The 72089-nt window shown below is 47.2% G+C and overlaps 1 protein-coding gene across 1 annotated transcript; it reads right to left on the minus strand.

The window, feature by feature from the left end:
- Positions 1–6462: 6462 nt before the first annotated feature.
- Positions 6463–53713, minus strand: ROBO3 (roundabout guidance receptor 3). The gene is made up of 28 exons (XM_053452016.1): positions 53657–53713; positions 43995–44321; positions 28486–28643; positions 28149–28269; positions 27812–27950; positions 27594–27721; positions 25350–25474; positions 23608–23779; positions 21807–22012; positions 19780–19861; positions 19303–19486; positions 17883–18049; positions 17296–17417; positions 16359–16575; positions 16145–16269; positions 15851–16022; positions 15347–15535; positions 14994–15017; positions 14864–14906; positions 14258–14406; positions 13422–13697; positions 12848–12974; positions 12316–12540; positions 11985–12154; positions 10601–10711; positions 9383–9571; positions 8656–8801; positions 6463–6693 (listed from the first exon to the last, which is right to left on the minus strand). Exons 1-28 carry the CDS (start codon positions 53694–53696, stop codon positions 6682–6684), a joined length of 4146 nt encoding a protein of 1381 aa, XP_053307991.1. The 5' UTR covers positions 53697–53713; the 3' UTR covers positions 6463–6681.
- Between the last annotated feature and the right edge of the window lie 18376 nt (positions 53714–72089).

Below are 72089 nucleotides of genomic sequence, written 5' to 3' on the forward strand. Positions count from 1 at the left end.
AAACCATTACGTTTCATACTGATGGAGAGAGAGCGTCCGTTGCAAACCCCGGCGGCCGTGGGCACAGAAGAGACGTCCCGTAATGAGACTGCATGAGTAATGAGTAACGCTGCTGTGAGGGCCACGAAATGTCAGCTCACGTGATCCTCCGCAGACCAAAGGTTCCCTCACGTCCCCCATAGAGTCCTAAATGGGGTTCCCCCCGATACCCCCATGTCATTAACCCCTTATTTCCTAAATACACACAGCGCAGATGTTGGAAATGATTTGAAAACTGATGTTATCTTTTAGTTTATGATTTTTACCTGAATTTACTAATTTATAGTTGTAGTAGTTGTATATTTCTATAAATAAATCAATGTAAAAATGCGGAAAGTTTATTTCAGTAACTGGCCGGTTAACGGGACAATTTACCCTAAAAGAGAAATTCAGGTTTTCTGAACTTCTGAAATATCCCCCTTGATCAGGATAAATCCTTGTTCATCCCTAATATCTGTTCAGAATTTTTATAGCTAATTTGCGTTATTTGAATGGAATTCATCCCGTTACACATCGCTTCCTCCCACAGTGTACCGAAGCTGTACTGCGGGAAATGTTTGGATCGCCAGACAGGGACAGGTTACTGAATAACCCCCCCCCCCCCATGTATCTCCCCCCGCCTGCAGTGAGCCTCGGGCACCACTTGGTGGCATCACATTCTCCATTTACGAACAAACCCCAAATGTTCCTAAAACTGAGATAATTAAATAAAAAAAAAAATAGTGGCATTTTCTGTGACCGTTAAACCTCTGTGATCCTCCCCCAATTAAAATAAAACCACGTGAGTGCGTAAAGTCTGTAATGATTTCATTTCCTCCCGCCGGGTCTGGCTGTGCGGCACAAATTCATTTCTTTTCCTGAAATGTATTATTTCTAGAATAAACTCAGACATCAGCATGCTGCAGAAACCAAAGAAATTCTTCATATTTATTGGTATTTGTTAAAAGTCCAGGCTGCGGGACGGCCGTGTTAATGGATGACGCAATTACCGCCACTGGGGGTTCTATGTATGTATGGGCAATCATTTTTGGGGGAAATTTTTCAGTCGTCGGCACCAGCGTTCTTGTTTTAGTGGCTTCGGTGTGAAGACGATGTATATTTACGTCACGCGATAAACTATTATCTGCAGAATGTGGCCCCCGGGTCCTGCTGCTTTTTGTCGCAATGTGCAGAAATGAACAGTCTTTATTTCTTTCGTATTTGTTTCGCAGAAGATTGAAAATGTTTGCGCTTTGGCTCTGGAACTCGCTTTTATGGGAATAATTACTGAAACTTGCTGGGGGGGGGAGGCAAAAACAGAGTTTCCAATCAATCACAAACAGCGACAGGTTAATGGGGGCACTTAGAGCCAAAGCAAACAAATATTAACAAGGACCCTGCACAGCCCCCCTGGTCTGACAGCTGGAGGAGGACAAAATCTGCCCCCCCAAAAAAACAAAGGACTCCCTAAGCAGCAGAAGAGATCCATGGCCACTGAAACTGGATTCCCAGATCAAAGAAAAAAGTCCACAAAAAATCCTCCCAGTAAATAGAAAATAAAACTCTAAATCCTGAGTGTCGGATCTGAATTAATTTCCTCTACGTGACTCCGCGGCCGAACCCCTATCTGCCGGCGGCCGAACCCGTATCTCTCCCCGCTGTGCTTTCACCCTCCTCCAGATAACTTCCTTCCTGACACTTCACCCCCATGAAATAAAATGGTCTCTTCCGGCTGTTTTATATCAGGGTCTTTTTGGATTTTGTTTCATATAAAATATAAAGAAAGCTGCGACGCGTTTGTCCTGTTTGATATTCACACTCTTTGTACATCTCTGGCAGGTAAAGGGCCATCTCCGCCTTTTGGGAACATTTCTGATGGTAAAAAGTTCCCTTTTAGGTGGTAAGGATGCCGTCTGCTACAATTAAACCTCATTAAAGAGGGAGGTTGCCATAGAAACAGATAATAGTTATTTAACCAACAAAAAGGAAATGGGGAAAAAAAGTGAAATAGAATGAGTAGGTTGTTAACTTAGTCATTTATATTATAATAAATAAGGAATACAGGTCTTATGCACCGATCAGGGGATATGGGGGAGATGTATAGTGGATATATCCATGTAATACAGACATAAAATCTATATTTGTATAGCATAGATATAAAATGTTTCATATGTATAAAATAGTGATAGAAAATATAAATGTATGATAGATATTAAAATGTATGATAGATATAAAAATGTATATATGTATAATAGATATAAAATGTGTATATTTCTATAATGTAGATATAAAATGTGTGTATGTATGTGTGTGTGTGTGTATATATATATATATATATATATATATATATATATATATATACACACACATAAAGATATAAAATGTATGTATGTATGTATAATATAGATGTGTGTGTGTGTGTATATATATATATATATAAATATATACACACAAAGATATAAAATGTATGTATGTATAATATAGGTGTGTGTGTGTGTATGTATATATATATATATATATATATATATATATATATATATATATATAATAAAGATACAAAATGTATGTATAATATAGGTGTGTGTGTGTGTGTATATATATAAATATATACACACAAAGATATAAAATGTATGTATGTATAATATAGGTGTGTGTGTGTGTATGTATATATATATATATATATATATATATATATATATATATATATATAATAAAGATACAAAATGTATGTATAATATAGGTGTGTGTGTGTGTGTATATATATAAATATATACACACAAAGATATAAAATGTATGTATGTATAATATAGGTGTATGTATGTGTGTGTGTGTGTGTGAATATATATATATATATATATATATATATATAATAAAGATATAAAATGTATGTATGTATGTATGTATAATATAGATATATGTGTGTGTGTGTATATATAGATATAATAAAGATATAAAATGTATGCATAATGTAGATATAAGATGTATAATATGTAACAGACAGAGTATCTGAGGCTGAAAGAATTTCTGGGGATTAATTTTAATTGATAGAACCTCCTGGGCCAATCAGCTCGCACCTCTTAGCCTCTTTTACCTTTTTTGGCAAATTCTTTAATAACAAATTACACGTTCTATGGAGCAATCTGGAAATGTGTGAATTTCTCCCGTTACTAACTGCGTCTCCACAGATCCAGAGCTGTTTCGCAGACAGAATTTATCGACATAATCCCGGTACGGAGAAAAGTTTTAACCTCAAAGATGTCAACATCTTTTCCTTAAGATCCCGGTGAACGCTCCAGCGCACGCGGCGGCGCACTTAATGGATGAGGAGTACGAGACGCCAACCGGTGAACGTGAGTTTATACCCCATGGACACGCATGTGCTGAACACGTTAACACCTCAATAGAAAGGTTGTGCAAGTGCGGCCCCGTCCTGCGTGCTGTAAAAATTCTGAGCCATTTAGTAATGTTTCACGCGTGAAGCGAAGCGTTTTATTGAGAGGGAATGTGGAGATAGAAACAGGGGAGCAGGTGATTCCGCCCCGGCGGCCTGAAGAGGTCACGCGTTCCCGGCAGCCGGGGAGGAGGCTTTATCGGCTTTGCGTTAAGTGGTCCCATCTCACAGAGGGAGGGGAAAGGGTTATTCTCTCGAACGCTTTCTGCTCTGAAAACCTAAATATTTGTTAAAGGCGGCAGCGTCTGGCACGGGGTGTCGCAGCGCGCATGACCATCCCTCTGCCCCAGGGGGTATTTAGTCAGCACCACTGCCCTGTATGATGCGTTAATGAGCATTTTGACCACAACGGTCTAAAAACTTCTCTAATTGATTTATGGATTCCTTGTGCTGTCGGCGACAAGAACGCAAAACCCCGTCGGAGGACCTGGTCCGTCAGACGACATTTATACCGGGGTCTGGTATAAAAAGTGATTCTGGTGCTTGTATCACCTCGGCAATGGTCCAATGTCATGGGTTATTCCATTGGTTGCTATGGTGATAAGACCACCTTTTATCAATTTTCCTTTTTTGAGCAAAAACTGTAACAATAACATGGAAGGACCCCTCTATGCCCGGTCTGGGGTGTCTGTATATTTAGATTGCTCCCAGAGGAGAAAATCCGTACGCCTGCGCGGCTCAGGTCCGTGGCTTGTCCCGTTATCAGAACCCTTCGCGTCCCGATCACGCGTGACGCTTAGAAAGGAACCGAGCGGCAGAAAGCGAAGCCGGGCAATGATTTTTCTGCCCGTCTGATTGCTTTTTGCTGGCGTGGCGGGAGTTTGTGGCGTGGCTGCTTTATTAACGCAGTTTATCTCCATTCTGTTCCCTCTCGCTGGGTTTCTCTTTATCGCGCTGCCGGCTGTTAATATATTAACATATTTAGCTATTTGTTGAACTAGCCTGGGGCTGAAAGAGATGGCGCCTAAAGCGGATTCCTCGGACTCTGGCGGCGCGGTGCCATCGGCGGAATTTATTATCGTTTTCTATTATGTTTTCATGTTTTAACCAAATGCACTAATTTGTATTACCAGGGATTAAGAGCACGGATTTTAATTTTCTCGTCATAGACGTGGCGTGTTAGACGTGTAACGTGCTTCTGTGTCACGTGACACGGATGTACACGTTCTTGTGGTAGGTGCGTATATGGCCGCTGTATTCACTAAAGTGTAAGTCCCTTGTGAAAAATGCGTTATTACAGGGAAGAGACATTTGGGTTCAAAGTGAACAAACGGTAACTCAGCAAGAACCTCCACCCGTTATTCAGCTTCTGGGCAGCGGTGGGCCGGAGGGTTCTGCGCCCCTCGGAGGGGCACACCAGTCATCTTTGGTGAATTTGTAAACTCACATTCCGCATGTTCTCACAAACAACTCGTATGAGTGTGTATATGAGTGTTAGTGTGCGAATTAAACCTACGTTTATTGAGTGGTTACTCACACTTACCTTATTCGTTAACCCTTGTCTCAACTTTAGTGAATAGCCAGAAAAGTGTATCCTAGGAGCGATGAGCACCGCGAATGTTTCCCACTCGTGAAATCAATGAAACACAAACTCTGTAGACGGATCACACGACGAGGAGTTCGCGGGATGGCACTTTTGCCCCGTGGGGCGGGGAAGTTGTGTCGTTGCATTTGCCCCGTGGGGCGGGGAAGTTGTGTCGTTGCATTTGCCCCGTGGGGCCGGGAAGTTGCGTCGTTGCATTTGCCCCGTGGGGCGGGGAAGTTGTGTCGTTACATTTGCCCCGTGAGGCCGCGACCTCCTTTGCATTTATATCCCAACCAGAAGGTCCGCAGACTGTTACTTATTATTTAGCAGCACTTATTGCACATCTGAGTGCTAACTCACACTCAATGTCTGGAGTATGATTGGTGATGATCCATCAGGGAGATTGAGGGTCCTCAGAGACCCACTGGGCCCCCACCTGGCAACCCACATTACCCAAGACAATAATAATAATAATAAGCAAATGCCCCTTTTTACCGTCGCCAATCCACCCGGATTACATTCAAACCGGTTTTACAATAAAAATAAATCCTTTACAATGTGTAGCAAAAATCTTTATTTCAAGTTTACAAAATTATCTCCTTGGCTCACTTTTAGCTAAAAAAAAGCTGCATATTGTAACTCAGGGGCAATTATGGTCCCAGAACGCGTCTCTCAGGGTCGGCCCACGCGGCAGAATACCTGGGTTCTGAGGTGCCGCCGGTTCGGTTGGTGGCCACCAGCAGCCACGTTTACGGCCCTGATACTCAGCGGTGTTCCCAAGCCGCGCAGGGGATGCAGCGGTCACTCCAAGGCTCCTATCCGATCGCGTAATCTCATCGGCGGTGACACAGGACGGCGGTCACTCCGAGGCTCCCATACGATCGCGTAATCTCATCGGCGGTGACACAGGACGGCGGTCTCTCCGAGGCTCCTATCTGATCACGTAATCTCATCAGTGGTGGCACAGGATGGCGGTCTCTCCGAGGCTCCTATCTGATCGCGTAATCTCATTGGCGGTGACACAGGACGGCGGTCTCTCCGAGGCTCCCATACGATCGCATAATCTCATCGGTGGTGACACAGGACGGCGGTCTCTCCGAGGCTCCTATCTGATCGCGTAATCTCATCAGCGGTGACACAGGACGGCGGTCTCTCCGAGGCTCCCATACGATCGCGTAATCTCATCGGCGGTGACACAGGACGGCAGTCACTCCAAGGCTCCCATACGATCGCGTAATCTCATCTGCGGTTGCTCCATAGTCCTGGCCAGCGTGGGAACCGCAGCGTCTGCAGCCGGAGGTTCTCCTTGTGAGGTTCCCGGACGGCCGGATCGGGGAGAAAGCTCACGTCTCAGTCCGTGCAGCGACCGCGCATGCAGCGCCACTTTGTGCTTTCTGGGTCGTGGTCTCTCTGTACAGCGGAGCGCAATCCGTTATATCGCTAGAAAACTTGGCACGTTCAAAACAGCAACATTTTAAAGTACAACTTGCTTTTATAAATATATTTCCTGGGGTCCGGACGTGGCGTATTTACATCAAACCGGGAAAAAGTGTCCAAAAAACGTCATAAATAAGCAACTCATGGAAAATAAATGGAAAATGTTTAAAGTGTCTTTTCACGAACGGCTCGTCCGGAGCGGAGCCGCGGCGGCAGAGAGCAGTCCGGGGGTTTCACGGCCGCAGTTTCTTCATCTCTTATCCTGAAAAGAAACAAATAGCTGAGAATTATTTCACAAAACAGATTATTGACACGTTTCAGGCGGATCGGGCGCTAAACATGAACCCCCCCACCGGGGCAAAATCACTAAACGGATTAACTTTAGTGGAAAAGAATATTTGGGAGGAAACGGACTGTGAAAGCGAGATACGGCATGAAGGGGACACGCGAGGAGACACATGGCGGGACACGCGAGGAGACACACGGCAGGACATGTGACACACCGTGGAACATGTGCCACACCACGGGACCCAACGTCCGCCATTCATCAGGACTCTGCTTAGTAAATACTATTTCATTAAATTTGCCTTAAAAAAAAGTTAAGAACTAGAAACCTAAAACTATTCTGATGATGAAGTCATGTGACGGCGCGGATCTCCAGGGCCTTCGGATACCGCGTGACGTTTCCCACGAGGGCGTCTCTCACACTGAGGGAAACGCTGCCGAGGGATTTATTAGCAAAAGAAAGCGGACGAGAGATACGAAAATGATTCCCGGAAATGACCTCGAGTAACATTTAGATTGCGGGTGAGGGGTGAGTTACGGAGAGACTGATGTATCGTAATCTCTACATTAAAGACGCTTCGGGGCGGAATAAACCCATCAACCTTCCTGTCACCCAAAGCAAAAATACCAGAGAGGAAACGTCTCTAGCAGGGATGGAAGGAAGTCCCGGCTTCGCCGTCGCCCCGGATCGGGTTTCCGGATTCTGATATTTGATTCGCTCTTGCTTGTTTCTGGACTTTGAAGTTTTCTTGCTGAGATCTTGATGAAGATGTAAAAGGCATTTGATGTCGAGGAGAAGCCCCGGAAACCCGAGTAACCGGCGGGGGCCGCCGTGGGCCGTGTAACTGGATCCGCTCACTTACAAAGAAGAGATCCCTGTTACATCGGAGACCGCGGGACAAGGCATGCTTTTAATGAATCTGCAGCCCTGCTGCGGCTGCAATGCCAGGTCATACAAAATGCCAGCTGCAGCACCTGCTCTACCTGCCCCAGGGGCATTTACTCCGGAGGATACAGCAGCACATTGCCACCAAACCACATGGGCTCGCTGGGACTTATTTCACCCCAGGGTACTCATTGCTGTCCCCAGAATCCCCTCCAAAGACGTCAATGGAATTATGATATAGGGAAAGGACAACATGTGATGAAATGTCGCTCATCTACGATGGGGGTTAAAAGACATTAATGCCATATACCACGGCGCAGTACACTTGCTGCAGAAAGGAAAGCAACTGGGAAACCCACGTTATTTGTATCATTAATTCATGTAAAAGAGAGAGAAATTTGTCTGAAAACGACAAAAAAATCTTTTTCTAACCAACTCCTTCCAGATCAGGCGTAGGTTACAGATAACGTGCGACCCGCATTAAATCTCAAACCCCCTCCACGAAAAAGGAAACGATGGGTTTTTATGGAACACAAAACGTTCTCATTCATCGCGTTCCGGGGCGGAATATCTCATCGCTTGTCACGAGCTGCGGCCGATACGAGCAGCTGAAACCTGATGTCACGGAAGTCTCCGGGAACGAATGCAACGCCGCGGCGGGCTGCCTCCGGAATACCCCAGCGAGATGTTGCAGGGCAGATTATTCACGCACTGAGGGAGAGGAATGTTGCTGTTCTGCATTAACAGCACATGGAAGGATGAGGGTTAATTAAACAAAGAAAAACTGTTTCCTTAATAAAGCCGAGAATCGCGTTTCCGCCATTCACCTTACTCAGTAAAATCCCTGATTCTGACGATTTCTAGAAAGTCGCCGAGTAGATAACAGAAAATCCAATGAAAGGCGGCCGGGGTTTCCGCGGCGACGACGATCCCGGCTCCTTCCCGTTTTTATAAAATAGTCTTTTTTAAAAAAAAATTGCATAATTGGTCTCTGCAACAGATCTGCGAGAGAGGGGAGGGGCAGTGCACTTTAATGGGGGGCTTCTCTGTTACCTCTTTCCCTGGTTTACTCCTTCCAGACGGGTGACCCCGCGACCCCGCGGATCCTCGGGAGGAGCTGCTTCCTGCTGTGGAACAATTACTGGACATCTGACTCCGGGACAGGAAGCTGGGCTTATTATACGGGAGAACGTCTTCATCTGCAAGGGAGAGGCCAACACGTCTCGTTCCACATATGTATACATACATATATATATATACATACATATATATATAACACACACACACATATATATACACACACACACACACACACACACACACACATATACGTATTATATATATATATATACACACACACACACACACATATATATATAATATACACACACATATATATATATACACATCACAGCGTGTAAACCTGCGGCGGTATCCATGGCATCACACATTGGTTTAAACTAAATACACAAATATCCAAAACCATCAAAAGTACCAAAGTGGAACAAGATCCCGCTGCCTCCCAGTGAGTCTCCCGATGCGTGGATGCGCACCCCCTAATGACAACATCCTAAATAGGAGCCCCCCGAGGTCGCTACGGGGGCATTAAGGATACAGGAAACGTTTATCAAGATCAGAAAGCTAATTCTAGCTGCCGGGGAAGCAGCCGTTCTATCCAAGCAAACAAAACATCCGTCTCTTACTATTCTGGTAACAAATAGTTCAGCAGATTCCCCGCCCCCCTGTAACTGCCCCACGGGGAGGCATTAGCAGTACTTACCATCCCTGTGTGGCGGCTGATGGCTTCCGGCTCCCCAGCGCTGGAGCCCCCCGTTTCTCCTCTCCACTGAAGAGCTGCCACTTGTGTCTCTTTCCAGAGAGGAGGCGGCGCATTCCCCCCGGGGCCCATTGCTGTGGGGAGACCCGGGCTCCTCGAGGGCAGGGGGAGGCTCTGGAGGCGGAGGTAGATCTATGAGAAGAAGATGGGGTAAATCTTACGGGGTTCACATCCAGGGACAATACAACAAGCGGAGTAACTACAGTGAGACTAATTAAGATTTATGTGCAACATAACCTCAGACCTCTAGTAAAACAGCAGCGTTTCGATGTGTGGTCAATGCCACGTGAAGGAGCCGTGGATGATCCTTCTCCCAGCAGAAGTGGTAGAGGGTAATACAGTGAGGGTATTAAACACTCATGGGATAGGGCTCCTGAATCTAAGACGAGACCGACAACTGATTAAGGTTCGAGTCTTTACAGCAAGAGAAACGGGTGACTAGACGTCTTAACAAAACCTTGTGACAGCAGCCATTATTACCCGGAGTCACGCGTGTGCGTGTGGTGGTGGGGGGGGGGCCACGCCACATTTCGCTGCCAGGTAAACATCACACAGAATTTCACCATTTTGTACCCGCGGGGCGGATCTTCCCCAGCGCCTCATACCAAATACTTCTGCGGCAGGAAAGGAAGAGCTGCTTCTTCGCGCTGATAATATTCTCAGCATCAGACGCTTCGCGGCCCCCGGTACGATAATAATCCATAAATGACATCTAATTACATTTCACACAGAAACCTCAGATAGAATTTCAAGTGATTTTTAATTGTAGTTTTTCCTCCCCGGGGGCTGAAAGCTATTAAATGTGGAGCTTCCCTGCTTCTGTGAGACGTTCCCCTCGCAGACCGGAGAATAATCTGAACGGAAACCCTCGAGCTTCGTTTTATTCTCTCCGTCCTGCAGATACTCCGAAGTGATATTTACGCCTTTCTCATTTATTTGAAGCAGAGATTATCCAGCCGCCCCAGCCAGGGGGGCATTTAACCCCCGAGCAACAAACAGCTCACACTGTCCAGCAACCCTTTAACAGGCACTGGAGGGGTTAACAAAACCACTTGATTTGCCCCAAGACGGCCGTTAGTCTCACTCCGTAGGGTCAGTTCGATATTCCAAACACGACCCTCGCTCAGCCGCTAATCCCCGAACCCCGCTGTCGGCACCAACCTCCTTGCTTGGCTTCCCGGCGATAGTGGCCCGACTTGGATTTCTTCTTCCCGCGGGATTTCTGCCCCGGCGGGGTGCAGATGCTCTCCCCCAACACGTTCGGGGGCTTCCCTGGACACAAAAATGCAGTGAAATGGTTCAAATCCATATTAATAGAAACAATAAAAAAAACAAAATTATATCACATATAACATAGCAACACGCGCTATATGACGTATAACATAGCGACGCGCTATATGACGTATAACACAGTGACGCACTATATGTCGTATAACACAGCGACACGCACTATATGACGTACAACACAGCGACGCACTATATGACATATAACATAGCGACGCGCTATATGACGTATAACACAGCGACGCGCTATATGACGTATAACACAGCGACGCGCTATATGACGTATAACACAGCGACGCACTATATCACGTATAACACAGCGACACGCACTATATCACGTATAACACAGCGACGCACTATATCACGTATAACACAGCGACGCGCTATATGACGTATAACACAGCGACGCACTATATGACGTATAACACAACGACGCGCTATATGACGTATAACACAGCGACGCGCTATATGACGTATAACACAGCGACGCGCTATATCACGTATAACACAGCGACACGCACTATATCACGTATAACACAGCGACGCGCTATATGACGTATAACACAGCGACGCACTATATCACGTATAACACAGCGACGCGCTATATGACTTATAACACAGCGACGCGCTATATGACGTATAACACAGTGACGCGCTATATGACGTATAACACAGCGACACGCACTATATGACGTATAACAGCGACACGCACTATATCACGTATAACACAGCGACACGCACTATATCACGTATAACACAGCGACGCGCTATATCACATAACACAGCGACACGCACTATATCACATATAACACAGCGACACGCACTATATCACATAACACAGTGACACGCACTATATCACATATAACACAGCGACACACACTATATCACATAACACAGCGACACGCGCTATATCACATATAACACAGTGACGCGCTATATCACATAACACAGCGACACGCGCTATATCACATATAACACAGCGACATGCAGATAACAGCAACATGCGCTAGATCATATATCATAGTGACACGCGCTATATCACATATAACATAGCGACGCGCTATATGACACTGCTTTTACTGGTTGCCGAGGAGTTACGGGATGAAGCCCTTTGTAGGTGCAGCCAGCGAGACGCCATCATACAGCAGCATGCGACTAACGTGGTCCCCCAGTAACTGCACGCGGCGGTAATGCAACTGATGTGAAATTCAAGCCGTTAACTCTATAAATGCTGTTTCATTAATAAAAGTCACCGACTCACCTGCGTTTTGGAAACTGACGTTCTCTGAACTCAGCGCCGGGTTCTGACTCAGGTTCCGTCGATGTCCGAGGCGCAGGTTCTCTCCCCCTTCCAGCCCAGTATGGAGACTGGGGTTGGACTGAGTCAGAGGGGGACTTGGGGCCCTGGGAACAGATCCGCCGGGCAACTTCCTGAGATATAAGGAAAGGCAGTTCAAGACCGAGGAATATTTACGCTGAAAACCACTTTAATGAATTAGAAGAGTATTTACAGGACCCCAGCGGAGCCCCAGCGCTGTATAATATACAACGACAGCCGTTAAAGGGCTCGTGCCGCTGCTGGCGCTTCTAACCTGGCCTGATGGGGAGCGTCAAACTGATGCAGTCGAGGGATGTCCTCCGATGGAGTCACGTCATCCCGGGGTGACGGTGTCAGGGTGGCCGTAGACTGCTGGCCGTAGGAGTGAGCCGGGGACGTAGCGTCACAGCGGGGCGGCGGGGACGGGCAGCCCTCCGGGATATTATCCATCAGGTATGTCCTTTCTGGCAGCGGAGGACACCACTCCTCTGTGTCTGAGCTAAAACGTCACACATACGGATTACAAACAGATATAAAAACAACCGTCTGTCAGCCGGACCCTGAACACCTTCCCCCGCAAGAATCATTAACGTGTGTAGGGAGCAGGATCATGGTCTTATCTCGCTGCACACTAACTATATGTAGAAAGCTTCTGCCCATTAGACATCATATGTCTTATGGTTTAAAAACGAGACTCCAGTTAATAAGCAGACAGCAGGGATACCCAGACTTGTGACGCGTGAGGAATACGCGGCAGACGCTGGGGCATACGTTGTATTTGGAAAGATCGGGGTATTTGGACGTACGTCATTTCCATGTCTGTATCGTCGTCCTGGTACTGGCTCAGCTCAGGAGGCGGCGGGGGCAGAATCTCCGTCCAGTTTAGGGAAGGGGTTTGTACTGGTTTGCCAATAGATTTCTGCTTTTTAGAAACTGAAAGAAAAAAATCTTTAAATGTAAAAAATGAGCTGGAAATGTCAACCCCCCCCCGTACAGGCCGCAGGGTTAATAATATAATAACACTTCCCAAAAATACTTAAGCCACCATTTGTTAGACGCTGGTTATTTAATTAACATGTAAATGACCGGCGTGCGGGGCGCAGATCCCACCTGGAGCGGAGAGACGGGGTCTGGGTTCCCCAACATCTGCGGCCCTCGGTAATGCAAACACTCAAATATGCTTAAAATACCTTTTTATGGGTTTCCACTGGAAACCGGTGCATTCTTTGAGTTTAGTTGATACACTGTACAGCAGGGGCAGTTATCTGGGGTAATTAAGTGCCATATACCCCCTGCTCAGCAGCACAGGATCGGTTCCACTTCATACAATCTGAATATATCTGCATTCGGAATTTTATTTCTGAAAGGGATGGAAAGTACCGTTTTCGGCTTTGCTGCGATCCGGTTGGGCGTAGAGGATCCCGGAGGTACCGGGCTGGACGGGCCACTGATTGTCTTCCTCCTCCGGTGAGCGGAGGCTTTGTCCGCCATAGGGTACAACGGGTGTTGTGGCATATGGGGTAGTATGCTGGGAGAAAGCGCTGTTAAATGTTCTCATATCATCACTGGCGGGGTCAATGGTGCTGTAAATGGGGCCATCTGAAACCCCCGTCCCAAACTTCTCTGTCTGAGCGATGTAATTAGAAATCCCGGCATCTATTAGAACGAAAAACGTTAATAAACCCCAAATACAGAGCTTTATAAATAGAAGCGTAGAAATAATACATATAAACAACTATTATAAATACATATAATTATATAATACATATAATAACTCTTTATCTCTCTCTCACATATAACAACTATATATATATATATATATATATGCACGCATATAATACATATAACATCTATTATAAATACGGAAATTACATATAATATAAAATACATATAATAACTCTCTATATGTATATATATAATACATATAACTATATATATATATATATATATATATATATATATATATATATATATATATACACATATATACACACATACACATATAGATATACATATAATATAAATAACTAATATATACATATATATAATACATATAAAAACAACTACAAATACATAGAACACATATATAATACATATAAAAACTCTCTCTGTGTGTGTATATATGTGTATATAGATAATACATTTATATATAATACATAATACATATAATAACTATATAATACACTTCTTGGGGCGTTTGGAATGAAAGGATTCACCGTTATAGTATCTTTCCGAGGCTGTGAGGTTTCCGGGACAGCAGGCAGCGGCCAGGTCTTTCGGTTTCCCGTTTCTCAGTAAGTTGGTCGCTGGCCAGGAATCGGCGAGCCAGGGATAGTTGGAAGCGCTGGTTGCCAGCAGGCCAGGCCTATGAAAAAAAAAAAAAAGCATACCTATCACAATGACCCGGCAAACTGCCCGCCACAGGGGCAACACAACAGAAGAGGCAGTGGGGCAGACGGACACAGAACCGGCAACGCAACCAAAGAAAACAAAGTAAAAAGCGACGCTCAGGGAGATGCAGCCGCCGCGGGTTTCATTATTACGCAGAAAACCGACACGTAAGGATTGATCCCAATCACCCAACGTTACCCAGCGCGTCAATCGTAATGATTATAAAGGAGCGGCGCCGTCAGAATTTCACAGACTGAAGGATTGATTTTTAGAATTCCAATAAAATCCATCAGGGTTCAGACATTTTCCTCATTATATATATATATATATGAAGCAGTCAGGATGCCCTGTGACATCACTGTTAAGCAGGGGGTTTGTGGGCTGCCTCTGCCCCGGGGGTCTGCTTTTAGTGCCCTGGCCGGTTTTCTCACCGTGGGGTAATGTGACTGGCGCCCTCTGTGTGCGGAAACGAAACTGCAAAGACAAACAGAATAGAAGATTACAAAATGATGTCGGCGGCACCGTGAGCGTTACGGGGAAATAAGAGAAGGTAGCGCTTACCTGCGGGGGTGTACGCAAACGAGGCTGCGGGAAGCAAAGGAAACACTCAGGTGAGAACGGAATCAGAACCCCCCATCCCGTTAAATGCAACACTCCGGCCCCCATTCTGTCAAATGCAACCTCTCCAGCCCGGCCACTATCCCATTAAATGCAACACTCCGGCCCCCATCCCGTCAAATGCAACCTCTCCAGCCCGGCCCCCCATCAGGCTCTATAAAGCAATCACTGAATAAATAACATTTCTATGTTTGGCTTTCAGTGATTTATTCACGATACACTTTAATGGCGTAACACGCGTGTTGGATCACGTGTAAAATGTTTGCAAGCAGCCCCTGTATACGCGCTCTGCTCACCCGTGTAATGACTCAGTTCTTTGCGCTTCTTCCTCCGGCAGTAGATCCAGACGCTGAAGCACATTAGGATTACCCAGCATGCGCCGCCAATGCCTGCAATGAATGCCGGCTGCTTGACGACATCTGTGATCTGTTCCGTCAGGCTGACGTTTTCCCCGTTATTAATAGGAATCTGCTCCGACAAGGGCTCTGGGGAGAGGAGGGGGATGAGAAGATGGAATGACATCACACCTTACAAAGTATGACATCACCAACCAATGACTGTGTATGATACAAAGGGAGCTCGCCGTACCCTCTGAAATGCGAGTCTGTACATAATGAAAACACACAGGGGGCCTTAACGAACGATGACATCAGACTTGCTGACTGGTGATTGGTTGAGAGTATTACCAGCCCATGGCCCCCAGAGACACAGATCAATTATAGCATCTAGATCTACACATTACCGCTATACAAGCTGCAGGTCTCATGACGAAACACAAACGAAATGTTCTGGCCACTTACTGATCTGAATGGTGATTGGCTGACTCTTCACCCCAAAACCCGCGCTTGTTGCTGCTGCGACCTCCACGCGGTAGGGGATCCCTGGAACGAGCCCCCGAATGACCGCGGAGTGCATCGCGCCGTCCACCGTCTGGTTTATATGATACTTCGTTTCATTCCCCAAACACCAAATCTAAGGATAAAAGGGATACGATAAACACAAAAAATATCTTTATTCCGTTTATATATCACCAGCACATTCCGTGGCGCTGTTACAGCTGCGGACGGCGACCGTTAACGATCGGGTCACGTTACCCGGTAATCCTGGATAATCCCGTTCTGATGTTCCACTGGAGGCGGTTCCCATGATATGCTAATATTGGTGCTGTTATTGGTTCCCACGGTTACCACAGCGACAGACTGAGGCGGGGCACTCGGAACTGGGGAGAATTATTTAAATTTAGAAACTTTTATTACCGATAACAAAAAGATTGGATGCATACGCGTCTCCGCCGTTAATAATATTTACCTTCTTCGGGCGTCCGGACGGCAAGCGCCTCACTGTCCATGCCCTGAAACTCGTCGAAGTACGGCCGGATCTTGATCTCATACTCCGTCCCTTTCTTCAGATCCACAAGAATGACCCGGCGCTCCGAGGGAGACTTCACGTCCTGAACGACCCAGACGCTGGATTTGGGCCGATACATAACCCGGTACCCCTGGATAAACTGAGCCGGACGATCCACCTAAAAAGGGGCGCATTTCAATGAACACAAATCCCGCTGTACAGCGCCGCGGAATATGAGGGCGCTATATAAACGAATGAGTAATAAATAATGGGGGGCAGTTCTTTGGATTATTCCATAGTTCGCATTTCACAGAAATTGACCGGCGAGGAGGATTTGGAACGAGATGCCCCCCACGGGCTCCCCAACTAATGACTAATTACCCCAAAACCTCACACAATAATCCGCTCGCCCCGGAGAGAGCGGCTGAAATCCCCGGGTCTTTCCGCTGACCTTATTACTACCGTTCGAATGTAACGGTCACCGAGCCCCTCGCTCACCGAGTCGGGGGGCTTCAAGGTTTCTGATTGGGTAGACAGCTATTGGTTGCCAAGGGCAATGGGGAAAAGACGGCTGTTGTCCACAGCAACTGAAATATATTGATTTAAAGCATCCCAGTAAATGCCTTTTGCTTGAAATTCTATATGTGGAGCATTTAATGGCCTCCGTTCGGCAGAGACGGCTAATTGTTGCCACCCTCAGAGGTCACAAGGTCACATCCTACGGTGGGTTAACGCCACGAAAATGTTGGCAAATAACCGGAAATTTAACAAAAATAAAATATGTGGACATTTAGGTCGAATAATCAAATTCTGATACCTTAGGTAAAAATGGATTATTGTACCAAAAGCCATGATTGGTTTTAATTTTGCCCATTTTGGGATTTATGAAATAACTCACCGTCCAAGTCACCTGGACCGTGGAGGACGTGAGAATAAGTGGCTTCTGAAGCTGGACGACGACTTCCCCGAGTTCGCGCTGGACCTGGCGATGGTCAACGCCTTGCCTGGTGGGACTCACATCTGCCGCGAAAAATAAGGACGTGGAATAAAAGAAAAATACAGCACAGAAACGACGAAGACTTTGGAGTGTAAGCTCTTAGGAACAGGGAACTACTCCTGTGTTTCTGTATAGCGCAGAATCTGCTCGGTCACGGTACGGACTCGAATGTTAAACATGACGGTTATTAAGGGGTTGATGTGGTTCTCAGATATATGGCCGTCTTTATTAGGATAATCTAGAAAATCTCTCATTTCCCCAAAAGATCTAATTCCAATTTCCCACCCAATGTACGTTACGGCATAAGACTCGTTATATATCGCCAGCAGATACTGTAACGCTGTTACAATAGGGGGGCGAAGTTAAAATGACGTAAAATGGACAGCAACATTAACAGGTTACGACCGATAGAGACAGGAGGAGAGGAGGGCCCGGCCCCCGGGAGCCGGCAATCAGCCATGGAGGAACGCAGGGGACTCTGAACTCACCTTGGGTCCGGACCGGCTCGGATATCGGGCTGGGGTCACTCAATCCAAATGAATTCATTGCGCGGATAATGAACAGGTAGACTGTGTTGGGGTTTAACCCGATCACCGTGTGCTTCTCCACCTTAACGTTGTCTGCCACCGTCTGCCACGTGCCCCCCGACGACTGGCTGCGGTAATGAGAACAAAGAGTTAAATCCTGAACCTGCAGCATAAGATGCAAATCATTACGAAGGGGGGTTTACCCAACGATACCGACCCACCATGTGTACGCGAATGAATGAGCCCATTACTGACGGCACCGCACAGGACAAGAACCAGGGGCCACGCTGAACACAAGGGAGTCCAAGCCTCGGCAGCTGGGAAGGGAATAAAGTTGGGGACGCGCATGCAGCTGGGAAGGGAATAAAGTTGGGGACGCGCATGCAGCTGGGAAGGGAATAAAGTTGGGGACGCGCATGCAGCTGGGAAGGGAATAAAGTTGGGTACGCGCATGCAGCTGAGAAGGGAATAAAGTTGGGGACGCGCACGCGGCTGGGGAAGGGAATAAAGTTGGGGACGCACACGCAGCTGGGAAGGGAATAAAGTTGGGGACGCGCACGCGGCTGGGGAAGGGAATAAAGTTGGGGACGCGCATGCAGCTGAGAAGGGAATAAAGTTGGGGACGCGCATGCGGCTGGGGAAGGGAGTAAAGTTGGGGATGCGCATGAAGCTCCAGATGGGCACAGATTCCCCAAGGGCCCGGTCGGCCACTGCGCTCCCTTCTGCCGTCACTGAAAGCTGGCGATGAGGGTTACGATTCTAGTGTTATTGGTGAGATGCCCCGGGGCCCTCGCTGCGTGGGGTATATACACAGGGTACAGTCGCCCCGGCACCACGCACTGGAGACGGACCAAGAGGCCGCGACGTATCAGATACACGACGTTCTCAGATACTTTACGCGCCTTTAAACAATCAGTTCCACGTTTTTCCACAAAAAGAATCGGTTTTAATAAACGGAATAAACCCAGAGACATAAATCTCTTTTGTTTCTCCGGTTCTTTCCCTCTTTTTGACCCAGTTCCTGATATATGGAGCCGCCTTCCTGCCGCTGCCTTCCTGCCGAGTAAAGTCCCACACCTGAGCACTCCATAAATCTCTCGGCAGCAGATGGCGGCGCATGCTCTGGGGTTTGTCCCCGGCACCTGGCCGTGTTTATACAGAGGTAACGAGGAGAGGCGCGGAATAAAACCCTCGTTATCGGCAGAGAGGAGGCCGCGAGTCGCACGAGGTAAGTGCCGGGTTCGCAAACGGCTGAGATAATAAGCGCCAGAAGTGATGTGAGGGGCGGATTATGAGGTCATTACTGGAGTATTTCACGGCTGGGAACCTGCGCAGCCGCCGGGAAAAGGACAATAAATCCCACAGATCCCCAAAGAATTACCTGAACGCTTCGATGATGTAGGAGGAGACCTGCGCGCTGCCCCCCTGCGCGCTGCCCCCCTGCGCGCTCGGCTGCCATGTTAGCGTGACGCTGCTCTTGGTGACGTTGGTGACGAGCGGTTTGGACGGGGATCCGGGAACGAGGTTGGGTTCGGAGAGCTGCACGTGTCCCGAGGAGCCTTTCTCTTCAAAAAAACAGAGAGGTAAGAGCGTCGGTGACTACGGCGACCGCAGGAAATATATATATCGTACCGGGGTCTGCAGGCACTTTCTACACAGAGTGTGGGCAGGGGGTAAAATCATATACATGCCCCCGGGGTAAAATCAGGTGGGGTAGATTATTACACCCACTGTACGGCGCTACGGAATGTGATGGCGCTATATAAAACCATAAACGATAATTCTTCATTACATCATAAGCGAGTATCAGAGTCATTTATGCAGAAGCAGCCGGGACTTCGTCTGATAAATTATTTACCTTGGACTTCCAGGAAGCCGCTCCACGTCGTCTCCCCGGTGGAACTCGTGGCTACGCAGGTATACAGCCCCGAATCCGACACCTGAAACACACAACACGTATGTAGCGGGATAACACGCCCCCATCTGTGACACAATATACCGTAACACTCTATGAGAGCAATGCCTGCCGCGGGGCAGATATCTCTACGGAAGAAAGAAGGACATTTCTTCTGACGGGGCCTTCTGCGCTCTCCCCGGATTTAGGGGATTTGCTGTATTTTACGGCGCGTTGGGGGTCCGCAGGAAAGCGCCCGTTTCTCACCGGATTGTCTCAGATCGTTATAAATGACCAGCGGTAATCTCAGGCCGTCTCTGGGGTTATTAAGTCATAGAAGCCCCCCGAGTAGGCGGCAGGAGGCCGGTGCCGAGCGGCGCATTAACTGCGCTGGGACACGGGATTCGCATTAACCAAATAACGTGAAGCACTCCGCTCCCCGCTGACGTCCCGCATCAATTTTTAAGCAAATATTTAGTGTTTTATAAGTAATTCATGAGAAACCTCCGCTTTACCCCAAACGGCAGAAACCGCCGGCAGAAACCTTCCTTCTCCAACAAAAGCTTTTATTTCATGGATTTCCAGTCCCTCCGCAGAACGGGGAAAATGCAGCTATTTCTACGAGGAGCGCAATCCCATTAACTGCCCCCCGCTTCAGACGGGAAGGGGTAATAGCCTCTTACACCCCCCCAGGGGCAAGTTTATTTAACTGCCCTATGTGGCTACGGATAAGCTGAGGCCACAGCAGCCAGAGACCCAGATACACCGGTCCACGTGTTACCGAGCGCAGGCCACGCGGGCAAATCACACGCAACCCACCCATCCTCATCCTCTCCCGGAAGCTCCTTCCCCTCAAAGCCTATGCCGCTCCTCGCCCGTCCACTATGGGGTGCTGGCCAGGTACAGCGCTGTGTACACTCCCCGCCGTACACAGAGCTTCACTCTTATTTGAATCAAAGCGCCGTTCACCTAGACGGAGGCTCGTGTAGGGAGCCGGCAGGTGAGCGGCCGGCAGTGTTTACGGACGCCGCGCACGGCTGACTCTCCATAAAGCCGCCGACCTCGGCATTCCTGTCTTTCAAGACATTTTTTCGCTGTTGTTACAAAACATTCACGTTTTCATTGGAAAAACAAAGAAAAAGTCCTTTGAGGGATTTGTTTGAAGGCGAGCTTTGAAGACGACAAAAGGATCAGACGAGTCAAACATCAAAGCGCGGCGGAAGCGCGGCGGCGGCGCTCTGTGGTTGCCGGTCGGCTCGCGAGGATCTCGTGTTTCGGTAAAGTTACCGGCAGAGTATCAGGTTTTCGGACGCCGGTCTCGGGGTATTTTTTCTCCTGTTTGGAACGATGAGTATTCGGAGCGTTAGGTCGCAGGGCGGCCCTCGGGGTTACGTGTAAATGATGTAGAGTGTAAGCTCTTGGGAGCAGCTCCGGCTGCCAATTAAATATTAACAGATCATCAGATCAGACACAGGACAGGCGCCGCGGCGCGCAGGATTAATAATGTACGCGCTCCCGGCAGGCGGAGGAGGGAAGAGTTCAGCTTCACTGCCACGAGAAACCCGCAGAATATACCGGAACTTCCACCGCCAGCGACCCGCTCCGCCGTCTCAGCTTCCGGTCCGAACCGGAGCCTTTCACAACTGGAAAGCAGGTGCGATTGGCCAACCTGCGTGACATGACTGACCGCTTTCTGTCCATAACGGTAAAATGGCGGTAATTCACTAATAAGCTGCAGCAACGAGAGTCTAGTCTGGGACTGAGAATGTCCTCGGGCTGAAGATGGACATGAGTTTTACTTTATAGAAAGGGTGGTAGATGAGTGGAACATCCTCCCAGCAGAAGAGGTAGAGGGTAATACAGTGAAGATATTAAACATGCATGGGATAGGCATACGGCTCCAGAAAAAACGGTTTGGTGCTCCAACCTCCCACCCCCCCCCCGACCCCAAAGAATTGTCATCAAAAAATGGAGAAAATGGCGACCCCTACCTGGAGATGGGTGATCTGCAAGGTGCCGTTGTCCTGGATACCGATTCTGGGGTCACTTCCTGCAATTCGCTGCCCGTCTTTCAGCCAATTGATGCTGGGGAGAGGGTTGCCGGAGACGTGGCACTGCATCTGCGCCACCGAGTCCACTGCCACAGTTTGATTGGCTGGGCCACGGCGAATGATCGGCGGGATTCGGTCGGACGTCGCTGAAAGGAGCAATTTTAGGTTATGTGTCACAGCGTGAAGTGAAAGAAGCCCCCCGGCTACAGTTACGGGGGAAACCCACCTGCCCGCCGAAGCAAGGGGGTATTAAAATCAGGGGGACCAATGAATAAAGCGCCGCGCATGAAACATAACGCCACGGAGAGTTTATCCGGCTTCGTGCTGATTAATGCCGACCGCCGTCTCTATGAATAATTGATAATCATGTTGGTTTAACAAAGTGTCCCGTCTGCATCCGCCGCTCAACCGCCTCCTAATGAAAGCAGCAGTAATGGGTTACGCGGCGCTCGGCTTCCTCTTTTAAGCTGAAAACGGTAAAATTTAGATAATTAAGAAGCCAATTCGTCAGTTTGAGTGACGAGAGCGGCTGGGAATCCACGCCGTTAATGATTATTCTTTCGTGGCGGATTCTCTGCCCCCCCCACGGTAATTTAACGCATCGTCTGCTAAATATCACTCTAAAAAAATAAGTAAAATACCCCAAAATGTCGGTGCAGAATCTGTCCTCCCGTCCGTGACCCACAACCTGTTCTGCCCCCTCTGTCTGCCCCGAGGGGGCAATTCTTTTTAAATCAGCCAGCTACAGAAAGCGCGTCCCGGGGCAGGCGCCTCGTCTGCTGCGGATCGATAGATCTGATTGCCTCGTGCTGGGAGCATTGAGTGGTCCGAGGCGTGCCGGGAGCGCCAAACAAAAGGACATTGTGCTGAACAGCGAGAGGACACGGCGTGCCGGCCGGCGACCGAGTCAGAGCCGCCGCTTCTCTCCCAGACGGTGAATCCACGGGGCGATCGCCCGCATTCCCACCGGCCGCCCTCACCCAATAACGGACATTCTCGTATCCACAATGTGGGCCGAGATAAATGTATGCGAGATGTTTTTTTAATGAAAGGTTGTCATGGAAACACTCGATTTCCCTATATATTTACATATCACAAAATATAACGATCCTCGCCGTTACCGTAAGATGTTTACTTTCCCAACGAATTGCTGAGTGGAGTGATGCGGGGCAAACATTACTGCGCGGGGCAGAACAGCGAGGTCCGGGGCAATATTTTGTAGAAAGGCGCGAATGATTTGTGTGAATTTCTTTACATTTTTTGCAGTTTTTTTATTGATTACAGTACATTAAATACGGAAAATGATGTCAGGGGGCAAAAACTGTGCTGTATTTACCTTTGCCCCCTCACCCCTCCCTGATGTCTGTCATATTTAAAGACATGATGTCATACCCCGTGCGCTTTATCTTAAAGGGCCGCAGCGGCTTTTAATGAAGCCTATGGAGTGGATGCTCCATCGCATAAATAAGAGATCTCCTCTGTAACCGGGGGTCTGATCGCCAGCAGGGGACGTGCCCCCTGGTTTTGTACCAGGAGGACTGCTGCCCCTGGACCTGCTGCCCCTGGACCTGGGGTACGTCACCGGGTAGGTATTGGGCAGCGGGATGGGGGAGCAGCTGGTCCTGGCAGGATTTATCGGTTTTTAGTCTATTTCTTGAGCTCGAGACTCTGCTCAGACCCCGTCCCTCTTTAATTAAATGAGGGTTTCTTCCGGGTAAACGGGGTAATTAAAGCCTCTTACCGTCCTCCACTTCCAGAAGAGCTTTGGCCAGGATGCTCCCGGCCACGCTAATGGCCTGGCACATGTAGTAGCCCGAGTCACCCGTCTGGACATCGATGACGGTCAGCTCACCGCTCGGAGACACCGAGAATCTGCCCACGGTCTGGGGAGGCTGACTCGGAAACAGCAAGATCTGCCGGCAAAACAGGACAGTTATCAGCGCGCTTACCCCAAAAAATTTATTTACATGCAATCCACGGGCGGCCACCCCGAGAGACAGCCAGAGACAGCATCACTCGCCAGAGACAGCCGTCACTCGCCAGAGACAACGTCACTCGCCAGAGACAGCCATCACTCGCCAGAGACAGCCGTCACTCGCCAGAGACAGCCGTCACTTGCCAGAGACAGCCATCACTCGCCAGAGACAGCCAACACTCACCAAAGACAGCCGTCACTCGCCAGAGACAGCCATCACTCGCCAGAGACAGCCGTCACTCGCCAGAGGCAACGTCACTCGCCAGAGACAGCCATCACTCGCCAGAGACAGCCGTCACTCGCCAGAGACAGCCGTCACTTGCCAGAGACAGCCATCACTCACCAGAGACAGCCAACACTCACCAAAGACAGCCGTCACTCGCCAGAGACAGCCATCACTCGCCAGAGACAGCCGTCACTCGCCAGAGGCAACGTCACTCGCCAGAGACAGCCATCACTCGCCAGAGACAGCCGTCACTCGCCAGAGACAGCCATCACTCGCCAGAGACAGCCAACACTCACCAAAGACAGCCGTCACTCGCCAGAGACAGCCAGAGACAACCGTCACTCGCCAGAGACAGCCGTGTGGACAGGGCTTACCGAGGTCCCTGGTTACATACTGGTGCCAGCAGGGGCTGTTCCTTAAAACCAGTATTATTATGGTAATAAATTACGGTATTAATGATGAATATTAAAATACCTCAAATCACTCAGTTCACAAAATCATTTCTTAATGTTCTGAAAACGTAATTAGAAAAAAGTAAAGTCTGCTTCTGATTTATGGAATTAAGTGTAAGGCGGGATAGGTGCTTCCGGGGGATTCGAACCCAGTCCTTCTATTCGATTCTGTGCCATTTATTTCCTCTTCAGCCCACCTGCCACGTGGCATTTAAACGGACAGACGGCCCGTGGCATTTAAACGGACAGACGGCCCGTGGCATTTAAACGGACAGACGGCCCGTGGCATTTAAACGGACAGACGGCCCGTGGCATTTAAACGGACAGATGGCCCGTGGCATCCCGATGTCTATGGGAACAGGTATCTGAGCATTAGTTACGCGGTAATTCCAGGGACCTTCTGGCCCGGAGCTCCTGGGCAGATTCCAAACAGATCTATAAAAACCAGTCGATCCCACCGGTGGGTTCATTAAACCAGCAGCCTTGACGGCGACCTCGGCCACGGCCACGTTAAGAGGGGTCAGGCTGGTGTTTGCAGTCTAATGCTCCATACACAAGGAGTCGTTTACTTAAAGAGTGTCGGAGTTATTGGGCTGTTTGCTTAAGAGTTTCTCTCCACACCGTAAATACCAGCAGTGCTGAGCGGGGGATTTACAGGCCTTTCATTCCCTTTTATTTATTTATTGGCGGGGGGGGGGCTGCAGAGACCGCGACAGACAAGAAAATAATCAGGATTGTAACCGGAACGTTCATGTAACGGTTAATATTTACACCCGGCCGCTACGGCCCCATCTGTCAGAAATGTATAATGTTGTAGAAGGAAAAATTACCTGACTTCCTTCCTTCTGCCAAAAGACGGCGGGCGGAGGATTCCCCTTCGTTTCACACTGAAAGGTCACCGTGCGACCTCGCGCCACGATCTGGTCCCGGGGACGCGTCACCAGCTGGGGGGGGACTGCAATCAAAGGGTTAATTCGCAAACGTTCATGTTTTCTCTAATCCAAAAAACTGTTTTTAGTTAATGATTGTTCGGCCCTTGTGGACTGGCTTCAAAGCGAAGGAAAGAAGCTGAAAGCGCAGAACTGATAAGGATAAAATTCAGCATCAGGACCCCCCCTCATTTACTTCAAAGAAAAGGGGGGCCGAGAGCGGCCCTCATTAATGATAACCCAGAGAGGAGGCCGGCAGAAAGTGACCTCACATCACGGGGCAACTCCGAGCGATGGGGGGGCGGGGGGGAAACAAAGGAGAGCCTTAAAACAAAGATTTAACAAAAATCGAGGCAGTCTGTCACCGCCTCTCTCACCGCCTGTCACCGTCTCTCTCACCGCCCGTCACCGTCTCTCTCACCGCCCGTCACCGTCTCTCTCACCGCCCGTCACCGTCTCTCTCACCGCCCGTCACTGTCTCTCTCACCGCCCGTCACTGTCTCTCTCACCGCCCGTCACCGTCTCTCTCACCGCCCGTCACTGTCTCTCTCACCGCCCGTCACCGTCTCTCTCACCGCCCGTCACCGCCTCTCTCACCGCCTGTCACCGTCTCTCTCACCGCCCGTCACTGTCTCTCTCACCGCCCGTCACCGTCTCTCTCACCGCCCGTCACCGTCTCTCTCACCGCCCGTCACCGTCTCTCTCACCGCCCGTCACTGTCTCTCTCACCGCCCGTCACTGTCTCTCTCACCGCCCGTCACTGTCTCTCTCACCGCCCGTCACCGTCTCTCTCACCGCCTCTCTCACCGCCCGTCACCGCCTCTCTCACCGCCCGTCACCGTCTCTCTCACCGCCCGTCACTGTCTCTCTCACCGCCCGTCACTGACTGTCTCGGGGTATTCTTATTCTAAGGTTAAGTAATTCATATTTTGTCTTTCCCTCCGTTTCCCATGATCCCTCAGTGCAGTCGGAATCGGAATCCTCTCATCAGCCTGAGCAGGAAGTTGGAAGCCGCTTCCTGTTCTCTCCCTGCGGATGGCGTGTGAGCCTCTGGTGCTAGAGATTGTTTCCCGCCCCGGGCTCCTCTGTAGAGACCCCCTTTACCCCCATGGACCCCCTGGAAGGTTTTGCTAAATTCTTCTCAATTCGCAGATCGTTGGCTACAAAATAAAATCCAATAAAAGCCGAAACGTAAGCTAAATAAACGTTCAGATTCAACATTCTCTGCGGACCCCCGCAGCAGAGATCTCATTAATCGAGTGACCCCAGTCCTGCCCCTCCCCCACCCCTATCCCACCTGCCCCCAGCATCCCTCAGCTCCGGCCCCCAGCATGCATGAAATGAGGTGGAATGGATACTCACACAATGGACCGACTGCAGCCAACGGGAACCAAAATAAAACAAAAGAAGACGAGATGTGAAAAGATGAAAAAAATGTGAATTAAACATGAAATGAAACGAGAACCGAACGGCGCGTCCCTCGACGGGAACTTCCAGCCGGTGCAGCCGGTGACATGAGAATGTGTGAAGAGCTACATGCACCCCAGGGGCCGCTCGCCCACTTCCTTTACCAAGCCCAGGGGCCGCTCGCCCGCTTCCTTTACCAAGCCCAGGGGCCGCTCGCCCGCTTCCTTTACCAAGCCCAGGGGCCGCTCGCCCGCTTCCTTTACCAAGCCCAGGGGCCGCTCGCCCGCTTCCTTTACCAAGCCCTGGGGGCGCTCGCCCGCTTCCTTTACCAAGCCCTGGGGGCGCTCGCCCGCTTCCTGTACCAAGCCAAGGGGCCGCTCGCCCGCTTCCTTTACCAAGCCCTGGGGGCGCTCGCCCGCTTCCTTTACCAAGCCCTGGGGGCCGCTTGCCCGCTTCCTTTACCAAGCCCTGGGGGCGCTCGCCCGCTTCCTTTACCAAGCCCTGGGGGCGCTCGCCCGCTTCCTGTACCAAGCCAAGGGGCCGCTCGCCCGCTTCCTTTACCAACCCCACGTCAGGGGCAGATAGCGGGAACGCGCCGGGGCAGATAGCGGGAACGCACCGGGGCAGATAGCGGGAACGCGCCGGGGGCAGATAGCGGGAACGCGCCGGGGGCAGATAGCGGGAACGCGCCGGGGGCAGATAGTGGGAACGCACATGCGCCATCCAGTAGGACCTTACCATGGACTCCAAGGCTTCCCGAGGCCTCTGATTTGCCGACGCGGTTCTCGGTGACACACGTGTACGTCCCCTCGTCCTCCGCACTCACTCGGGTAATCCTTAGCGTGTTGTCATTGCGGATTTCATACCTTGAAGACAGTGTTTTGGTGACAAACCCGGCCGGGTACCCAGTATCCTGAATATTCTACCGCTGGATGCCACCCTCCGGGACCACTTACCTCCCGCGGGGTAACTCCCCCTCCTCTTTGCGCCAGCGCACGGTGGGAGCCGGGTCTCCCTGCACCTCGCAGTAAAAGTCCACCACGTCGTCGGCCAGGACCACCTGATTGATGGGTCTTCTCACAAAGCTCGGCCGCTCTGACCCGAGGAGAAAAAACAACAAACTGGGATGAACCCTAACTGGGCAATAACTGCCCCAGGAAGAAGAACTGCCCCAACCTGACACAAGACTAGAAATCCGCCCCTCCTTCATTCAGCCCAAATAATTCTACCCCCCCCCCGGGTTCCTCTTCCTCCATCGCTTCCCCTTTTCAGCTCCGTCCCTGTGCGACATACCAAAGACTATGAGCTGCGCATGCTCGCTGTCCCGCTCGCCCACCATGTTGGTGGCCACGCACACGTACATCCCCGCGTCGCTCTTCTTGCTGTTGGAAATCATTAATTTTCCTCCTCGGATCTAAAAGAGAGAAACGACAGGAAAGGGGTTACTGCGTGTTACAGCTTCCCGTGTAAACACGTGTCACGTCACGCCATGCAGACCCTCCGATGCTGGCGGCCCCAAAACTCAATTTACATCTTCAGCGCTGGTATCGAAAAGAACATCTCCTCCCGGACAGCATTTAAACCTCTATGACTGCCCTGTTATTCCGCCCCGTCCGCCCAGGCTTCTTACCGTGATCCGCTCGTCCTTATCGCTGATGCGACCGCTGTCTTTCTTCCAGGATATGGTGGGCTCGGGGTGGCCCCGCGGCGGGATGCATTCCATGACAGCCGGTTCTCCTGCCGCCACGACCACGTCGCTCGGAGCCTGGCGGAAATCATCCCGCAAAACTGCGAAGACAGAAGCCGCCATCAGAACCCCAAACTCTACAAACCCCGCGACCGCAGACACATCGGGAGAAAGGCCCCCGGGGGCCGGATTACGGTCTGATGCAACGCTCTGCTGCACAGGCCACGAGCGCTCACCAAATCTCCGCCATCCCCAAAGTATTTATTCTCCCCCATTCACCACGATTACCGGAGCCGCGCGTTTCGCAGATAATCGTATGATTGGCGGCCATCATTCATTTCCACGCAAAGAACATAAAATAACACGGAGGAATAAAAGCCATCCGTGTCCCCGCCGCCGCCGCGGTACCGGGGGCCCCCTGATCGGATGTAATAAGGAAACGTCACACCAACCCCTGGCCACATCTCTCTTCACGGGGGCCAGGGCCAGCTCACCGCGGCACCCGGGACGCTGTTCTAGACATTCTGGGGCAGAATGCTGCATTTAGAATAATCCGCAGAACTGGTTACTGTCACATTTGCCCCAGAATTGCCACGTGGTGCCCGACCCACCGGAGTGCCTGGTGCGCTCAGCTTCATTCATACATCGAGCAGAGATTCATTCCATCTACATAATATAAGTGAATAATGGGCTATCCATACATAATGACAGCTGTAACCATGGCAACAGCCAATGCCTCCTGAATAACGAAGGACTTTGAGGTAACGGTAACCACGGCGGCGGCGGTGAATAACGGGAACCTCCACGGTACGGGCAAATATTCTTCCTCTGCGGCTGAGAGCTTCGGCTCGCGCTGACATTCATAATAAACTCCCCGGCACTGATACTTTGTAATGCGGTGCGACATGCGGCTCGGTGTAATGAAATGCGTCGCTGGTGAAATGTGATTTGCGTCTGGAAACGGCGCTGTTGGAAGTGGATTATCCGCTTCCGGTGGGAATAGCAGGAGGTGTTAGCGTGGATTGGAGTTTATTGCCCCGTTACCCCAGAGGGTCGGTCACACTCCACTCCCAGCCTGAAACACCCCTCCCCCGACACCACTTTTGGTGTGAAATCCTCAGATAACGGGCTCTTTGTTCTTGTTTAAATTAGAGTAATTAGCGAGCTCTTCACCAAAACATCGGAGCGTTCGGCCGGCGGCGTCGGATTCTCAGGAATCGGCTTTTTCTGCGGAGCGTTAAATCCCTTAATGAGACCCCCCCCCCTGTAATTCAGAGATAACTGTCTCTTTCACAAACAGAGAGGATGAAATCCACGAGACCCCGAGAGACCCCCGAGCCACAGAGACCCCGAGACCCGCGAGAGACAGAGACCCCGAGACCCGCGAACCACAGAGACCCCCGAGAGCCCTGACTATCTGGGGGTCCGGATACGTTGTGTGGTTACTGTGACAGCGGGTTCCACGTATCATCCGGAACCTTCCCCTCTGATTGGAGGAATCGGCTGTGAGATACACGTTAGCTGCGGCGGGGTCCACGAGGCAACCACGTCTCCCACACGCTGAGTGACGCTTTACTGATCACACCTGGAGCTGCTAAATACCCCAACGCACCGCGTTTAGCACCGGGTTTAGCGGCTGGTAATTCCCACACCACGGGTTATTCCCAGCAGGAAAGTGACATTAAACTGACGGAACGCGCCATTCTCCATTTATATATCGCCGCCATACTCCGCAGCGCTGTACAATGTGTTATTATTATTTATATATCGCCGTCATACTCCGCAGCGCTGTACAATGTGTTATTATTATTTATATATCGCCGTCATACTCCGCAGCGCTGTACAATGTGTTATTATTATTTATATATCGCCGTCATACTCCGCAGCGCTGTACAATGTGTTATTATTATTTATATATCACCGTCATACTCCGCAGCGCTGTACAATGTGTTATTATTATTATTTATATATCGCCGTCATACTCCGCAGCGCTGTACAATGTGTTATTATTATTTATCGCCGTCATACTCCGCAGCGCTGTACAATGTGTGTTATTATTATTTATATATCGCCGTCATACTCCGCAGCGCTGTACAATGTGTTATTATTATTTATAAATCGCCGTCATACTCCGCAGCGCTGTACAATGTGTTATTATTATTTATATATCGCCGTCATACTCCGCAGCGCTGTACAATGTGTGTTATTATTATTTATATATCACCGTCATACTCCGCAGCGCTGTACAATGTGTTATTATTATTTATATATCGCCGTCATACTCCGCAGCGCTGTACAATGTGTGTTATTATTATTTATATATCACCGTCATACTCCGCAGCGCTGTACAATGTGTTATTATTATTTATATATCACCGTCATACTCTGCAGCGCTGTACAGTGTGTGTTATTATTATTTATATATCGCCGTCATACTCCGCAGCGCTGTACAATGTGTGTTATTATTATTTATATATCGCCGTCATACTCCGCAGCGCTGTACAATGTGTGTTATTATTATTTATATATCGCCGTCATACTCCGCAGCGCTGTACAATGTGTGTTATTATTATTTATATATCGCCGTCATACTCCGCAGCGCTGTACAATGTGTGTTATTATTATTTATATATCACCATCATACTCCGCAGCGCTGTACAATGTGTTATTATTATTTATATATCGCCGTCATACTCCGCAGCGCTGTACAATGTGTGTTATTATTTATATATCGCCGTCATACTCCGCAGCGCTGTACAGTGTGTGTTATTATTATTTATATATCGCCGTCATACTCCGCAGCGCTGTACAATGTGTTATTATTATTTATATATCGCCGTCATACTCCGCAGCGCTGTACAATGTGTGTTATTATTATTTATATATCTCCATCATACTCCGCAGCGCTGTACAATGTGTGTTATTATTATTATTTATATATCGCTGTCATACTCCGCAGCGCTGTACAATGTGTTATTATTGATTTATATATCGCCGTCATACTCCGCAGCGCTGTACAATGTGTTATTATTATTTATATATGGCCGTCATACTCCGCAGCGCTGTACAATGTGTGTTATTATTATTTATATATCGCCGTCATACTCCGCAGCGCTGTACAATGTGTGTTATTATTATTTATATATCGCCGTCATACTCCGCAGCGCTGTACAATGTGTTATTATTATTATTTATATATCGCCGTCATACTCCGCAGCGCTGTACAATGTGTTATTATTATTTTTATATCGCCGTCATACTCCGCAGCGCTGTACAATGTGTGTTATTATTATTTATATATCACCGTCATACTCCGCAGCGCTGTACAATGTGTGTTATTATTATTTATATATCGCCGTCATACTCCGCAGCGCTGTACAATGTGTGTTATTATTATTTATATATCGCCGTCATACTCCGCAGCGCTGTACAATGTGTGTTATTATTATTTATATATCGCCGTCATACTCCGCAGCGCTGTACAATGTGTTATTATTATTATTTATATATCGCCGTCATACTCCGCAGCGCTGTACAATGTGTTATTATTATTATTTATATATCGCCGTCATACTCCGCAGCGCTGTACAATGTGTGTTATTATTATTATTTATATATCGCCGTCATACTCCGCAGCGCTGTACAATGTGTGTTATTATTATTATTTATATATCGCTGTCATACTCCGCAGCGCTGTACAATGTGTGTTATTATTATTTATATATCGCCGTCATACTCCGCAGCGCTGTACAATGTGTTATTATTATTATTTATATATCGCCGTCATACTCCGCAGTGCTGTACAATGTGTGTTATTATTATTATTTATATATCGCTGTCATACTCCGCAGCGCTGTACAATGTGTTATTATTTATATATCGCCATCATACTCCGCAGCGCTGTACAATGTGTTATTATTATTTATATATCGCCGTCATACTCCGCAGCGCTGTACAATGTGTTATTATTATTATTTATATATCGCCGTCATACTCCGCAGCGCTGTACAATGTGTGTTATTATTATTTATATATCGGCATCATACTCCGCAGCGCTGTACAATGTGTTATTATTATTATTTATATATCTCCATCATACTCCGCAGCGCTGTACAATGTGTGTTATTATTATTTATATATCGCCGTCATACTCCGCAGCGCTGTACAATGTGTTATTATTATTTATATATCACCGTCATACTCCGCAGCGCTGTACAATGTGTTATTATTATTTATATATCGCCGTCATACTCCGCAGCGCTGTACAATGTGTGTTATTATTTATATATCGCCGTCATACTCCGCAGCGCTGTACAATGTGTTATTATTATTATTTATATATCGCCGTCATACTCCGCAGCGCTGTACAATGTGTTATTATTTATATATGTCGCCTTCATACTCCGCAGCGCTGTACAATGTGTGTTATTATTATTATTTATATATCGCTGTCATACTCCGCAGCGCTGTACAATGTGTTATTATTGATTTATATATCGCCGTCATACTCCGCAGCGCTGTACAATGTGTTATTATTATTTATATATGGCCGTCATACTCCGCAGCGCTGTACAATGTGTGTTATTATTATTTATATATCGCCGTCATACTCCGCAGCGCTGTACAATGTGTGTTATTATTATTTATATATCACCGTCATACTCCGCAGCGCTGTACAATGTGTTATTATTATTTATATATCGCTGTCATACTCCGCAGCTCTGTACAATGTGTGTTATTATTATTTATATATCGCCGTCATACTCCGCAGCGCTGTACAATGTGTTATTATTATTATTTATATATCGCCGTCATACTCCGCAGCGCTGTACAATGTGTTATTATTATTTTTATATCGCCGTCATACTCCGCAGCGCTGTACAATGTGTGTTATTATTATTTATATATCACCGTCATACTCCGCAGCGCTGTACAATGTGTGTTATTATTATTTATATATCGCCGTCATACTCCGCAGCGCTGTACAATGTGTGTTATTATTATTTATATATCGCCGTCATACTCCGCAGCGCTGTACAATGTGTGTTATTATTATTATTTATATATCGCTGTCATACTCCGCAGCGCTGTACAATGTGTGTTATTATTATTTATATATCGCCGTCATACTCCGCAGCGCTGTACAATGTGTTATTATTATTATTTATATATCGCCGTCATACTCCGCAGCGCTGTACAATGTGTTATTATTATTTTTATATCGCCGTCATACTCCGCAGCGCTGTACAATGTGTGTTATTATTATTTATATATCGCCGTCATACTCCGCAGCGCTGTACAATGTGTGTTATTATTATTTATATATCGCCGTCATACTCCGCAGCGCTGTACAATGTGTTATTATTATTTTTATATCGCCGTCATACTCCGCAGCGCTGTACAATGTGTGTTATTATTATTTATATATCGCCGTCATACTCCGCAGCGCTGTACAATGTGTGTTATTATTATTTATATATCGCCGTCATACTCCGCAGTGCTGTACAATGTGTGTTATTATTATTATTTATATATCGCTGTCATACTCCGCAGCGCTGTACAATGTGTTATTATTTATATATCGCCATCATACTCCGCAGCGCTGTACAATGTGTTATTATTATTTATATATCGCCGTCATACTCCGCAGCGCTGTACAATGTGTTATTATTATTATTTATATATCGCCGTCATACTCCGCAGCGCTGTACAATGTGTGTTATTATTATTTATATATCGCCGTCATACTCCGCAGCGCTGTACAATGTGTTATTATTATTTATATATCGGCATCATACTCCGCAGCGCTGTACAATGTGTTATTATTATTATTTATATATCGCCGTCATACTCCGCAGCGCTGTACAATGTGTGTTATTATTATTTATATATATCACGTCATACTCCGCAGCGCTGTACAATGTGTTATTATTATTTATATATCGCCGTCATACTCCGCAGCGCTGTACAATGTGTGTTATTATTATTTATATATCGCCGTCATACTCCGCAGCGCTGTACAATGTGTTATTATTATTATTTATATATCACCGTCATACTCCGCAGCGCTGTACAATGTGTTATTATTATTTATATATCGCCGTCATACTCCGCAGCGCTGTACAATGTGTGTTATTATTATTATTTATATATCGCCATCATACTCCGCAGCGCTGTACAATGTGTGTTATTATTATTATTTATATATCGCCGTCATACTCCGCAGCGCTGTACAATGTGTGTTATTATTATTATTTATATATCGCCATCATACTCCGCAGCACTGTACAATGTGTTATTTATTTGTCGCCGTCATACTCCGCAGCGCTGTACAATGTGTTATTTATATGTCGCCGTCATACACTTTCTTCCCGCAGAATAATAACGGATCTTTTTACGGGTCACAGATCAGGAAGACGGGACGCTCTCTCTGTGACACGCGGCCCTCGCCGGCCCCCTGCACCGGGTCTTCCATGAAGCCGTAAACGGATTAAGGCATGACCTGTAATCTGCGAGAGGCTCCATGATGCCGGATCAGCTAATCTTCCAGAAAGAGGATTAATTTAATCTAATAGAAATAAAACCCCTGGGGGGGCTGAGGGGGGGTCAATTATTACCCAGAGGATTCGGCAGCAAGGATCATGGAATGCTAGATAACAAAGTGTTAATATTTACGGGACCCCGACATCCAGCTCCCACCACACTCAGAAACGGGAACGCACGCTGGCACTGGCGGCATCCGGCAGTGCATGATGGGAGTTATCCTCAACACCAAGTACTATAAATTCGGTTCATGGCTGGAGACGCCGGGACGCCCCACGGATCGGCCCCCGAGAGATAATCTCCTGAAAGACCCCCAAATATCCGCAAACGGCCTCAGATTAACCGGCCAGCCCCCGCTCCTTCATCTGCCATCAAAATGGGTTTAAATCCTTTAATTCCACCTTTTTCTGTCCCCCCGGGGTTTGCCCGGAATGTTCATTCTGCATCTATACATTAATGACATCGGAATCCTTATACGCTAAAGAGTGTGATGTCATCACCTTATGTTATCGCAGAGTCAGAGTTAGCTTACGGGAAGAGATATCAGGCGTTTAATGCCCCAACACCCGAGTGCCGGCCAAACCCAGAACCTGCCGGCAGATCGGCCCCATCCGGCCCCCGTCTAGTCGCCCGTTTCTCCTGCTGTAACGACTCAAACCTTAATCAGTTGTTGGTCTCGTCTTAGATTCAGGAGCCGTATGTCTATCCCATGCATGTTTAATACCCTCACTGTATTACCCTCTACCACTTCTGCTTGGAGGCCGTTCCACGTATCTACCACCCTCTCAGTAAAGTAAAACCTGAGTTTTAGGGTTAGGAAAGTTCTCAATAAAATCTTACTGCCACATCATGTGACGCGCTAACCCGTTAACCACCAATGAAAGGGCTGCTTGTCCACGCGGCACTCTGTGGGTTAAAAGAAGAGTTTGTCATTAAATCCAGTCCTTTTCAGGCAGACTCCCATCAGCGAAGAAGCTGCTAACGCAGGCGGCGTCCGGCCGGCCCTGGGTTAGTAAAGGGTTAAGAGGAGGAAATAGATTTACCCCGAAGGCTCGTCTATTCCTGTTCCCCGCCTCGCCATAGATCATTGTCTGTGGCCCCTGGGCCGTGGAAACACTCGCTGAATTAATTACCTCATTACATGACTCGGCCCTCAAAACAATCCCAAAACCCAATAATTTCACATTAAAAAGTCACGGGAATCACCGGGCAGATAACATCCGGGACAAAGTGTGACAAAGTAACAACTCATAGCAGCCAATCAGGAGCCAGGATACTGGCCGTCGGACACAGAGACGCTCGCAGCACCTGCTGAGCCGGTCGGAGAGGGGCCGCCGGACCCCCAGCACGCGCTCGGCAAACGGCACATTCCCCGGGCAGCTGGGTCGCAAAACACAGGACACCACCCCCACTGTGACCCCAAAACACCACCCCACTGTGACCCCAAAACACAGGACGCCACCCCCACTGTGACTCCAAAACACCCCCCCCACTGTGACCCAAAAACACAGGACACCACCCCCACTGTGACCCCAAAACACCCCCTCCACTGTGACCCAAAAACACAGGACACCACCCCCACTGTGACCCCAAAACACAGACCACCACCCCTACTGTGACCCCAAAACACCCCCCCACTGTGACCCAAAAACACAGGACACCACCCCCACTGTGACCCCAAAACACAGGACACCACCCCCACTGTGACCCCAAAACACAGGACACCACCCGCACTGTGACCCCAAAACACAGACCACCACCCCCACTGTGACCCCAAAACACCACCCCCACTGTGACCCCAAAACACAGGACACCACCCCCACTGTGACCCCAAAACACCACCCCCACTGTGACCCCAAAACACAGGATGCCACCCCCACTGTGACCCCAAAACACAGGACACCCCCACTGTGACCCCAAAACACAGGACACCACCCCCACTGTGACCCCAAAACACAGGACACCACCCCCACTGTGACCCCAAAACGCACAAAATCACCCACAGCTACAAAAACACGCAGTAAAGCAACAAATCTTCACGCTAACAAAAACTCACCGGCAGTGAAGATCCCGTCCGCAGAACGACCACAGACAGTAACCACGGTAACGCGCCACGCGTGGGGCGACAATATGTTTTTTTCTAGATTTTGTAACAATGCGTTTCCCCCGCAGCTGCCCCATCGGTCTGTACCCCGGGGGTATTCCTGCCTCCCCGCTGACCGTTTACATGCGTGTCGGACTCGTGACCCGTGTTCACAGACATGGCTCGATCAGTAAAGCCAGACATGGATTCCGTGGAACTCGCCCTGCGCCAGAAACACGTTTAAAACGGAAATTATCCGTCCCGGTACTGGTTCCGGAGTCGTCGGGACGCGGCCCGTTTGCCGGCCCCTTGGAATCTGTTTACTGACGTCTGTCCCGAGGCCGCTGCAGATGGGAAACCATTCACCGAGACCACGGAATCCACCACCTGTGGCCAACAAATTGAGTCTTCAGAGCCGACCATCCCCCGAACAGACAAAAACATCCCAAAAAAAAAACAAAAGCCATTTATCAGCTACCAGGCCGCGCGGCCCTCATACGGAGGGTAAAGGACAGGAGGGCCGGCCGCGGACACCCCATGCAAATTCCAATAAAACCCAAAGGAATTCGTTAAAGACATAAAAATACAACGAAGACGAATTCAGCGAATATTCCCCTAAAGAGGTGAGTGGCCCCGTAACCGGCCCCACGGAGTCCGTAACCTACTGCGGCTTTATCTTACTGCAAAACACCAGAAATAAGCAGAATAATCGGGTGGTTCAGAGAGCCCCCCCCACGCGGCCATAAAGCGGGTCACGCTCGCTAAATACGCACAAAAATCCCAAAACACCCAGTTACGCCAAAAACACTTCGTTCCACGTAACAAAACGTCCAGAATAAACGAGAAGCCGCCGCGCGGAGGGGCGATTTCTGGCATTTATATCGTTTCCCGTTAACGTGCATCTCATTTAACCTTCTGGGTGCTGGAAGGAAGTGTAACGGCCCAGGGTCTGGTTCATAAACAGTTAAAGAACATGGACGCAGAATTACTAAAAATCAAAGAATTTCACCAAATCCCAGATGTGATTTACGAAGATCACCGACCGCTGCTTACAGCGCTAAGAAGCTTCTGATATTTGGATACTGTCAGCATGAAGCGTCAGCTCCCCAGCCGAGCTTTAATTGGGATTTCCACTATTTAATCCAAGACGTTAATTACCACTCAGTTTTACAGAAATCGGTAAAAACTCATTAATTACACAATAAAGTCACATCGGCTTCTGTCCTCAGCGGCTCCTCCACAACCTCAGAAAGATTTAGTGCAAATAATTAATTCATATTATCACTATTATTATATTACTATTATTACTATATTATCACTATTATTATATTACTATTACTATTATTACTATATTATCACTATTACTATATTACTATTATTACTATATTATCACTATTATTATATTACTATTATTACTATATTATCACTATTATTATATTACTATTACTATATTATCACTATTACTATATTACTATTATTACTATATTATCACTATTATTATATTACTATTATTACTATATTATCACTATTATTATATTACTATTACTATATTATCACTATTACTATATTACTATTATTACTATATTATCACTATTATATTACTCCGCAGCACTGTACAATGTATTATTATTTATATATATTACTATATTACTTCTATTATTATATTACTATTATTATTACTATATTATCACTATTATTATATTACTATTACTATTATTACTATATTATCACTATTATATTACTCCGCAGCACTGTACAATGTATTATTATTTATATATATTACTATATTACTTCTATTATTATATTACTATTATTATTACTATATTATCACTATTATTATATTACTATATTACTTCTATTATTATATCACTATTATTACTATATTACTTCTATTATATTACTATTATTACTTCTATTATATTACTTCTATTATTATATTACTATTATTACTATATTATCACTATTATATTACTACTATTACTATATTATCACTATTATATTACTACTATTACTTCTATTATATTACTATTATTACTATATTACTTCTATTATTACTATATTACTTTTATTATTACTATATTATCACTATTATATTACTATATTACCTTTATTATACTATTATATATATATATTACTTTAATACTTTTATTATTTGTATAATTATCAGTACTGTTATTATTTCTATTATTATTATTATTATATATATATATATATATATTACTTTAATACTTTTATTATTTGTATAATTATTATATTATCAGTACTGTTATTATATATATATATATATATATATATTACTTTTATACTTTTATTATTTGTATAATTATTATATTATCAGTACTGTTATTATTTCTATTATTATTATATGTATATATATATATTACTTTAATACTTTTATTATTTGTATAATTATTATATTATCAGTACTGTTATTATTTCTATTATTATTATTATTATATGTATATATATATATTACTTTAATACTTTTATTATTTGTATAATTATTATATTATCAGTACTGTTATTATTATTACTACTACTCCTCTCACTATAATATTAGCTGTACTGACATTTATCTGGCCCCCCTGGACACCCAGAGCCGTGGAATCGACGCGTTTATTTGAATGATCATCATGAGAAGCGTGAAGAGGCGACGCGCAGACAGCGCCCGGCGCCCCCGTTTGCCCCGTTTGAAGAGGGCAGTTTGGAGCAGGATTTGCGGCTCGGTACATGAAACACGCTCTGTCTGGCGGGGGGGGGGGCACTTTGCCGCTGGGTGGTCCGTCGGGGTCAGGACGGGAGGTCTGGACAGGATCTAGATCGCTATCCGGAACCCAAACGCAGCGCTGTCCGGATAAATCCCATGACTCGACAAATCGCAAGAATGACTCAAAACGCGGCTTTTAAGGCACTTTCTGTCATTTGCTCGAAGCGATCCTGACGCCTCCTGCGGCTGCTTTCTAAAGAATGCGTCCAAAGGACTTAAAAGTCTCCTGTCCGGAAAACGCTGCAAAACGTCACACAAAATACATAAATAATTCCTATTTAAAAATGTGTGAATGGCGTCTCCGGCGCTCCCTGCGCGCCCCCCCCCCTCCCTCGCACTCCCCGCACGCTTAAAATCAGAGAGAGCGCCAGAGACACGAGACGGGAAAAGCCAAGGTAGAAAATCTGGTAGATAATCAGCCTCCCAGCAGAAGCGGTAGAGGAATTTACTCCTGAATCTAAGAGACAGCTTACTGACCGTTTGTTTTAGGATTCGTCTAAATACCTCCGGAGACGGAAACATAAACAGAACCGACGCGTTCCGACAAATAACGACCGAATCCGGAGGACGCCGAGAACCCGAAACTTCCGCAACCCGGAGAGAGAGAGACAGACCCGACCCGGAGAGAGACCCGGAGACAGAGAGAGCGAGACCCGGAGACAGAGAGAGCGAGACCCGGAGACAGAGAGAGCGAGACCCGGAGAGAGAGACAGCGAGACCCGGAGAGAGAGACAGCGAGACCCGGAGAGAGAGACAGCGAGACCCGGAGAGAGAGACAGCGAGACCCGGAGAGAGAGACAGCGAGACCCGGAAAGAGAGACAGCGAGACCCGGAAAGAGACCCGGAGAGAGACCCGGAGAGAGAGACAGCGAGACCCGGAGAGAGAGACAGCGAGACCCGGAGAGAGAGACAGCGAGACCCGGAGAGAGAGACAGCGAGACCCGGAGAGAGAGACAGCGAGACCCGGAGAGAGAGACAGCGAGACCCGGAGAGAGAGACAGCGAGACCCGGAGAGAGAGACAGCGAGACCCGGAGAGAGAGACAGCGAGACCCGGAGAGAGAGAGAGCGAGACCCGGAGAGAGAGAGAGCGAGACCCGGAGAGAGAGAGCGAGACCCGGAGAGAGACCCGGAGAGAGAGAGCGAGACCCGGAGAGAGACCCGGAGAGAGAGAGAGCGAGACCCGGAGAGAGAGAGAGCGAGACCCGGAGAGAGAGCGAGACCCGGAGAGAGAGAGAGCGAGACCCGGAGAGAGAGAGAGCGAGACCCGGAGAGAGAGAGAGCGAGACCCGGAGAGAGAGAGAGCGAGACCCGGAGAGAGAGACAGAGAGACAGCGAGACCCGGAGAGAGAGACAGAGAGACAGCGAGACCCGGAGAGAGAGACAGCGAGACCCGGAGAGAGAGACAGCGAGACCCGGAGAGAGAGACAGCGAGACCCGGAGAGAGACCCGACCCGGAAAGAGACCCGGAGAGAGACCCGACCCGGAGAGAGACCCGACCCGGAGAGAGACCCGACCCGGAGAGAGACCCGACCCGGAGAGAGACCCGACCCGGAGAGAGACCCGACCCGGAGAGAGACCCAACCCGGAGAGAGAGAGAGCGAGACCCGGAGAGAGAGACCCGACAAGAGACCCGGAGAGAGAGAGCGAGACCCGACCCGGAGAGAGAGACCCGGAGAGAGCGAGACCCGGAGAGAGAGAGCGAGACCCGGAGAGAGAGAGAGAGAGAGAGAGACCCGACCCGGAGAGAGACCCGGAGAGAGAGAGAGCGAGACCCGGAGAGAGACCCGGAGAGAGAGAGCGAGACCGGAGATAGAGAGCGAGACACGGAGAGAGACCCGGAGAGAGAGCGCGTTATCTCTGATCATAAAGCAGAGATAAGAGAATTACCTGCGGGGAGGGCTGTTTACGGAGAGGCGGCTCGTTAATCAGCAGGTATGCGGCCACCCAGCCCTCCGTCAACTGGAGGGGGGGGGACCGGGGAGAGACTGGAGGGAAAAACTGGGGAGAGACTGGAGGGGGGGAACGCATCAAAGCCATTTACATTTTCTTTAAGGTGAAGTTAAAGCAGTAACAGTCACTTCATATGAGCCAAAAGCATCCCTGGGGAGGAAAAAAAACAAAGATTCCTCAGAAATTCCTGCTGGATACTGCGTCGGTTACACCACACCCCGGGGGGGGGGGGGCTGGGGGGTCCGTGTCCGTGACCCCCACTTCATGCTATTATCGCATAGTATATATATGTTAGTATATAGCTACTGACTGATCCAGCAGCTGAAGGCAGGGAATCCGGTCCGTTAACCCCTTGGTGGAGCACAGACCCCGCTGATTGGATTACCCAGAGTCCTCGGTTGACTGCTGGTCAGTACTGGGGGGATGGGGGTCCACGCGCCGGTGCCCCGCAGCACTACGAGTGTTATATGTGGCCCCAGAGCCCGTCTGCCACCGACACCAACACAAGCTGAAGCTTTTACACAGAGGTCTCTGTGGGGGTGAAACCGAGTTATCGGGGGCTCGGAGACCCTCAGTGTGCGCCACGGACCCGCGTCCCGAACCAACGTCTTTGGAAATGATTCTTTATTGGTGTATATAGCGCCATCACATTCCGTAGCGCCGTACAACGATCCGCGTGTCGCCGGGGGATCTGTGGCCCCGCACACGCGCTGGCCGTGAATAAAACCCAATAGAAGAGGGAGCCGATGCGGTGGCAGCCGCCGCGTCCGGAAAATCCGACGTCACCGGAAATATCTATTCTTCAGGAGCCTCCCGACCGGAAAGGAATCGCTCGTCGCAGGAGCTCGCGCCCAAAGAAAGCCAGCGCGCTTTATTTCATTGCAGGAAACGCGCCTCGCGCTCCGGGGGCAACGGCCGAAGACCACCGGGGAACGAGGAAAAACGGGGTCTTAAATATTTGATTTCGCTGCCATTTACTCGTTTACAGCATGCGAGTTCAGACAGAACATTCATGCAAAATTTATTCAAAAAGCACAGAAAAGGGATTTTTTTTTCAGTTCAAACGCAAATCATTTTCTCTTTTCTGCTCCGGGGAATGAAAGCTGCCGGGTATTTAACCCTTTCCAGCAGTGAATTTAGGAAGGGGTTAAGCGGTGTCTCTCATTCATGTGTTTAGAACTCAGCCAAGCCAGGCAATGAAGAGTTAATTGGCTGTGCTGATTAATGATTGGCTGACAGCCTTCGCTTATTTTACTAAACGATGGAATTCTTGCTGTGACAGGGAATGATGGGAGTTTATTCCCCCCCCCCACGCCAGTCTGCGGCCAGGTGCCCGGATAAAATAAACGACACCGGGGTATTTACTAAAAACGCAGCTTTCTGCCTTAATTCTGCAAGAACAAAGTAACAAGAATGATACAAAATACATTTACACTAAAATACATAAAACCTGAACCTAAAACCGACGCTATGAGCGGGGGGGGGGGTCTCATTGTGTTCCTTGGGATAACATTTTGGCGCGGCCCCTGAGGGCCACTCATCATACGTGCTGAATGAAGGAAATTACAGAGGATCAGAATTTATTTTATTTGGATTTTTCAATTCTTCAAAAGGTAAACTTACAAAAGAGCCCGATTTTCCCCAAAAGTGAATAAACTTAAAACATCGAAAAACGGTACCGGAGGGGGGGGTTGCGGGGCGGGGTCACACCCCCAAATATCAGGAACAGAGTTAACCCAAACAACCGAGAAACGGGAACAGAAGATGCGGCCCCCGCCGAGTCGCCCGTTCCTCCTGCTGTAAAGACTCAAACCTTAATCCCATGCATGTTTAATCCCCTCACTGTATTACCACCTCTGCTAGGAGGCTGTTCCACATATCCACCACCCTCTCAATAAAGTAAAGCTTCCTCACATTACAGACGTAAAGCTCTGCGATGACCCAGTGCACATCGCTCCAGAAACGCGCAGCGGAGATCTCCATCTCTGAGCGTATTAACCATTTCTTGCTTTCGTTTCTCTAAGTTCCCTCTCTTTCCCTATTAACCCTTTATCCGTGGGTCCCGGTATCCAAACAAATAATACCCCCGGGTGCCAATATAAACCTACTTGCCACCTCCAGCGATGCGTTTCGGCTGACGGATTCCCCCAGGTAGTTTCTGGCCACGCAGACATAGACGCCTTCGTCGGGTTTACTCCGCCGGCCGTGAACGATGCGCAGGAAGAAGAGGGAGCCGCTGGGCAGGAGCATGCGGTGGGAGCGCGGGTCGTCCTTGTCCGTCTCTACCCTCTCCCCGTCCTTATACCACTCGATGATGGGGGTCGGCCGGCCCTCGGCTTTACAGTTCAGGGTGGCCGGTTCCCCCTTGGAGACGATGTGATCGGACGGGTGCTCAACGATTCGGGGGGGGAAATCTTCAACGCGAGGCCTGGATCCTGAAAAAGGAGAATCCGGATTATTATTATTTATTATAATTATATTATTTTTATTATTATATTTATTATTATTATAATTAAGCAGGACTGGTCACACTATACTGGGGCATTGGGTAGGTATGATGCAATGCCAGCTGTATACACGGAACATACTGCTGAACCCTAATGAAAAGAACTGTCTGCCCCGGGGATGCCGGTACCGGCTCCTACTGCACAGTCTGCCCCGGGGATGCCGGTACCGGCTCCTAGCGCCCAGTCTGCTCCGCCCGTACCCCGTTTGCCAGGCGCGTGCCGGACGGGCACAGGTCTGTAACATGCCAGGCGGACGCGATGGGCTATTGAGGAGCCGTTATCATCAGCGCGATTTCCCCGGAGATCTCACATCTCATTACTCAGCCTGCGCGGCCGATCAATGCCCAAAACTAATGAGCGTAAAAACCAAATGAAACAGACCGCGGCGACAGGGAGTCAAAGAGAAGCAACAACAGAGAGCGGATTAGCCCTATCCAGCCCGTACTCACAGCCAAGAGTTAATGGACCAAAGAAATGAAGAAGAGACCTCCGAGGGCCAAACATCCCGGCGGCTAACTTACCATCTCTGTATCCGCTCACCGACCCCCCGAAGAGCAACGAGAAGCACCCAGAATTTTGAGGGGTCTCTGGGAAGTAACCCTACTTACTGCTTATTCCGTAATGCCCCCAACCACTACTAATGGACATTAGGTTGTCTGAATACAGGGGTGACCTGGGGGGTATTTAAAGGGCCAAGAACACGAGGACCCCAAAAGCCAGAAATAGATTTAAAAAATGGTTAGAATCCAGTAAGGTCGATGCGTAACGTCCGCTAAACACAGAGCAGGGGCAGATCTCTTCCATAGGGGCAGATCTCTTGTGTAGGGGGCAGATCGGCTTCTCCAGGGGGTGAAAGCCCGGTTTAAAGGTCCCCCATATACCCTGCGCTCCTATTATTGCAGCTGGTTGGGTTTACTCATTAGCCGAGCTTCATTGTCTGTTGCCCCGGCATTCACCGTCCGGCCGCCATTAACACATTCTCATCCTCCCCCTGACAGTTGCTATAGATCTTCTCCTAAAGAAACACCTAAAAGCAGCTAATCTGCCCTGATCCCACCGACAGAATAAAGCCCTGCCTGCCGTTTACTGGCCGCTCTCCGCTGGCCTGGGAATTCACTTGCAAATGGACTCACAGATTGGGGTGGAAAAGGCTTTTTCACAATTACAACATTCCTTTAAAACAACAATAGAAGAGTTAAATGTCCTGGAAAGGCGGCGGCGAGCGAGGGGGTGGGCGAGGCGGCGAGCGAGGGGGCGAGCGAGGGGGCGAGCGGGTTGAGGTTCTTGGCTTTTATTATTTTTAGAGCCGCGTTGTGCGCAGGTTACGCCAAGTTCACGCAGAATTATTTCTTCCATTCTTAGAAAGACAAAGTGGAAATATTGTGATTTATGGATCTGCGGATTAATACCCCCCATACTGCCCCCGAGGAAACCTTCTGACCCCAGGACAAAAATCATTTTCAATAAAGCATTGTTTAGCTGCGCCGGGTCCCCATGATTTACACCCCGCCGGCCCCCGCGTCACCCGCTTATTAGCACGACGACGCCACAATAGCCGGTTATTTGGAAGCCTAAATGGGGGGGGGCAGTAAATGTTGACCCCGCTTCTTAAACTGATGACAATTAAAGGTTTTTGAGTTTGTGGTGAAAGTAGTAGATTGCGGAGGTAATAACGGCATTTGCTTCCGGTCAGCAGTGACTCGAAGCTCCTGTCTGCGCATGCATACCATCTGTGGTTACTTGACGCCGGTGCCACGTGCCCCTCCGCGGCTTTCCACGACCAACGCATTACTTCATTCACAGATTTTACCAACATTCCTCCGGCTTGGCGCTGATTGGGGTCCGGTTACTCCTTAGCGCCATGACATCCCTCTCAGCCTGTGATCCTCCAGCTGTGCTACTCCTATGACCCTCAGCCAGCCCACCGCAAGCTTTACAGATAATACAGCATTTTTTATTGGATTTTATGCCATCAGATGGGAAGGTCCTTTGAAGAAAGTCACCTTGTTCGTGTCCCTTTGTACAGCGCCGTGGAATGTGATGGTGCTATATAATAATCCGCTTTTGGTTCAGGATTTGGGGGGTTTACTAGGAATTCCAGAGACACTTTGCAGCGGGAAGCTGGGAGATCAGCAGCTGACAATAAAACGTCTCCATGCGCGGCTAACAAACTGCTACAGAGGTTTTTATGGCTGCGTACGGAAGGAATAGCAGGAATTATCCTAAACGGTAGTAAACCAGGCAAAGTGGCCGATAAAAGCCTGAGCACAAACTGCAGCCGAGGAGCCTTCGGCAGATACCCCATTCCACCCCCTCTGCAATCCCCTAAAGAGCTTACAATCTACATGCATGTAGCGCGGTCTCTGTGCTGGACGGTCAATTAAATGCGAATGAATGAAACCAAGTAATGCCTTCGACCTGAACGTCAGATGGATGGATCTGCTGATTTTGGCCCAAATGTCAGGGCTGATTGTGACATCGCAGTGACATCGCGGTGACATCTCAGCTCACCGCAAACAAATGGCTGGGATTTAGTAAATTGGAGATTGGCAGGAGATATAAGTCACTTAAAGGTCAGGAGCTGGAATGTAATAAACCCGAGCGCGCAGATGCCTCTTATCATCAAATACCTGCCGTACAAAGAGCTGACAATCAAACGTCTGCACTTTATTCTGTAAGTGGCCTTTCGCTTGTATTCCGTCCCTTTAACGTGGAACCCGCGGCCCCTCTGTTTACTGCCCCTTCAGAGCGTCTTTTGTACAGCTTGGGGGGGACAGCCAAGCGTCACGGCATTCATTCACCAAGCCAGGTCCTCGATCCCTGCCTCGTCCCAGCCGTGACACCCCAACCGAGGACACATTCCGGTTCACAATCATACAAGCGATGTCATGCGCAGCCGCCGCTCATATAACTGATTCAACCCCCATCCGTACCGGGCCACGCGGGGCCGTCACGTAACGAGCGCCTGTTTAAGTAATTGCACAGCAATCGAGACAGCGATCCAACGAACAGCATCCACTGAAATCCCGGCAAGCGGATGATTAGCAGCACGGACTGCATTGCCTGCTCTGTGACGGCATCGCACATCAGCCGGGACCTGGGGTGGAATAATCACAGAAATTGCCCATTGAAGGGAAGTTGCTGTCTCCACGAGCCATAATTCACTATGAAACAGGAAAAGGCCAACGGCATCACATTTAGACGACTCATATATGATGTCATAATGAAAGCGGTAAGAGCGCGATTAGCGCTTTAATATCTGAATGAAGGCATCTATTATTCTTACTGTCAGCTCCAGCCCCGTAATTCATTTGTGTCGTCGCCCTTCGCGTCTCTGACCTTCGGTCAGTAAATGGCGCATGATCTCTGTTATTGTGATCGCAGAGGTGACTCGGTGCATGGGGGGGTAATTACTATCAGCCCGATCTCTCCCGGTAATCGGCAATAAATTAAAGGCGCCGTTCCATTTGGCGTCAGCAATAACCGCACAGGAGTTATGGAGAGCGAAGCCGAGTCCAGGAGTGAATCCGGTAACGAGGATGCCGAGCCCATCAATGAATGAACACAGGCAGCATGCGCGTCTGCCGGGAGATGCCCTTCTTTCTCTTCTGCTTTCAAGGTTGAATTATATTGAATTGTGGAAAGAAGCAACCTGAGCCTCGGGATTTATTCTGTAAACGCGCTCCCTGGAGACTCTCCCTGTAAATATATTTAAATAGCTCCAACATATTCTGTAGCTCTGTATAAAAAAAAACCCTAATAATCCTAATCTATACTATGATCTGTTCCGCCATTTCCTGCTCCTTCACAAGTAGCCCCTCCCCTCGCATTTAACCCCACCCTTCTAACAGAATGGCCCACCCCTGAGGATACTTCTAGGTATTATTCTAGATAACGTTTCAGGCTCTCACGTGATTTGAATGGAAACGAGACGGACACAGCGCGGGGTATTTGGGTAAATACAGGAAACGGTCTCCACACCCCGGCTTCTTTAACCATCACTACTAAGTCTCCCCAAAACTAGCTCCCTGGTTGTAATTCACGGGGTCAAAGGTCTGCAATAATCCTCCCGTGGGATGGATTCTGACACCCAACACACAAAGTCGAGCTGTGCAACTAACTGTTTCGTGGGTGATGCAGGAACCCAGCCGGAACAAACGTCTCCTTCCGGGCAGGACGTGTCAGCACCGCACGCAGCCTGCAAATCGTTCATATCGCAGATAATGATGTCATCGTTTGGTCACCGAGTACCTCATTCTGTGATAAATCCACCCCGGCCGCCAATCCCTGGCCTGGTTTATCCCCCCCACCCCGGGTTCCTTAATAAATATCTCAAAACCACAAACGCTAAACATTCCCCGAAGCCGTGATTTACCCCAAACTGCCAGGAATTCACCTCTAATGGGGATCAACGTCGGCAGCCATTATCTCAGCGCTTTAGGGGTTTAATGAGAATTTATGGAGGTTCCAGCAATTAGAGGATAATATTCATGAGAGGGGAGGACGCTGCTGCCGGGGGCTGCTGCCGGGGGCTGCTGCCGGGGGCTCCAGCCCAAACACGCAGCCCCCACGTTCATAATGTGCCCGCTTCCAGCAGCCGTGTTTGTTTTAAACTCTGCATCACTTTATGCAGCTTCACCGGGTACGAGGCTCACTATATACAGAACCGCACTATATACAGAGAGCCTCACCATATACAGAACCGCACCATATACAGAGAGCCTCACCATATACAGAACCGCACCATATACAGAACCGCACTATATACAGAGAGCCTCACCATATACAGAGAGCCTCACCATATACAGAACCGCACCATATACAGAACCGCACTATATACAGAGAGCCTCACCATATACAGAACCGCACTATATACAGAGAGCCTCACCATATACAGAACCGCACTATATACAGAGAGCCTCACCATATACAGAACCGCACTATATATACAGAGAGCCTCACCATATACAGAACCGCACTATATACAGAGAGCCTCACCATATACAGAACCGCACTATATACACAGAGAGCCTCAGCATATACAGAACCGCACTATATACAGAACCGCACTATATACAGAACCGCACTATATACAGAACCGCACTATATACAGAACTGCACTATATACAGAGAGCCTCACCATATACAGAACCGCACTATATACAGAGAGCCTCACCATATACAGAACCGCAATATATACAGAGAGCCTCACCATATACAGAACCGCACTATATACAGAGAGCCTCACCATATACAGAACCGCACCATATACAGAGAGCCTCACCATATACAGAACCGCACCATATACAGAACCGCACCATATACAGAGAGCCTCACCATATACAGAACCGCACTATATACAGAGAGCCTCACCATATACAGAACCGCACCATATACAGAGAGCCTCACCATATACAGAACCGCACCATATACAGAACCGCACTATATACAGAGAGCCTCACCATATACAGAACCGCACTATATACAGAGAGCCTCACCATATACAGAACCGCACTATATATACAGAGAGCCTCACCATATACAGAACCGCACTATATACAGAGAGCCTCACCATATACAGAACCGCAGTATATACAGAGAGCCTCACCATATACAGAACCGCAGTATATACAGAGAGCCTCACCATATACAGAACCACACTATATACAGAACCACACTATATACAGAGAGCCTCACCATATACAGAACCGCACTATATACAGAGAGCCTCACCATATACAGAACCGCACTATATACAGAGAGCCTCACCATATACAGAACCGCACTATATACAGAGAGCCTCACCATATACAGAACCGCACTATATACAGAGAGCCTCACCATATACAGAACCGCACTATATATACAGAGAGCCTCACCATATACAGAACCGCACTATATACAGAGAGCCTCACCATATACAGAACCGCACTATATACAGAGAGCCTCACCATATACAGAACCGCACTATATACAGAGAGCCTCACCATATACAGAACCGCACTATATACAGAGGGCCTCAGCATATACAGAACCGCACTATATACAGAGAGCCTCACCATATACAGAACCGCACCATATACAGAGAGCCTCACCATATACAGAACCGCACTATATACAGAGAGCCTCACCATATACAGAGAGCCTCACCATATACAGAACCGCACTATATACAGAGAGCCTCACCATATACAGAACCGCACTATATACAGAGAGCCTCACCATATACAGAACCGCACTATATACAGAGAGCCTCACCATATACAGAACCGCACTATATACAGAGAGCCTCACCATATACAGAACCGCACTATATACAGAGAGCCTCACCATATACAGAACCACACTATATACAGAGAGCCTCACCATATACAGAACCGCACTATATACAGAGAGCCTCAGCATATACAGAACCGCACTATATACAGAGAGCCTCACCATATACAGAACCGCACCATATACAGAGAGCCTCACCATATACAGAACCGCACTATATACAGAGAGCCTCACCATATACAGAACCGCACTATATACAGAGAGCCTCACCATATACAGAACCGCACTATATACAGAGAGCCTCACCATATACAGAACCGCACCATATACAGAGAGCCTCACCATATACAGAACCGCACCATATACAGAGAGCCTCACCATATACAGAACCGCACTATATACAGAGAGCCTCACCATATACAGAACCGCACTATATACAGAGAGCCTCACCATATACAGAACCGCACTATATATACAGAGAGCCTCACCATATACAGAACCGCACTATATACAGAGAGCCTCACCATATACAGAACCGCAGTATATACAGAGAGCCTCACCATATACAGAACCACACTATATACAGAGAGCCTCACCATATACAGAACCGCACTATATACAGAGAGCCTCACCATATACAGAACCGCACTATATACAGAGAGCCTCACCATATACAGAACCGCACTATATACAGAGAGCCTCACCATATACAGAACCGCACTATATACAGAGAGCCTCACCATATACAGAACCGCACTATATACAGAGAGCCTCACCATATACAGAACCGCACTATATACAGAGAGCCTCAGCATATACAGAACCGCACTATATACAGAGAGCCTCACCATATACAGAACCGCACCATATACAGAGAGCCTCACCATATACAGAACCGCACTATATACAGAGAGCCTCACCATATACAGAACCGCACTATATACAGAGAGCCTCACCATATACAGAACCGCACTATATACAGAGAGCCTCACCATATACAGAACCGCACTATATACAGAGAGCCTCACCATATACAGAACCGCACTATATACAGAGAGCCTCACCATATACAGAACCGCACTATATACAGAGAGCCTCACCATATACAGAACCGCACTATATACAGAGAGCCTCACCATATACAGAACCACACTATATACAGAGAGCCTCACCATATACAGAACCGCACTATATACAGAACCACACTATATACAGAACTGCACTATATACAGAGAGCCTCACCATATACAGAACCGCACCATATACAGAACCGCACTATATACAGAGAGCCTCACCATATACAGAACCGCACTATATACAGAACCACACTATATACAGAACCACACTATATACAGAACCACACTATACACAGAGAGCCTCACCATATACAGAACCGCACTATATACAGAACCGCACTATATACAGAACCGCACTATATACAGAGAGCCTCACCATATACAGAACCACACTATATACAGAGAGCCTCACCATATACAGAACCGCACCATATACAGAGAGCCTCACCATATAGAGACCCTAATAATATACAGAGCCTTGCTATACACAGAGAGTCTCACTATACACAGAGAGTCTCACTATATACAGAGCCTCACCATATATGCTGCGCCCGCTGTATACAGAGTCTTGCTCGGGCACAGCGTCCGTTAAACGCGTTTCCCTCGATGAGTTTTTGTTGCCTCAAAGGAATTCTGAACTTTAACAACCATTAAAAGTCCCAATAAATGTCATTTAAAATCATCAAGAGATAACAATACAAATTTAGCAAAGTCAAGAACTGGGCGATTAATAATAATAATAATAAATAAAATAAATAATAATAAATAAATAATAATAATAAATAAATAATAATAATAATTATAAATAAAAAAATAATAATAGCTCTCGATACAAAACGTACATTCAAGGGGTCCGACAGAACTAGAAGACGGCCGATCACGGGGGGCATTAGCATGGGGAATGTGAATCGCAAGAGGGGCAAAAATGTAATTCAAGGGAAGCATCTGGAAAGATCAATAATCTGAATATTTTACAGTCCAAACCCAGCAGTGGCTGCGCAGGATCATCCTGGGGCAGGAAATGCTGAGGGGACTCAGTGCCAAAAAGTAACCATTTTACCCCAAACCCCCAGTGATCTGACACAATGAAACCATTTCTAACCCCAAACGCGTCCTTTTAGTCAGAGAGAAGCACAATGTGCCTCATAAAACATCCCAGCTCAGGGGCCATAAAGCTCTGCCCCCCCCTGCCCCTGGGGGGTCTCAGCCCCTGACAATACCCTGCAGCTTCATCCATTCGGCAGATATTTCCAGCACCCCCCCCCTACCCAGCAAGTTCAAAGCACTGGACACAGATGAGCCCTCCCTGCCCCCCAGGTCACCCCAGCAGCAAGTACCCCATATCACTTAATGCCCCAGCCCCGGGCACATTGTTCCGCCCCATCCTGACAGCACAGAACCAGTAACCCCCAACCTATTCTTACTGGGATTCATTCATTAACCCTTCCAGCTGCCATTTAACCCCGCGTGTGCTGCAGCCGGGCATGTAGCCTGGTATTTAACCCATACCGTGCTGCTACTGCTCCAGTCCAGCATTAACCCCCAGGATACTGATACTCAAAGACCTGCCATTTAACCCCTTGGATACCGCACTAGGCAGGTGTGGCAGTTTGTGGCTCTGTTGCCCTGTAACACTCGGGGCACTATAAGGGTCTCTCCAGTAACTGCCCCATGTCAGGTGGCATCTGAGCAAAAGCCCCCTGCAGAGGGATCGCTGACTCCAGATGTGGGGTAAATATGTGGGGCACATAACGTGGGGGTGAAAGACTGGGCTTCAGAGGGGTATTTAGAGCAGGACCAGAGCCACTCAAACTACTTCTTCTGCCCCAGCCACGACTGGGGCACAGAGTTCCAGAAACAGCCCCATGTCGGGGCAGAATAAAGTGGAATAGGGGGGCTCTGCCTTCTTACCTAGCACAGGGGCAATCCACAAGAGGCAAACAAGCCACATCTTCTGCTCTCCTCCAAAGCCCCCGAAAGATGAACCCCTTCCTCTCCGGCCCCAGTCACAAACTGCTCCTCCAGCCGGGCAGATCACATCCCAGCCGTGCACAATCCCAGGGTCTGCGAGTCCCAAGAGCTTGCAATCCACTCGCCCAGCAGCCTCATCACCTCCTCCCGGAGCCTCCTCTGCCTCCCTCTGCCATCCACCCGGCGCAGCGCAGCCTCCAGCTTTGTGTCAGCGACCCCTCCCCCACTCATTTAAAGGGACAGACACCTGCACATTGCATGCAGCCCACGATAAATCCACACAGGGGCTCTCCCCCACAAAGCTCACAATCTAATGTACAGCAAGTGAGTGTATTAACCCCACATGTGGCTTGGAATTAGGTTCATTCAGTATTGACAAATAAAAGCTATTCTGCAGTGTTTATTATTCAACAAAAACCTCATTTTCTGCAACAGGAAATACAAACACGGAAATGCAAATATTTACCTCAAAACAAAAACAGAAATAGAAAAAACGATTTCCTAGCGGTTCTTATCCGCAGCGGGTATGTGCCGGGGGCACCTGTTACTGGGCATACAGAGACCCCCAAATCCCTGCCAAGGGGGATCCCAGCTGGTATCACACATCAGCTAAATCATCCCTCTGCTCACTCCCATCACCCAAGCCATCCTTCCTTCCACTCCCTGGATTAAGGGGTTAAAATGACCCCTTATGAGAAGAGCTGACAATCTATTGGTCTATTCACTGTGCATTCGCTTAATGTTCTTGGTGTAAAGATTCAAAATGTACGCGATTTTGGTGCCAAATACCATCGGATATAAATGTAAAAATGCACTGCCACACGCTGCCACCTACTGCCCCACCAGGTGCCAATAACCCCCGCGCTCGGCTCCATGTCCGGGGCATGTGTCGCATGGATCTAACAGGTGACGGGACACAGAGGAGTCTTGGTCTGATATTCAGGAGCCGTATGTCTATCCCATGCATCTTTACATTCCCTCACTGTATTACCCTCTACCACCTCTGCCGGGAGGCTGTTCCATATATCTGTTCCACATTCCATCTCAGTCTCTGACTCTCTAGTGTTAGGTTCCGGTCTCTTGTTGTAATTTTTCTCCTCCTTTGAAATAAATTCCCTCCCGTCCTTTATCCCCTCATGGATTTAAACGTCTCTCTCCCTTTTCCACGTCTCCCCGTCTCTCTCTCCCTCTCCTTTCCCCGTCTCTCTCTCTTCTCTCCCCCAAGCCGGAGATATTGAGATCCGTCTGTCTCTCCTAATTGTTTTTATACTGCAAACGGCTCACCTTTTAACCATTTATTATCTTCACTCTGCCTTTTTACAGAAACCTCCCCGTTTTGCGCACATACAGTTTGGGGGAGCCTGTTGAGACGCGTCCCCCGTGAGAACGAATCCTTGTTACAGACAGAGCAGAGGCTTCAGGGACATCGGCTGCCAATCATTGAAACCTTGCGGGAACCTAGAGGATGTTTTATGATCTATTGTAGCTTTGGACAACCTGTGTTCATCCAGGAACAGAGAATTCCCTGCCTGCGCATCCAGCATCTGATCACTTTGTAATTGAATCCACTAAAAGTATTTTATAACTGGTGCAGGACTCGGGGTATATGAGGGGGGTTAGATGCGCTCTAATGTCCCCTTCAGATCCTTTTAGATATAGACATCCTCATGTTCTGCTGATCAATGTTTACCGATCCCCATTAATAGATTTGGGGTAAGTTGGAGTATTAAAGCAGCATCCCCCGGGGGGGCCAAACCAGCCATATACAGCGGCCCCCCGACCGCCAGCTCAGTCCCCGCGGGGGGTTTCAATGATCGCTCAGCAAACCGCTCCGTGTTTCCTCCAATCTGATAAAGGAAAGCTGAGATCCTGCTCTCCGAGAAAAAGAATACATAAAGTGAAAAGCTTGGCTCTGCTTCCTCCCGGGGCGACTCCGAAGGTGGCCGGCGTGGGCCGCCGACTCCGCCAGGGTGGGCTTGTTGCGGCCTGCATGGGGCTAGTGGCGGCTCGCACGTTTATTACCTGCCGTCCCGCCGGGGGTAAGAGATCTCAGGGTCTCGCTCGCTCCTCACCTTCCTGTCCCTTAAAGCCCTTTCCTGTTTTCCCAAAAGGCAGACAATAAACGGCGCGGCGCCCCTTCCCTCATATCTGCCGGCGGGGGCCGGCGGGGGCCGGCGGGGCTCTAAGGGAAAAGATTTAGTGATGGAACTGGATAACGTATAAGATGTTAATGAATAATTATAACTAGAGTGGATACTTTCAAGAGCAATCATGACTCCCAAATCCTAAGAGGGGCTCCTCACACCAACGAGGGTCCGCAGGAGCTGCTTTCTGTGTTCATTGAGCAGCGCCGCTCCTGAAGCCCCAAATCGCTCGATATCCGCGGTCTGATTTACACAAATATGAGGTCATAGTAACCGTTAAGGGGAACGTCTCGGAACTTTTCTGTCCGTTTACAGGGTGAAGCGCCCGGTCGCATGCCCTGGAGAGATTCGGGGGCTTCTTCTACTGTCACAAAGCCTGAGAAGTCAATGCTTTATAGGAAGTGCACGCAGAGCACGGACACCCAGCACATTCCTTGATAGACGATGATTAATATTCACAGTGAAGTGGCTAGCGTGATTATATATTTATACGTCTTTCCATGTAATGAAGCAGGGAATGAGGGGCATCGGATTCAGGGACCCTTATCAGGCGGAATCATAAAGCGGGTGGGTGACGCCGGTGGCTGACATCGCGTTTCCTCCACATATCAGCTCCTTGATTTCCTGCTCCTTTGAATTTTTTGAGAGCAAAAGCTAATTGATCACAAGAGTCTGTGAACCGTGAACCTCATTCAGCCACAAAAAGGGGTAGGAATGGGACCCTCAGCGCGTCCCAACAAAAGGCGTTCTGTGCCGTGCTGTCAGAGGCGAGAGTTAACGGGACATCCGTGGGATACAACGTGACGGACGCACGCAGGCGAGCAGCCATTAGTAATATCGTTTATATCCGGGAATGGGGCAGAACAGCTAAACAGCACCGAAATGCTAAATATCTATCTATCTATATAAATATATTTATATATATACTGTATATATGCAAGCTGAAAGAAACAGAATAACAAAGGCCACGTGCCGGGGGTGACGAGTCCGTCTGGTTGTCGTTATATCGGTTTACTTTGTCTCCCGGTGTAAATGCTGCGACCCCAGGTAATAAGTAAATCTGTTTGCTTACATTTCAGGTATTTGAAGCGGGTCATGACATCACCTCCGCCGCGCAATCCACGTGAGAACAGCGGCCCCTGTCCCTCCGTGCCACGGACAACGTCCCGGACCTGATCCAACAAGCAGGTCACATCCTGACTGAGACCCCAAAGCATCAGGTAACTGACAGCGGGTAACGTTACACCAAATGGAGGCCCAGAAGGCTCCGAAGTATTGGCTAAAGAAGTCATGTGAGAGATGAGCCCGTTCAGCGCCACGTCGCCAGCGTCACAACCCGTCCCTACGGCCCACTTCATGCCATCAGCGTTCGCATCGCTAAATTCCATTCCAGGGATTGGAAAAGCACCTGAAATTTGCAAAGAATCGCAGTAAGGAACGACATCAGTTATTTGACACGGACTTCCATTGATAGACAATTCCTCAACCAACGGTCAATATTCAGTTTCTCGAGCTCAATATAGCCAGTATTGGGCTGCATTAACCCTTTTAGTGCTGGCAGGGGGATTCGCACAGAATGAATGAAACGCTACACTGCAGGAGACGCATGGGGTCTGAACACTAATATTATTTGCTGTACAGTTTGTGGATTGATTGGAGATGCAGAGGGGTCTCCAATCCCCCCGCAGAATGAACTAAAGGTAAATAACACACACATGGCATTGTGTACAAACCCACCACACGATCAGTCTAATCCATCAGCACAACAATAGGAAGGGACTGTGCGCCGAGGTCCGGGCAGATGTTACTAAACAAAAGCGGCATTCTCCGGAGACCTCTATATGTGACACATGCCAAGGACATAAGCATGAGAATATGGGACATATATATGTAACATATATAGAGAGGCCATGTAATAGGACACGTGGCAGCCAAGTGGCCCAAGAAATCCAAGTTCTGACCACGCAGCAGGGAGTCTGAAATGGCGCTTGAAGAAATCCACGCTTAGTACGTTGTATGAAGCCACAACGCTCCCCATCTCATAACGCCAAAGCTTTTATCACGGGATCCACCATGAATTTGCTTAGTATGCAAATTTACCGAGTACCGGAATTATGACAAAAAAACTGATGGAATTTTCATCAAATCCATAAAGTTTCACGAGTCCATTTATAATAAAAACATCGTCCTCCGCCAAACCCGCAAATATCCTCAACCATTAACACAAAAGAGGAACTTAACCCAAATCATTCGTTTCAAGGGAAATATTATTTTTCCCCCCTCCAAGCAGCATGTAACTATAATATAATGGCCTTTCCCTTCTCTCCTGAGTCCTGCACCAGTTAATGTGATTGAAAACGATACAGCCAATCACCATGTAGTCAGGCGCGTGCCGGGTCGCTCCACGCACAGAAGGTTGGTAGCGGTTGAAGGTTTGGGACACGCAGTAAAGCGTTGTGGTATTTAGTGGACGGTGACGCAGAAAGTAAATGTCCTCATCATGTCCCTTCCTTCCGCCCGCGTTCGGCCCTCTACCGGTCTGTTCCCCCTGTGATTTTCTTACGGGTAGCTTTCCGCGCATGGAAATTACCACCAGGACTGAAACCTGCCAACCGTATCTTTCCTCTCCTTCTACTCCAGAATAACCCATCCTTAATAATGGTCCCATAATAACGCTCCACACCGACACGGGGTCGACGTCACTTCTTATCAAACCAAGAAACCACCAACACCAAGGCTTCCCAAACATCTCATTAACCAGCAATCTCCGTGCTGCGCATGCACACAAGGTGCTTTCTCCCCTCCAAAAGAGGAACAACTAAACAATAATAGGATATCGCCCCTAAAAGTCCTCTTCCACCCAAATACTCTGAGGGCTGTGACAAAAATAACATTTTTCGTTACAGAGCTTTTTCTGCTGTTTGGCAACCAAGCCTTTCACCGTATCAGTGTCCTCTCTTGGTGTCACATGACTGAAGGCTGGAATAATGTGTGCCTGGAAATAGCATCTTTTAACTCTGAGAGTGCCAAATAGACATTACAATGCAGTCACACAGGCCCTGGCATTAAATGCAGTGGGCAGAATCCTGTCTGCGCATGATCTCATCGCCTCAGATATGAGCAGGTCTTCGCGCGGTTAATGGATACGGTTACAATATCTGGCCGCTGAGGCTGATTTCTTTGGACTAGTGAATCATGAATGATGACTTGTAACAGCCAGCAGGGTAAACATGCGCAGGGATAGGGCCCTATTATCTGCGGACTTGTCAGGAGCTGCCTCTCATGTGTAATGCATCTGCTGCTTAACAAAAGACACCGATAATTAACCCCGAGAATCCTCGAAAGGAATGCCATGTGCATTAGTCAACTAAAGGATTACCAGTGACCTCGTGGTGAAAAAAACAGGGAAAAAAGTAATTCCAGAGTCAGACATATTGACTGAAACTAGTCTGTAACAAACACCTCTCAAGTGTCCCTGTTCAATTTGTCCAGTCCCAGCCCAAAGCCCTGCGCCACTTTTTCTTCCTCTGTGCCCCTCTTTCCTCCCTCGGTTCCCCTTCTCTCCTCTCCCCGATGCCCCTCTTTTCTAGGAGGTCGGAATGTTTGCTGGGTATCAGGGGTTCGCAGGGTTCTTCAGCCCTAAAAGCCCCGATAATGTGTATAGAAACAGCAGGGAACGGCTTTATAAATTAAACGGGGAAATAAACCCCATTATTCTTATAAATGCCCCACTCAGTTCCACAAATAAAAAGCAATAGGGCACAAATCCCCACCCCTTAAAAGAAACTTGCCCCTCTGGCCATTTGGATTGGGGGAAGCGCAGATAATGCGAACGACCTCCTTCTATGTTTTGGATCCATTAGATTGATTAAACCAGATTCCCAAACCCACAAACTATCACGGCTATCGCCAACATTCTCCGGCCTCACTCTGCACGTCACCGGGAAATAATCGGCAAAACAGGTTTATCTGCCGAGTTTAGGAGGTTTCTCTCCATACAGAGCTAGAATCAGAGGCGAGGGAAGGTTTGCTTCCTAACGTTATTGCAGCCGCTTTCCGCTGAGGATCAGAGTGTGGAAGCTTTCGGGATTCTCCTCCACATCGAGCGCATAAAACCTGCTGAACCCGCAGCGCTGCGAGTGATATCAGAGCCCGCCGTGTTTTATTTTCTTCATTTTAAAACACATCACACGACGACATTAAAAGTGCCAGAAAGAGGAAAAATCCGTTCGCATACAAAAAAAATCAATGGCCGGCCTGAGGAATCCAAATTGATGAATATCTCCATCCCACGAGTATGACAGAGAAGTGAAAAATGTGGGGGAAAGAGTGAAGAATTACACCCGGCGCCTCTCATCTTTCTCTGTTTTCTTATTAATCTGGGGCCGTGTTCCTCTGAACGAAGACATTTGAGTTCTGGTGATAAAATGCTCCTGAGCATAAACATGTTTTTAACTATTATAGAATTGTAAAGCATGTAAGTCTATTCTTCACCTAAACTTCTACTAATTACATCTAAAAACCTCTAAGAAACGCAGAGATAATATAGCGGCAGCAGCCGTTCTGGGTCTTTCTGCCTCCTTCCTTTCATAAAATTTAACTAAAGAAAAGCGCAAGTCTCAGAACCGCAGCCACCTCCTCGTCTCTGCTGGGATAAAAGTCACTAAAAAAATACTTGGATTCTGTACGTCTTCTTCAAAGCAGATCTCTGTAGGGGTGAAAAAAACTCTGCAAATATCAAAAAATAACTAAAAATAACTAAAACTCTGCAAATATAAAAAAACACAAATAACTAAAATTCTCCCAATAACAGAAACTCTGCAAATATCAAAAAATAACTAAAAATAACTAAAACTCTCCAAATAACTAAAACTCTGCAAATATAAAAAAAAACACAAATAACTAAAAATCTCCCAATAACAGAAACTCTGCAAATATCAAAAAATAACTAAAAATAACTAAAACTCTCCAAATAACTAAAACTCTGCAAATATAAAAAAACACAAATAACTAAAATTCTCCCAATAACAGAAACTCTGCAAATATCAAAAAATAACTAAAACTCTCCAAATAACTAAAACTCTGCAAATATAAAAAAAAAACACAAATAACTAAAAATCTCCCAATAACAGAAACTCTGCAAATATCAAAAAATAACTAAAAATAACTAAAACTCTCCAAATAACTAAAACTCTGCAAATATAAAAAAACACAAATAACTAAAATTCTCCCAATAACAGAAACTCTGCAAATATCAAAAAATAACTAAAAATAACTAAAACTCTCCAAATAACTAAAACTCTGCAAATATATATAAAAAACACAAATAACTAAAAATCTCCCAATAACAAAAAAACAGCTCTTGCACTACCGATAAAAACAAAAAGTAAATTTCGGTTAAAAAAAATGTAAAGAAACTATTTCAGCTGGACGGATCCCCGTCATGTACAATGATACCGAGTATCACCTGATACTAGACATGTCGTCTGCATTATTCTTCTTATTATTGTTTTATAAAGACAGGACATAACATGCAGTATATAACATGACAACGCAACTGACAGAAATAACAGGGGAGGAGGGCCGGCTCAAAGAGCTTACAATCTAGAGGGAATCCATAATACGTGCACTCAGATTTAGTGTACATCGCGTTCCTCTTTGATGCTGCAGCTCTCATATTTATGGTAAAACAAATATTATTTATTAAAATAAAGGAATGCAAATTCACAGCGTATGTTCCCTCAGAAACACGAGCTCACTTCAAAGCACTTGCCCCGGTACATTTGGTGGGGCTCATTTGACCTGATTCCGTGGCCAGGAACTTTATATAACAAATCCACATGATGTTCATGTGTTTATATAAAAACAAACAAGTTATTATATTATTCTATAATGATATTTCCTTTATAGATCCTTCAAAGGAGGCAATCGGAGGTGTAACGTTGGGCCCTTCCAAACAGGGGCCCCAGAGGCACAAATGTATATTTACTGGGAGATTGTCTCCGATTTCAGTTTATTTCTGGGAATGTGAAAGAGCGTATCCACACGCTGATCATTGCATGTACATGCGCTTTTCTGCATGTGTTACATGACGACAACATCCGTAGGAGTTCCTCGCGGGAGGTCTTGTTAGACCGCACACCAATGAGACGGCGCCATCACAGTGATTCTCCCGCTGAGAGATGCATGAGTGCCGCAAACAGATCCCTGGGGTGGAGATGTTCCGAAGATCTATTGGCAGATCTGGTGGCTGATCTCTTAGGGATGCACCTTGGGCTGGAGGTTTCTCGTTCAATCGGTTTGTGGTATGAATGAAGCATCCATTTAACGAGTAACTGTTATCATGAAACGTCTGTTCGAGGGGACGGAGTAACTGAAGAGCTGCGTCGATGGCAGACTTTGTTACGGGAAATTAGCTCATTAATTGCCGTTCGTCTGCCCGAGGATTACATGGATGAGCTGACAATGTTTTAATAAACTGCTGAATGTTACATCGTCTCCGTGTCCTTGTTGAATTTTCTTTATTGGCCTCGGAAATCGTCAGCATGAGTTTGTATAATTATAGGAAATTGGCCGTATGATCCCAGCGCCAGATGTCTCGATATCACGGAGCCAATCCTTGGCCCAGGGCTCGATTTAGTTGGTTTTCCAAACTGTTCACATGTTTTACTTGCACTCTGCAAACCCTAACTATACATCGGCCAGAAAAGAGGGGGATCGGCAGATACATGCGCGACTGCCAGGCCCTGTGCCAATATGTGTCATGTCAAGTAGCGTAAGGCTGGGTGCACTCACCGCATTAACGCTGTGCGCGGACCCAGAGGCTCATCACCCGTGTGTCCCCCGCTCCAAAAACAGAAAAAATAAATGGGAAATGCTTTGTAAGCAAGAAGTGAGCCAAACGAGTTGAACGGTTAAATTCCCAGTAACCCTTCCTCTGCTGCCTCCAGTTTTCCTATTGTTTTTTTTTATTAAATTATTGAACCGTAGAGGCTGGGTGGTCCTCTGGTAATTATGGTGCAAACAGCCATTACAGTCTAAAGAAGAGACCTAAGTATCACCAAATCTGCTCATCTCCTTTCCAATGTATACAGACCCAACAGCGGAACATGTTATTTATAAAAGTGTAAAGCTTTATTTGCCCCCAGAACATCTGTCCCATTAATGACACCACAGAAAAATGGCACTTATCGGCACTCAGCATGAGCCGAAGATGTGCGCAAATCTGCCATCATCTATTTTCATAAAGTCAAAACCTTCTCCGTCCGGTAAAAGCGGGAAATGTCCGCGAATCAGCAGTTTTTAATGATCTGTGAAGAATGGAAAGTGCCAAACACGCGGTCAGTGTGAGTGTCCTAAACGGCGAGCCGTCCTCATCCAGGGACATGCGAGAGGCAGAGCAGCCTCGCAGCGTGTCAGCGCGATCCGTGTGCATGTGTCTGAGCCTAATGAATCTAATGAGAGCTGCGATGGCTGCAGCGAGGTGTATATAAGCAGGGAACAAAGCGACGGCGCACGGGCTGCTCATTCTATAACGTACCGGAAACGGCCCAACAACGCGCACGTCTGAAACTGTGACGGAAAGTTGGCCAATAAACTCTATACCGGTAAAAATAAATCGATATACTTAAAGTCGGAGGGTTTGGCTGCCACTGACTGAACGCCAAACCTTCCTCCGCTTCAGCGTTTTCTACACAATAAGATCTGAAGACAGAGGATTGAAAAGGACAATCCCTGGAGACAAAGGTCATGAATATGCATGGCTTTCATTTCTATAAAATCCTTCTGCTGCAGAACGTTTATTTAACGTGAATCCTCGCCGGCCTCTCCAGCCCCCTCTCTGAAGAGCTGATAGATTAATATTGATCAGTGGAAGCAAAATCCAATTTCTATCTCGGAGCAGAGGGAACACAGTCTGAAGGGTGAAAAATAGAGAGAAAACAGGAAAATCCTGCAGGTTCTTACAGATAACTTCAGCCCCATCTGTTGCCGGCATCATGGGGTAGAATCTCCAGAGTCGGCCCAGATGTCCCCAGCATCAGCATCTCTCGACCAAAGCTTAAAAATCGAATTTCTTGAAAAACACAAGATTCTAATAAAGAATAAAAAATGTCTACCAGCGAGTACATGATCTGATGAGTCCTGGGTCACAAATCCACCGTGATGCGTGACATCACTGAACACTTAGTAACGTTATAACCCACATTATGATGAAATGCTCCCCTATCCTGAACACGGCTCTGATGAGGATCCAGAGCATTATGTGAAATGAATCTTTTGATCCGTGGCATTGGGGCAGTTATTATGAAGATAGCATCCTCTGAAGAAACCCATCCTACACCCTGAGCTTTCTGATCCATATCCATTATCAGGACTCTGCGCTCGGTTCCTTTCTGAGCTCCCTCTGGGCGCACGGACTCTTTCCCCGCCATCGTGCCTCTCCATTTACTGCTTTATATTAAGATCCAGGCCGAGGGCCGGCCGCCACACTGCTGCATGACCCTTTACATTTAGGGGAATTTAGAGTGCCTTTAAAACAAGGATTCTTTCTTTATTTTCCCAGGAACCTGCTGACAAGAGAAGGAGAAATAGAAGGGTAACGGGAACACGACGCGTTTCAGGAGCGTACAGATGTCCGAAAGCCATTATTACAGCGAGCGGCAGATTGCTATTAGGATGGATTTGCTGATGTTTCTTAGAATGGACAATTTTTTTAGCTTCTGGGGAAAACCATAAAAATGATGAAATGCATAAAAAGCTCTTCTAGCTCAGACTGAACTAAAATAAAATGTCACAAATGCAATTACATGTAAACATCTGTCAGGCGGGTAATTAAATCCTTTCCTCGTGGCATTTCATGTTTACTGATAGTGTTTTAGAGAACGTGGAATCTACCCGCAGAGCTTGGGGACTCAGAAACATTTATTAAAGCTGCATTATTGTGTATTTCATTGTTCAATAAAACAATTAGCAATAAAATGGAGAGATTTAGCCACTAATCGGAAAACTGAATTCAAACTTTCTCTGCCAGCAAGCTAAATAGCATCTACCTTTACTTCAAAGGGTTAAACAACATCACTCATATCCCGAAACGTTCTAAAGGAATTCCAGAAACATAAGCAACAAGATAAAACAGAAGTGATGACCACGCGAGGCAGGCGTAAAGCGAATCTCAGACGAGACCAAGGATTGATTAAGGTTTCAGTCTTTACTGTCTTTGAGCCCTTTACAAAGGCGACTAGACGGGGGCCGGATGGGCCAGATCTGCACGAAAGGGGTATGTTATATGCTTAAAAAGTGCTAGATAAAATAATAGTATATAATAAGATAATAGTAGGGGATCCCGTGTAATACAGCGCTTTGGCTACAGTAGAGGATTCTGCACAATCACACCTGGGAACCGTCAGCGTTTGCCCCAATCTCAGGGTGAAGGGGCAGATTCTCAGGGTCACAGTCCGGAGCTGACTCCTTCCTATTCTATTCTTTTTAACTACTATTCATTTCCCTGCTTGAACACAGGTGACTCAATTAAGTGTATTCTTATTATAAGTATATTTAAATAATGACAAGGTTTCCATGATGACCATCAAATATTCTTGATTAAAGGGTTAATATTTCAAGAAAAAAAGAGAAAGAAAGTCTCTCAGGCACTCCTGAGCAAACATTTTGTTTCTGTTTTATTCCCCACATTGATTTAAATCTGGATAGATTCTCCCAACATAAATACCAATCAGAACAGAAGTAAAACCAGAGTGCGCTTTTTTATTTTGCATAATTACAGCGTTGAGCCAGTAATCAAAGACGGAGCAGCCGGACGTTACCTGTCAGGACCGGTACCACAGCACACGCAATGTACCACAGCACACGCAATGTACCACGGCACACGCAATGTACCACAGCACACGCAATACACGGAGGATCTCCTAGCTGCTCTTAATTGGGACTCGTTAAGAAAGTTCCCAGGTATCACTGCAGTGAAGGATTCTGGGTAATATGGTTGAGGATGCAGTGAAGGTTTGGTCACGTTTCCGTAAAGGATTCTGGGTAGCGTGGTGGTCACGTTTCAGTAAAGGATTCTGGGTAGCGTGGTGGTCACGTTTCAGTAAAGGATTCTGGGTAGCGTGGTGGTCACGTTTCAGTAAAGGGTTCTGTGTAATGTGGTGGTCAGGGTGCAGTGAAGGATTCTGGGTAATACACCACTCTGGAAGCACCGAGGAATTCTGGGTATGACAGGTGGCAGCGTATTGACACATTGCCTTCATCTACCTGCAGCTCACGTACAGTAATAACGAGTATCTGTATCCTGGAGCTGCTGCCACGTGGAGCGTGACCCACAATAAACTGTAATTTATGTGACTGTACTAACAGCTTTCACGTTATAAAAATAAATCAGGCGCGTCACAGGACAGAGAAGACTCCGCGCAAGATGTTGGCTTTGACCTTGTGGAAAAACAGATGAATCTTTTCTGTTCGTGGCAGGCGAGGCGGCTCCGAGCCACTAACAGCCTCACATTTATATTAGAAAGAAATGGTGTCTTCTAGTGGGATGGGGAAGAATACATTAAATGTGACACGGCCATCATGCGCGCGACATCCAATACCGGTTCAGTTTACAGAGTCCTGCGGAGCTTCACAATTCCTAGAGGTTAGATAGAAATCTGACCAGGTCTCCAAAACATAAAGCTTGGGAAACAATTACACCTGCCAAGTCGCCCCCATACCCAGAGGCAGTCCCTGGTGAGAGGTCAATGCACAGAATATGCTTTTTCAGGGGTTCTCCTAATTCCTGGCGACATGCTGTTTAGCCCCTTTCTGTATTTAAAGGTAACCGTCGTATCCCCCATTAAGGGAGCGGGACTTCTAAGAATGATATCCAGGATGAGGGACACAACGGTTACCTTTAAATACAGAAAGGGGCTAAACAGCATGTCGCCAGAAATTAGGGGAACCCCCGAAAAAGCATATTCTTTGCGTTGACCTCTCACCACAACGAGGCCCTGGGCCTCAACAGTCTTTTCTCCTCTTAAGACAATTTATTCAAGGGTAAAGCATTTATGTTGGGGGTTCATACAAAGCCCTTTCATACACCCAGCAAACCCTTAAGAACGGTTACTTTTTCATTAACTAGAAAAAACAAACTTTCTATGACTGCAAATGCCTGAGAATTCCTGAATACGATTTATTTCTGTACTCATAACAAAAATGGATAGAGCTGCATGATCCAAAAGAAACATGGAGTTGATCTTTTTTTTGGGCCACCATAGATAAAAATGTAAAGTCGCGTAGGCTTCGAGGACCTGAGGGGTCTCTTCTTCAGAAGGAATTACTTTTGTATTCACATCTTCTGTTTCAGAGAAGGAATGTAAATTAAACAGGTAGATAGAAAGTTACAAAGGGCCTGAAATTCTCAATTAATTAAGTAGAATCGGGTCATTTTTATGAATATATGACTCTCCGTGTAAAGCGCGCAGAATCATTTTCACGGGAAAAGCCGCTGCCGGTCACGGAATATGATTCATCACTCCCGTTACCGAGGAAAGTCCTATCCGCACACTTTCTCCTGACAAATTGTTAAAGGATTTATTGGGTGTGAGCGGCCTGCAAGCCGAACAATCACTAAACATATATTTTCTTATTAGAAGACCCCATCATGGGGGGCTTGGGGGTCATCAGAAGAAACTCACATTTTGATGTAAATGGAACACAGGCTCAGGGTTACAATGACCCATTTGCGTTACACTATGAATCAGTCGCACTTTTCATTGTTTATCTATTTATATATGTTGTATGTTCGAGGTTCATTATCTGGGAGTTTTCATTCTGCCAGCGATTCATTCCCAGGGAGGTCACATTTGGGCTCCTTTATATTCCGTGTTTGTTCAACAGACGGGCGTTTGCAGCCATTGTGTCTGAAAGTGAAGTGTGCTTGAGATTGTGCAGATATTGGAGGCTCGCTGCGCGTGCGATACTTCAATGAAACCAGCAAGCGTTTGGAGGTTTTATTTCCAAGAATCGTCGAGGACGCAATAAAAATGAAACGTGTTTCTTAAATCGCATCAAAAGAAGGATCCGTATAACAGAAGGTGACACCGCGAGGCTGAGAGCCACATCGCGTGTTAAACACCAGGCGTTAGGGCTCTGAGACCGCACGTGTGACTGCGCATGAGTACTAATACATTAAAGATAAAAAGATTGAACACATGCGCAGATCATTAGCCCATAGTTACTATCCATGAACGTGTATGTTTCTTGCACGATCTCCGTATGAATATGGATAACAGGTTTTCTTTAAAAAAAAATCTCTACTTTCGCAAAATGTAAAAAGTGCCAAATACGATGCAGGCCGAGGCTCGGGTGACCCGATAAACCCAACAAAAAGAACCTCGTGGGATGGCGCGGATCCTTATCTCAGAGCTAAAAGACAGTTTGTGGGTTTAAATAATTGTTTAGCAGGAGGTTGAAAGAGCAGTTCCCACGAGCACAATGTCTTCTCTTTGCGTGTTACTCGTATGTAACATGTTCCAAGCTAATGGCATGCAGTTTAGAGCTTTTTCATAGGGGTTATTTCTCAAAAAGATGCTTCGGAATCTGCAGACTATTTGCCACGTAGTAGCCGTATATGATTTCATTTCTTATAATTTTCTTTTAAAAAGTGTAAACATGTTTTTAGAAGAATTGAGTATGTACACGTTCTAAACACAACCAAAAAATCTGAAAACAATCGCCTTTAGCCAAACCGACATCTGTATCAGTCTGGAAACAATTTCTGGAACATCTCATGCCAGGATCAAAGGTGCGCGGGACGATAAAAGATTCTTCCCTGGGTCATCAGTTTTCCATTATGTAAATGTGATATTATCGTGTGGATTTTGGGTCAGTTTAAGCTGATTCTGCTGGTCTTTCTGATGGGTAAAGACTGCACCAACCAACCGTTAAAGGAGGTCTTAAAATATGAGTTTGTTTATTGCCCCTGCAGGAGCTGTTAAGATGAGGAGAAGATACCAGAGATCACTCCAGCCGTTCTAATTGCTCCGCGCCTCTGTATTTCTGTTTTATGGACTGTGATAAACCCTTCATTTGTAATATCTCATTTATAGTACCCTGCAACTTTCAGTTATTGGGGTGATGGCGGGCATTTACTGCCATGGATTTCACCATCTTGGGGCATGTAGACCTTCTTCACAAACAAAATGTATTTTATGTGTAAATCCACATGAATTTAAACAAACTCTCTCCATAAAAACACCCATTAATCTCCAAAAAGTGTGTGACGTTCACTAGTCTGACACGTCCCGATTTACGTGTAAAATTGCCGTGACATTTTATGGCGACTATACTGGCTGTGTGGACAGACACACATTAAATGACACGCGATGTCCAGTGAACGGTGGCCAGGTTGGAGCTGTCTGTCATCGTTGGAAACCCAAAGTGAATTGTGAAGGAATTAAAAGCTTCCCCGGCAGGGACTTCCTAATTTTCCAGTCATTATGCTGTAAGGACTGGGAGGCTCAGCATCCAGATCAGAAATGCTTGGCGCTCGGAGGATATGGATAGACGGCATCTAATTGGACATTCCCACATCGTTCCCTGAGATCCAGATGGTTAATAAGAGGAAACGTGCAAACTGTCTGCACATCAAAGGTTCCTCGTCTCACAAACGGCTCTTCCAAACGTATCATTTGCCTCAAATAATTCTGTTTGATGTCCACAGCTTCAGCCCTTAATGACCCAGAGTAAAGTTGCAAGTCCCTCCGCGAAGCCGTAACGTGGCAGTATGAACCTTGCAGGCGGGTAATGAGGGGCACCAGGCTCTTTCAGCTGTGTCTTTATTCATCGGGTCACAACTCACAGCATTTCTAATTGCTTTGTTTAAAAGAATAATTAAAAGAAAAAAAATCACGCATAATAACAATACAGGCCAGGTTAGGCCAATATCATGAGACTTTAACAGCCTCATAGGTCACCTATCATGGACGCGCAGACGTGGCCCGGGCTGGCAGTGGACACCGATTCATCTGCTGTTGGGGAATATTTTATCCAGTAATAACTAAAAATGTATCCCCAGTACCTCGGCCAGGACAGAAGGGAGAGGATCCCCCATTCCCAAACGCAGTTACTAAGCTGTCTGATGAACAAAATGATGTTTTGGAAATTAAAGATGTATCATTAGAGCTTATTAACTGCCACAGCCCATGGGTCACAGCCAGAACTTGGGTAAACGGTAGATCTGCTGTGAATCAGCACATGACCCGGCCCCACGATCCTGCAAGTTCCAGTTTATTATAATAAATAAACCCATATATGTGATTAAAACAAGCAATAAATGTGTATCTCCCGTGTTAACTTCCCGTTCTTAGTGCCTCTGGTGTCACCGAACTCAGAGTTAAAACAATCTTCCAAAAACGTCCACACATTCAGAGTGTCTCGGGAGATGATTGGATGGGATTACATTAAAGCCCCACCCATTAACACCCACTTTCTCTGCACTGCCCAATTATCGTTCATCTCTGGCTAAATGCTTTTAATTATTTACAAATCACCGTACAGAGGGGCCCCTGAAGCACCTGGCCCCTAGGAGGTGTCATTATCTGTGCTCAGGGACCCAGTGATTTAGTGGAGCCCATTACAGATACTGTCGCCGTCACCATCTAATGGGCCCCAGTTTCTGAGCTTTACATTTTCTTTAGGTTAAAAACAAAGATTTCTGTACAAATCTCTCGCTAATAAATATTGTGAAAGCAGCAGATGCTCCGGGCACCTTATTGTCGGTTTTCTAGTTGTGGAAAATGCAGGCGAGTGTGTTTCATAAATATAGAAGAAGCCGCGGTTTGGGGACTTCAGAACCAAATCATTTAATATTCATGACAATTGGGAAGGTCAGAAAGGACTCATTTGCCTTTCAATACATGGTTTTCTCATGAATTTCTTGTGTTACGGCAGCAGAGGAACCATTAGCTGCCGGGAACACGTCTGCTAATTTAGTATATTAGGCGTTCTGTAAACAGCCACGAAAAAAGATATTAAATATTAACGAAATGATTACAACGTATCATGCGCATTCTGCTCATCCCGGCTTCATGCAAAGCAAAGGACGCATCATTACATGTTCTAAGACATTTTACCTGGCATACTGTATATGCAATAATTCAGGGGTTTATTCACTAAACCGGGAGCCGTAGGTGAGAAATGATCCTCACTGTGATCTGACGGATTGAATCTTCCCTGCAGCGAGGAAATAAGAGAGGATTATGTCAGATTTCCGTCAGAAGATCACTTTCACGGCTGAGGATTTCAGTGACCCCATCAGACAGAGAACGGGAGGTCGCACCTGCAATTCCTCATCCCGCTGATAAAGGCCAAAAGGAGACACGTTTGAAGGATGAGAATTTCAACAAGTGTTTGAAGGAAATCGGTCAGGTTCACATTAACCCTTTGGATGCCTGGGGTATTGTGGCTGCCCTCGCTGCAGGTAACGTACTCGATTCACACAGGTGCACATCGCAACATGCGCGTAAATACATCCCTGGCACCGGAGATAGTTTTCTGTCCTGCACAGGTGTCTGACATGAATAATTAATGAAACTGATGAAATCCGTGCCCCAGAGAGCGTGAATAATGCACGAGGCTGCGTCTTCACACACTCACTTCCTTATTTAATTCAGTTGTCATTTTTTTAATGAATTCCCTGTTTTACTCATTCTCGCCACAACATTTACAGAAACGTCACCTTCTACAGAAAAATTATCTGTCTTAAGAGCATAAAATATAAATCACGTTTAGCCACAGGTGGTAAAACGAAACCCTTCCCTTCTCGCATCATTTCATCCCTTTGATGAATCTGGTCTTTGTCTGCTTGCCGCTCTCACCCCAGATCCCGGACCCCGTTGCACTTTGATCCTTTCTGTTGCATTTTGCTGGAGGCCTCGTGAGATCGTGGCCGGCCAGGTGCTGAATATGTACAGTATCTGTGGTGTGTAAAGTGCTGCGTGCAGAAGCAGGCGACCGACAGGACAGAACCAGGACTGCAGCGGAGTACATTTGGGTTCAGGAATCTGGCTCGGTTGATGTCATGGAGCGTGATGATGTCACAAATAGAGCATCATTTCATGTTTAATAACGTATTGTGTGTGGTGCAAGTAATATGTTGCTCAGATCCCACGTGGATCTAGGAAAACAATCTACGGAGTGATCTGGAACCCTGTTTGCGTAACACTCAAGAGACCCAAGAG

Source organism: Spea bombifrons, chromosome 12, assembly GCF_027358695.1.
Source record: "Spea bombifrons isolate aSpeBom1 chromosome 12, aSpeBom1.2.pri, whole genome shotgun sequence".
Lineage (NCBI taxonomy): Eukaryota > Metazoa > Chordata > Amphibia > Anura > Pelobatidae > Spea > Spea bombifrons.

Excerpts from the sequence above, each read along its gene's own strand:
- ROBO3 (XM_053452016.1), bottom strand. The coding sequence starts at position 53,696 with ATGTGGCTTGTTTGCCTCTTGTGGATTGCCCCTGTGCTAG. Across the intron at positions 13,698-14,257 it reads CTCGGAAAGATACTATAACG|ATGCCGGGATTTCTAATTAC; the intron begins GTGAATCCTTTC and ends TCGTTCTAATAG. Across the intron at positions 10,712-11,984 it reads CGTCAGTTTCCAAAACGCAG|GGAAGCCCCCGAACGTGTTG; the intron begins GTGAGTCGGTGA and ends TTTTGTGTCCAG.